General features: G+C 46.2%; 1 protein-coding gene across 6 annotated transcripts; it reads left to right on the forward strand.

Annotated features, from left to right (window-relative positions):
- The first annotated feature begins 6,460 nt into the window (after window positions 1-6,460).
- Window positions 6,461-34,683, forward strand: BICRAL (BICRA like chromatin remodeling complex associated protein). 6 transcript variants are annotated; one of them, XM_062620913.1, is made up of 13 exons: window positions 6,461-6,768; window positions 7,470-7,696; window positions 11,751-11,799; window positions 14,782-14,830; window positions 14,929-14,997; window positions 18,346-20,046; window positions 21,555-21,654; window positions 23,071-23,168; window positions 24,910-24,971; window positions 25,101-25,246; window positions 25,401-25,495; window positions 26,972-27,074; window positions 27,868-30,163. In XM_062620913.1, the coding sequence occupies exons 3-13, from the start codon at window positions 11,756-11,758 to the stop codon at window positions 28,668-28,670; spliced, it is 3,270 nt and encodes a 1,089-aa protein (XP_062476897.1). In that variant the 5' UTR covers window positions 6,461-6,768; window positions 7,470-7,696; window positions 11,751-11,755; the 3' UTR covers window positions 28,671-30,163. The 6 variants fall into 6 exon arrangements, 5 of the variants coding, with proteins under 5 accessions (XP_062476897.1, XP_062476899.1, XP_062476895.1 ...); XR_009965261.1 differs by lacking the exons at window positions 6,461-6,768; window positions 7,470-7,696; window positions 11,751-11,799 and adding exons at window positions 13,943-13,983; window positions 32,227-33,138; window positions 34,422-34,683 and having other exon boundaries at window positions 27,868-28,325; XM_062620911.1 differs by lacking the exons at window positions 6,461-6,768; window positions 7,470-7,696; window positions 11,751-11,799 and adding an exon at window positions 13,943-13,983.
- Window positions 34,684-70,355: the final 35,672 nt, after the last annotated feature.

The following is a 70,355-nucleotide window of genomic DNA, read 5'->3' on the forward strand; positions in this document are numbered from 1 at the left end:
CGTCTCGTGTCCAGTGGAAAACACAGTGTCATTCAAGAAGGGCAGCGTGCTCTTTAGAAAACGCTGTCATGGAGCACATAGGGCGAAGTAATGGTCGGTACAGAGCTTCCAGTGCCCTAAAAAGTGCTTGCAAAAATAAAGGTGTGGGTGTGTAAATAGCTGATTTTGTAGCTGTTACTTTCTCATCGTTTCAAGTGTTTCTCACTCCTTTGTATCTCATAGGAAGCAGCGCTTTTTCCAAATAAGCCCGGTTTGGCAGCTCCGCTGATGCGCTTCGTAAGCTTTGTTTTGGTGCTGGTTTACAGGGAGAGCGTTGAAAGGGCTCTCCCGTTTTGTGGTCAAAACTTCCCTTTTTTTTTGTGTGTGTGTGAGTTGTTTCTCCGTGTGTGTGTGTGTGTGTGTGTGTCTGTGTAATCCGATCAGTGCTCGCCAGGCCCGAGTTTCGAGCCAACAACATCTGCATCGAGGAGCAGCCAGTTCGCCGCCGGGCCGACCCGCGCCGCACCCACTGAGGAGTGCGGGATGCTCGTGCGGTTCCCCCTCCTCTGCTTGTGTCGGATGAGAGCAGGGATTCCCCATGCCCCGTGCTCATCCCTGGAGGGAGCAGGAGGCTTTCTCACATTTGGGATTAACTCTAAGACCCTTTAAATTCTTTGCCTGTCGGAGCTGAGGGGTTTTAAATGACCTCTTGCGCAATACACACTTTTATTGCTTGTTTGGGTACAAACTGGCTTTTCAAAAGGCTTTAATGGGGACAGCTTGGTTAACGTTGCAGGGTTTTAAACAATACACCTGCTAAAGCTTCAGTTGTTACAGATCCGTTGAGTGCAGAGCAGAGTATTTGTTCACACGCTTCAGAAATCTTATTACAAGGAATTTGCCCCTTCTGGAAGTTATTATTTTGTGTATTGGTTAACAGTAGTCTTGGGATCAAGATAGTGTTTTTTAGTGGTGCTGTAGTTTTATGCACTGAAATTATTATGCGCTAATGTCTGGCAGAGCATTAAATTTTTTTTATTAATTCATGAAAATAATGAAGAAATGACAGAAATGGGATAAAACGGACCAGTTTGTGTTCTCCCAGGGCTTAGTAATTACCGAATGATTGTGTATCTTCTCTGGCCTGCTTCCATTAAAGCAAACCTTGTCCTCTTCTTGCATTGAGGTGTGTGATGGGTAGTATTTAAATGCACTAGATCTTTGTACACTTAGTTCTTTGGCCGCTTTCTGAGCTTAAAGGTTTGTGTTGTTGCGGGTGGTCCTTTGTATTTCACAGAGCTGGTTTGTGGTGTTGGGGTGCACAAGCTCAAGGTGTTGATACACTAGTCCACTTGTACTTCTGTTGGTGCACCTTGGCTTATTCACTAGTATGACACTCATGTAGTTTTAAGTATGTTCTTTGTTAATACTCCGAACACTTGCCATGTATCTTATACCTGTATTATTGAGTTGATAATACTCTCAGGATACGTTTGGCCTCCATAAAGTCTGGTGACAGAGGTTTAAGTCCATAGTCCAGAGCTGAAGAGCTTTGCAGGCACGAATGCGTTGATCTGCTCCTCGGGCATTCATTGTACTCTTAGGTGTATTTTCAGAGTCCCCAGCAAAGCTTACCTGCATATGTGTCTGCGATTGTGCCTTTTCGTGCTGCATTAGGCTTGTGAGAAGTCTAATGGCTGGTGCTTTTTAGCATATGTATGAGCCCTGAGAGTGTGAAAGTGTGTCAAGCCTAAGTAACAGGTGCAGTCCAGGCAGAAGAGCCTCTTTGATAATGTAGTTTATCCTGCACAGAAAGCTGGCATCATTTCTTCCAGTAGTTCTGCTGGAACAAGCTGCATCTGTGCTTGAAAGGTTTTGATTTTTATGGTGATGTTCCTGGTCCAGCGTAGACATGGGAACTGTCTATGAAACCAAGTGTGTTTTGTGGTCGCAGCAAGACCATAAACTGTCCTAACATTGGTTGTGACCTGCAGCTGTCGTAGTTTGAAAGTTGCAGTGAGTAGTATTGGTGAAGCCCTTGTTGCACCAACATAAATGCATAAACACCAGCCTGAACTGATGGTTTTTTTTCAACATCATCATGTAGATAAAGGATGCTTTAAAATGTTCACTTGTTTTTGCTTTGAGGATCACTGAGGTTTTGCACAAAACAAAAACTAACATGATTAACAGATAAGGGGGTTTTATTGCTTTCTGTCTCTTGCACTACTATTAAAATGTTCTAGAGCTATTTCTCATGTTACTTTGAGTAAGGGAATGCTTAACAAAAGGAAGAGCAAGTGAGCAAATCGCTGTCAAAACTTAATAGAATAGCCTTTCCTTCAGCAAAGGTATTAAGAAATGGTGGTGAAGAGAGGGGAGTCCAGGGGGAAAGCTTTAACTTCGTTGCAAGAAACAGTAATTCTTGTGAGGGCTGATCTTGTCTCAGGTGGAACTTGCAGTAGTTTTGCCGTGAGCTTAATCCGAGTATGGATTTCCAAGGCTGGGTGCTGAAGGTGAGTCAGCTACAGAAAAAAATCTTGGCCCCCAGTGAAGTAGGAGGCAGTATCTGCTTTGGCTTCAGCAAGGATGGGATAGGCAGCGGGGAGGATTTTCAGCCTGGTTTTGGGGTCATTAATCTGGACTGCACTGCTGAATTAATTACACGAGTGTCAGTTCATTGTATTCAAATTCCAGTTGATTTCCCAAGCATAGTAACCAAAAGGAGTATAAATCTCTGTTCAGCTTCACTAACTGGCAGTGGTTAGCTGATACTAACTTGTGGGAACCGTAACTCTAGCAGGGTAACCTTTTTTATTACCATTTTATATTTAATTCAAACTGTTATGGACTAGAGTGGCAATGAAAAGGTATTAATTGGACATTGGCCCATAATTCATTGAGAAATGATTATAAATTCATAAGGAAGTTACGTTCTGGGACTGCGTAAGTGAGTTTTCAGGATCTTTGGAACTGATCTGCACAGGATGAGAAGCACGATAACGCAGGTACTCTCTAATAGGAACATCTGAAGAACTCAGATGACTCAACGTTTCTTGAATTGACTCAACATTTGTTGGGGATTCTGTTGCACAAATGACATCTGCTAATAAGTTACTGCATACAGCAGTTACTAGAAATACTTCAGAGCGTCTGACTTCCTTCGGGCAGGCAAGTACGTCTTTCCTAAGGACCTGTTGAGATTGTGCCACCTCCTTTTCCTCTTTTGGGATGAAACCAGGACCTGGCTTATGAATACTGAGATTCCTGAAGAATTCTGGTGTATGCAGTGGAGCTGCTTAGAAGACAGAGCCAAAAATAGGCCGTAAGCATAGCGATGAGGAGTAGTCCCTGCTGGGAAAATGGACCGAGTCGAGTGAATCCCATGTGGTCGGTAAGCATCCTGACTTGCAGGCTGCCAGTTTCATTGTGTGCTTTAAAGAGTTCTGTTCCCAGGTGAAAGTCTGCTCAAAGTACAGGTGTTGCCAAGAGCAGCTCTGGGTGCAGTAGGAAACAGAATGTATTAAATAACTTGGAAATCTGATGCTGAATGTATGTGTCTGAGGGAAGCCATAGAGAGCTGCACTGTGGGTCCACACATGCACTTGGTGTGCTTGGCTGTAGCTAGATTAACCTTTCTGACTGTAGATACTGTTAACAATTCAGCTGCCCATTCCCATTTTTTCCTAAATACATTAAAATTTCAGTGTAGTTTTTAGGAGTTACTCAAGTTTTTGCTAAGTTCCCGCATTTGCCAAGCTCAGAGAATGTTTTTTCTTTAGATGCCATACTAAGACTTTGATAAACAACCTGTTGTAGGTTGCCTGTGCTTCAGTGAAGGGTTTTTTTTTGCCCTTCTGTATGTGGAGCTGGTCCTCTTCAGTGTTCGTCTCCTGCCAGATCTTGGAAACTATGAAGATGTGCAATGCTGCACCTAGCAGTTCTTGAGAGGTAGCGCTTTGGTGTTTCTTTCTTGCTGCTGTTTATTTGACTCCTCAGTAGTTGCCATTTTTTGGAGTAGTTTTTCTTAGGTTTTGCATCACTTTTCTAGATATTTGAAATTTCTTCTCTTACTCTGTTACATACGGATGGCTTTGAAATAGTGAGGATTAAATTCAGTTCCATGGGCATTTTCAGACATTGTAAATTCGTCTTCAGAGTACTACTCATCTGTAGAATCTTGGGATGAAAACACGTTCTCATACATACAGAAAGCTCACACTTGAGTATTGCACTCTGTTATGTGTTACTAGGTTGGAATCCCAAATTTCTTACTTGTTTAGCTCTTTTTTAGAGTGCAGTTCCTGCTAAGGTTTTGTGACAGTATAGTAGTTGCTTTTTGTGGATCAGTCTGGAAGAGAAAATACTCATATGGAGTAATCACACATTGTAGAATACGAGCACAACATGGTTTGGAAGTGAGTAGTTAAATCCTTGCGTTTCACAAAGTACACTTTTAAAATGGATTTTGCTTCCTTACCCCTGTTGCCCTGAAATGACAACTTGCTGATAATTATGCCTTTGGTATTTTTGCCCGAGTGAAAATGGGGAGTGAGATTTTAACTTGCAATCAGGTTTTTCAGTGCTTACCTCTCTTCCATTGAATACCGTGTCATCGTACCAGAGAACGTAATTTTTGATGATGGGAGAAGTGGAAATACCTTTTAATATTAGGTTTTTATGTTCCATCTCTGTGAAGATCAGTTTCTTGAAGATAAAGGGCTTGATGGGATGAGCAGCTCTAAGGTTGGTCATAAAACACATGCTTGGTTAGTTAGAAGAATTTGAAGTAGACCACTTTGCAAGATACTGGGTTGTTCAAAAGTAGCGTGGACTTGAAATGTTAACAACACAATATATGGTAGTAAGGGTTTGTTTGTACTCCTTTCTTGCGCTCCTGTACGGCAGGGAATGTGAGTGGGGTCTAGTTGGTCCTGTGTAGGTGAGGTTCCTTCAATGAATCCAAGCCTCTGCTTTGTTAGGAACCTGAGACGTAAGTGCCAGTGTAAGGCAGTAGTTAACAGCACCTTAGCAGCTGGAAGCCAGTACTGCTTAAATTGCATGTGTTACCTAATATGTGGTAAAATAGCCCTTTTTTTTTTTTTACTCCCTTTTACTGCATTGTATCTGAAGTTATGTATTAAGGTTGTATGAAATTATAAATGAGAAAGGGAAGTAATTCTTTTGTGACAAGCTTGAATAGAATTTGAATTTAAAATCCAGGATTTACAGTGGCTTTGAATACTCCCATTTTTTTTAAGTTATAGAAATCACATTCAGTCTATGAATAGCTGGACTGTGTCTGGACAAATCCAGTTGTAATGACTGTGCAGGTGACCCTGCATGTGTTGCATGATACTGTGGATTGTGTAGCATAGCGATTAAAAACGCAGGCTGGTGAGGGTTGCTGGAGGTTGTCTGGCCCTGCTCTAAGCGGAGCTAGCTGTGAAGTTAGGACAGGTTTGTCAGCACCATTTGGTACTGACACCATTTGGTGATTCCACCCTCTTGCTTGAGCATTCTTCTTTGTGAGCTGCTTTTTTTCCTTCTGTGTGGTTGGGATTTTCTGGGCTACATGTCCTGGCTGTTGCCTTGTGTCTTGCTTCGCATTGATGGGAAGAGGCTCTGCTCATCTCAGTACCCGTTTTGGCTAGTGGCAAACTGCAGGTAGTACCTGGGTTAGCTGCTTTTTGTCCAGCCTGCAGATATGAGGTGCCCTCAGACTTTAAGAACTCCGTGTCGTGTACTTGCAGGATTTTACTGGTATTCTTTTGGACTCTCGGATTTTTCTGTATTTCTTTTGAGGGGGTGTGTGTGTGTGTAAAAACCCGACACAGTATTTCAGATGGGAGCTCCCAAGGGCTGAGTACATGGGAGTAATCGCTGCCATCGACCTGCTGCCTGCACAGCAGCTAACGTGAGCTGATGCAGCTATAGTCTGACAGCTGCTTTAAGCTGCCTGAAGCGCTGCTGCTTCCCCTGTACTTAACCACCCAGCTCCCTCATTCCTACTCCCTCTATTGTGCTGGTACTAGCAGCACTCTTGTAGCCTCATGGCAGGCCAGAACCACATGAGGAAGCTAATGCAAGTTGAAACAGATAACTGTATTGTGTCAGATCAGTTTTCTGTGCCGGCTGACTGTTCAAAGCCTTGGGCTGACTCAGGGATCGTGGATGAGGGGGGCACAGCACTGCTCTCTTCTTTTGTTGGTCACTGTATAGTAGTCGAGAGTGTTGTAAGGGAGGCAGAGGCTTTGAGGCCAGGTAATAACAGTGCCCCAGAGGATTGTCCTGCAGGGCTGGGGTTTCCTTGTCACCTTGATTACTTTCACCTGTTCTTATATTCTCTTTGGGAGCATGTGATAAGGGCAGTCTGGCCTTTCACAGAAAGGACAGGCAGTGCTGCTTCCACACACACGTGTGCTCCAAGCTGAAGTATATCCTGGCTTCCCCAGTGCAGTAGCAGGGCTATGCAAGTAAAAGGGTAGAGGCTTTGCTAATAACAAGTAACAGGGAATATCCGTGCTGGGCTGTGACTAACAAGTAAGGATTGCCCTTTGTAAAGTGATGGGATGCACCAGCAGGGCTGAGTGTAGCCTACTTTGGAGAACATGGTTACGCTGTAGGGTAGCATTGATGGTAACTAGATGCTTGCTTTCCCTCAGCTGTTCCTAGCGTGGGCTCATGGCAGGCCCCTGGCTGCGGGGATGGGTCCTAATGGCTGGGACAGACCTCAGCAGCACCTCTTCCAATGGACTGAAGGCCCTGTTAGCTGAGCTGCCTGCTGAAGTGAGTCAGTCTTCAAGAGTCTAGGTCGGTGGTCTCCACATGGTTTTGATTGTACATCCCTAGTACTAAAAGTTGTTTGGGTGTACACCCCTGCTGTATGTGTGTTTATTTCCCAATTACATGTATGTACTACTGAAGTTCTGGGTTTTCCTTCCCTCACCCCAATATCAGATTGTCTTGCACACTTTGAGACCACTGGTCTAGGCTGTGTAACTAATCCTTTAATTCCACGCACTGTTTTGAGTTGTATTTTCAAACTGTCTTGGCTTTAATACGGTTTGTACGTCAGTTGTTGATTTGGCCGACTCTGTGTTAACAGTGTGGAGGACAGAACTTGTATAACTTCGGTATAGAAAACATGAAGAGACAGTCAGCAAGAAAAGCAGCAACCTCCTCTAGCAGTTGGGCGCTAGGAAATGTGTTAGGGATCATGTCTGTCAACGTCTCATGTTGCTGGAGTTTCTTTTCTAAACACACTGAAGGAGCTGTTGCTTCTGGGTGTGCACGGACTTGGGCTGCTTGTGCACTTCTGTTGCTGTTCTGACGTTGACAGGACAAATCCTCACTGAAAATCATGATCAGTTAAAAAGATTGCCCTGGTTTCGGGTGGGACACAGTTAATTTTGCCTCAGAGCATCTGGTGCAGTGCCGTGTTTCGGCTTTAGTCTGAGGTTAATGCTGATAACACACCCATGTTTCAGTTGTTGCTGAGCAAAGCTCATACAGCGGCAAGGACAACTCATCTCTCACCCCAGCCCAGCAGCGTGTGGAGGCTGAGGGTGCCCTGGAAGCTGGGAGGGGACACAGTTGGAACAGGGGACCCTGGGAGTGTTCCATGCCGGGTGATGTCATGCTGAGCAGTGAAGCTGGGGCCGTTGCCTGGGCGACGGCCTGCTGCTTGGAGACTGGCTGGGCATTGCAGAGCGTGGTGAGCAGTGGCCTTGTGTTACAAATTCTTTCATGATTATTACTATTTTCCCCTCCTTTTCTGTCCTGTTAAAGTGTCTTTATCTCAACCAATTAGTTTTACCTACATTTCTTACTTTCTTTCCGTTCCACTGAGGGTGGGGGAAGTGAGTGAACGGCTGTGTGATGCTCAGCTGCCTGCTGGGCTGAACCAACATGCAGTTGTGTGGTTATCACAGAAGGGTTGGTGCTGGAAGGGCCCTCTGGAGCTCATCCCATCCAACCCCTGCCAAGGCAGGGCCACCCAGAGCAGGGCCACCCAGAGCAGGGCACACAGGAACGTATCCAGGTGGGTTTGGGATGGCTCCAGAGGGGGAGACTCCGCAACCCCCCCGGGCAGCCTGTGCCAGGGCTCTGCCACCCTCACGTAAAGAAGCTCTTCCTCGTGTTGAGGTGACTCTTGTTGTGGTTCAGTTTATGGCCATTAATGTTACGTAGATCTTGGGTATGTGTGGCGGAATAGAAGCAGAGTTTAGTTTAAATAGGTATGTTGGTGGCTTGGCTGTGATCTTGAGCGCTCTTTCACAGACCGCATATGCATAAACCGTGCTGTTTAGATCGTGTGTTGGTTCTGTGGTGTTTCACAGCAGCACTGCCATGCAGCATCACCGCCATGCAGCATCACCTTAATGTAGTGTTTTCTAACCATCATGGGTGGCAGTGATTTGTCTGTGCTTTGCTTGTAGTTTTCAAGGTGCAGAAGCATGTACGCTTCTACACCTCTTCCTGTTTGCGCCTCTGTGATGGCTCAGCTGTAGGAGAACTTGGTGATGGTTTTAGAGAGACAAGCTCTTTGGTTAACCAGTATTAAAGAAAAAAAAGCTGTCATAATTGCTTTTTCCTGCGTGTTTAGAATCCTGCTAGTGATGGCAAGAGTGTTGCTAAAGCTATGGGAAGATGCACTTCTGGAGGGGACTGGCTGTGATTCTTGGTGTGTGCTTTGTTTGGGTTTTATTATCTGATGTAATCTGGTAGGCGCTCGCAGTGTGCTGAGTAGTCTTGTCTTGCATCATGTTTGTGAAATGGTAAGACCCAACAAATGATTTTGCTTGTAATAAAGCCAGCTGTGCATTCAGCTGAAGGGATGAGGGTTATGTGTTACCATCAAGGCTGTCTCTTCTTGATGTGCTCATGCGGTTTGTTTTCTGTTACATGCAGGTTTTAAAGAATTTAGGGAATGTACCAAATGTGTCTACTTTGAGCTGGTAGTTTTAATACCCACATGGGTAGTGACTGAACCAAATCCTGTTTGCTCACTTTGGATAATGGTGAACCCTTATTGCGGTATAATCCCAGAGAATATTTGGTTTGGTAAAGCAAAGATGTGTTACCCTTGAGTCATAATGTTCGTACTGCCATAGACACATGGGATGGGATTTTCAACAGTAGGCTTGCAGCGTGAGAACGAAGATCATGTTCACTCTCCATAGAGCTGATTTTTACTTCTGGTTAGGTTGGAGTCTGTAACCTTGCTCTGGAGGTGGGTGTGCTGCTTAGCTTTTAGAGGAGATCACAGCTTTCTGTAAGCTGTGCTAACAGTGCAGTTAAAGCAGAGTGCCTGTTGCTTAATGCTAAGTGCTTACTCATTTGTCCTTACTGTTGCCCATTTAGATTTTGTGACACAGAATATTGTTACTTGCTTAGCATGAGGTTGTAAGATCAGCGCTCATGCTGGTGGCTGTGTCCAGCAGTGAGCAGGTGTAATACTGAATCATGGGAGAATGATTTCCTTAGGATGTTTGATCACCTCCCGAATGCTGATTTTATTGAGATCTGAGGTATTTCTCTGTAGCTGTGCTTTACATTCCTGTTTTCCCAGAGAGGTCATACTGAGGGATCCTTACAGTGATGTGTGCTCCGGTTCTGCTTCACCCTTGCTGTAAACTAGAGCACAGGAGACCGAAGGAAAACAGCTGAATGAGGCTATGCAGTGTGGAGGACAGGGTACCCTCTGCTAGGCTGAGGTATAAACTAGTTTCAGAACCGGTGGAGTACAGAAAAGCCTCAGGAAAGAGCTTACAAAATCACAGGGCAGCTGAGGTGGGGAGGTCTGGAGATCACCTCATCCAGCATCCTGTCCCCAGCAGGCTTAGCCAGAGCCGCTGCTCAGGTCCAGCTGGGTTCTGGGTATCAACAAGGAAGAAGACTCCCTAACCTTGCTGGAAAACCTGTGCTGGTATTTGACTGCTCTCAGAGTAAAGGGAAAAAACAAACCACAAACAAATGCTTTTTGTCTATTTAAATATATGTTTTGTTGTTGTTTTGGTTTGTTCCTCTTATTCACTGGATACCACTGAGAAGAGTTTGGCTTGATGTTCTTTACACCCTCCTACCAGGTATTTACACACACAGAGAGTATTCCCCCAAAGCCTGCTGTTCCCCAGGCAGAACAGCCCTGGTGCTCTCAGCCTCTTGTATAACTGATGCTCCAGTCCCTCCATCATACTGGAGATGCATATGAGGGAGAGACCCTGCAGAATGGCTCTTGTCGATCTGGTCAGGGAGAGTAAGTTTCTGTTTGGCAAGAAGTAAGAGATGGTACAGAATGAATTAAAGCTCAAACTATGTTAGTAAGTTTAAGGGATAAATATGGTAGCAGACTGTTAAAGGGAAATTGAGGAAAAACCTGAGCTTGGAATGCACAGTGGCCAATTTCGTGTGATTAGAAGATACTCTGAAGATGAAACTGGATAACTAAATAGAAAACAGGGTACCAAAGGTTTAGGAAATGCTAGCAGCAGTTGTTAATTGAACTGGTGGGTTAGGTGGGATCTTTACAGAGAGAATAAGGGAGGATAAAGTGGTCCTGAGAGTTGTTGACAGAGAACTTTACAGTTACTGACAGAGAAAAGGGAGAAGGTAGAGTCTCAGATGACATTGTGAGAGTCAAAGTGAATGGGAGAGCCAGGACATGCAAATGGGAGCTTTGAAAGAACAGTGATGGAATGTGTTTGCACAGGCAGCACCTGATGGGAATATGCAGTGCCTTAAAGTGTTGGGTTTTCATGCTACTGTGAGGCTAAAAATGCTCTGCACCCAGTGAATGGCTGCTTATGCTCAGCTTGGCTAATGCAGATGAAGCCCACCATTGGTAAAAGGGTTCAAAACTCTGTACTACTTATCACAAGTTCACTTCTGAGTCTTGTTGAGAAGAAACTTCCTACAATCAGCGAGGTTGGAAAAGATCATCGAGCCCAACTATGCCCAGCCCTGCCAAGGCCACCACTGCCCCATGGCACTGAGGCCTCATCTCCACGCTGTGTGAACACTTGCAGGAACAGTGACTGCAGCCCTGCCCTGGGCAGCCTCTTCCAATGCCTGAGCACCCTCTGGGGCAGGAATTGTTCCTCAGCTCCATCTCAACCTGCCCTGGTGCATCTTGAGGCTGTTTCCTCTTGTCCTGTCACTTGTTCGTAGTGGTCCTGTTGTCACTAGCAATAGCTAGGAAAGGTCTGCTAGGAACAGTGCTCATTTGAATGCTTTGTAATGACTTGGCTGTAGTTCTGGTTCTAGCCTATACCATTTAGGTTATGATGCTAACCTAAGTTTGTTCACCTTTTCAGCTGGTCAGTGTTGTAGCCATTCATTTACAACAGTCTTTGCAGGTTCTGTAGTGTTTGATTATTCCTTCACTGGGATTAGCTGGGAGTACCTTCCTGTAGGAGTATTTTGATTGGAGTCTTGAGATGACATTCAGTGTTGATTATTTTACTACTTTCTTTAAGTCACAGAAGCTCTGTTTAACCAGTAGTTTAAGCATTTGTCTCTCCAGTTTAAAATCTAAAAATACCCCTCAGTGGTAAAGCATTGCATGGAGTTTTGTGTATCGTTCTGTGAATTTGATTTTGAGATTCATCAGTGCACCTCTGTGGAAGGTTTAAGAACTTTGCCAGTAGGAGAGACCTGTCAACTTCAGAAATAGTTTAATAAATACTTGGTCTGAATTGGTTTTGCTGCTGAAGGTGATCTTTTGTCTGATATGTGTCAAATATCCCTCCTCTCCCTTCTCGTTCTAGTTGTCATGGATGATGACGACGATGAATCCTGTCTCCTTGATCTTATTGGGTAAGTTTTCCTTAAGCAATCCTGTCAAAAACGTTGGGAAAAGCAGAAGGTGATTCTATCTCAGTATTGTCTCGGGAGTGGGTGTCGTGCAAATGAAATAAGCAGCTGCGCTTTGTCTCCGTGTGTGCATCCCAAAGCCTTCAATCCCAGTCTGTACTACTAGCTGACAGTCCACTTGCAGGCATTCTCCTCCGGAGGGACTAGGGAATGAGCATGGAGGTTGGATTTATCAGCAGTTTTCTCAAAGAGACTTTATTAAAATCAAGTTAGGGGTTGTAAGTGGTCCGGGCTTGTTGGATGTGCGTGTGTTTGTTGTTTCATTATTTCCAGAACAGATTTATTCAGAGGTTTTTAATTCCACATGGGGACCTCAAAAATGATGAGGATTGGTAAAACGTGAGCGAAATATCTGTGAATTACGTGTGACAAGTGCCCTTCCTTTGGCTACTAACATTGGTGTCAGTATTCAAGAACAGATAGTATGCTATAATGCAGTAAAAACATCAGGAGAAAATCAAACACTTCATACATGGGGATACTTTATTCCAGCTCTGCCAGAAGTGAGTTGGACATCAGTCTTGGAGCAGCTGCTAAAAGATCAACTTGGTTGCGTATAAGCATGTTTAACAGTCTTAAATGTAGTAAATAATAGGCCTTTAACTTCCTCATGGACTCGAAGCTTCCAGCGAAACCAGTGAGAGCTTTTGCTTCAGAGAACCCCAAGTATCACAACAGTGGCTGCTGTCGTATGGGGGGGGTTACTCAGTGGGCGCTGTTCGCAAAGCCTTGCCAGTCGTGGCTCACAGTTCTGTTCTCTGAGGTGAACTGTGCAAGATCACTGATGTGAAAACCACATCCTGCTTGGAACATAAAGGTGATAATTGATTGCATGGGACAATGAAGTGCTCTCTCAGGAGCATGAATCATGAGGAGCCTGGTACAAGTTCACAGGTGGTCCAGAAAATTAAGTGCTCTCTATACAGATGAGTGTTTGTGTGAGAAATTACAGTGTTCTCCCTCCTGCTGGCAGCAGTTACTGTCTTAAGTATCTAGAGAAATGGAAACCAGCATTTTTTTTATACCTGCTCTTTGGTTTTGGTAAGTGCCTTCTAAAACTCTTCCCTTACTAATGACAGTATTTAAGGTGAGGAAATGTTCTTCAGTTCTAATTGCAGTTTTCACTATCTTAAAGCCAGCCGGTGAGTGTGATTAATATTAAACAGCCTGGTTATTTTACTGATAAAGCTTGTAAGCATAGAAGCATAGAATCCCAGACTGTTTTGTATTGGAAGGGACCTTAAAGCTCATCCAGTTCCAGCCCCCAGCCACGGGCAGGGACCCCTTCCACTAGAGCAGCTTGCTCCAAGCCCCTGTGTCCAGCCTGGTCTTGAACAGTGCCAGGGATGGGGCAGCCACAACTTCTCTGGGCACCCTGTGCCAGTGCCTCAGGGAAGAACTTCTGCCTTAGATCTAACACGAATCTCCCCTGGTTAAGTTTAAACCCATGAAGCATAAGCATGATAGACCCTATATGAGATCAAGTTCTAGCTTCCTTTATTCTTGAAGTTCAGTGTAATCTACAACGAAAATGACATTTTCATTTGAAAATTCATGTAACAACTTCTGTGTTGTAAGCGTGACTGTACCATAAGGTCCCTGCCAAGTACTGACACATCTTTTGTAAACACATGAATGCAGCTTGCTTATAAAATGAATAAAAGAGGAATAGAGGTCTATTTATGCTTTCAGAAGACTGGTTGTAAACCTGCAATATCTTTAACTTGTTCCAAGTTTATTTTCTAGGCTCTTGAAGAGAGTAGAGAATGGTTTAAATTCCTACTTTATTTACACGAGACTCACAGAACCACAGAATAGTTTGAGTTTGAAAGGACCTTCAAAGCTCATCTAGTTCCAACCCCCTGCAGTGAGCAGGGACGTCTTCATTTAGATAGGTTGCCCAGAACCACATCCAGCCTGGCCTTGAATGTCTCCAGGGATAGGGCATCCAGCACCTCTCTGGGCAGCCTGTGCCAGTGTTTCACCACCCTCATTGTAAAGAAATTTTTCCTCACATCCAGCCTGAATCTCCCCTGTTTTAGTTTAAAACCATCACCCCTTGTCCTGCTGCAGGATGATGAGTATCTCCTGCGTCTCAAAAATGGTTTTAGTGTTACTTGTTAATCAGTAAGGATGTTTTAAAATGAAAAAATCCATGTGATTTTACTCTTTGTGCTAATGGACATGTTGGGAAATGCTGTGTTACTGTTGTATTAAAATAAGCCCATGTAACACAACCTTTCAGTGTTTTTTCGTTTGGTTTGTATGTACAGTTACTTTATTGTCTTTTGGTTTGAATTTCCAAGACTCATTCTGTCAGACCACATCCTAAAGCTGAGTTTTGCTCACCGATAGTGCTAAGCTAATGAAATACCCTGAAATTGTATTTCCCAGTATTTAATCAGTAATTTTTATGGCTGATTTAAGCTTGTTAACTTACATTGAGGGTGGCAGGAAAACATGTTCAAGAGTCAGGTCTGTAAATACGCTATTGACTTAGTAGCTAAAAAGGCATTCTGGTTCATCTCTGTAGAAGAGAAGGTACCTGGTTTAGTTCTCATGTTATTTGGTGGTAGTATTTTCCTTAGGTTTTGTGCTCTATTCACTCATACTGTGTGTTTGAAGAGAATATGAGTAATACCCTCACAGAGGGAAATAAAGCAGAATGCAACGAAAATTGTGTGATGGACATAGTATATTGCTTGAGATGCAAATCAGGTCAGCATCTGCCAACTGTGCTGGTACAGAAACGCAGATCCTTCCATGATATAAACTTTCAGCTTTGTGTTGCAGTCAGCGCACTGTGTTTTTGCCAGAAACCTGATCTCTCTGGATACAGTATCTTAGTTAAATTCGCCTCACCCCTAGAAAGAGCTTCCTAAAAGTGGTAACTTTTATGTTTTGTTTTTTTTTTCTTCCCTTAAGGGACCCACAGGCACTGAATTACTTCCTCCATGGGCCTAGCAGTAAATCTGTAAGTAGCATTCCTCTGTGTTAGACATGCATAAGCTTCAGCGAGTATATGACTTTTAACCATGACTTTTGTCTTTTTTTTTTCTTTTTTTTTGCCAGAGCAATGAAGACTTGACTAATACAGAATATTCTGTAGCCAACTCAAATTCCATTTTTGCCAACTCCAATGTAAGTGCTCAGGAGATAAATAATACTTGTATTGAGACTGCAGGTTTCTGGTATGGCTTTACTTGGCTTTTAGAAAACGGAGTGAATTAGATGTGGGTTTTGACCTTTTTCATATGTAAATTCTGAATTCTAGCATAGAACCATCTCCTGCTGTTGATGTGGAAGTATTTCATTGGGTTGTCAGTGGGGAATTAATTGAAAGATGCTGCATTATTGGGCCATGTCAGTCTGTAAGGCAGCTTGCTCAGCAGTGAAAATACTCACAACTCTATGCAGAAGGTGACGTTGCTGCGGACTGAAGGACAAGAAAGCAGTGTCCGTCCACTCCTGCTCCCTTCCCTGATCCCACCCATCTCAAACTGAGCCACTGTTTTACCTCCTTTAGTGATTCCAGGTTTGTTTCCTTGGGTAGTCATCAGTCTCCGTTACAAACCTCATGAGAGGCTTCCATAGCCATTGCCCTGTTACCCAGCTTTACTTAGTGACTGCTTCCACCTTCCTGTTGTAGTAGTACAGATTAAAAGAGCAGTGTCAGCACAAATAAGACTCTTGGTAAGCAGGTGCATGAAGCTGCAGAGGCACTCATTTCGTGTTGAAATCTGTCTGGTGTTATGGGTGGCTCTTGTGAATCTGGGCAGCAGTGATACAGATCAAACTTGGAAGGTCCCTGCTTCCAGTTGGTGCACATAAAATTGTTTTTGGATGTGAAACGGTCCTGGAAGCAGGGGACGAAACATGGGATTTGTCATTCCAGTGGGAGAGCTTCAAACGATTAATCTTGATTGCATGTAATCCTATTTATTATGACAATGACTGTTAGCAGTAATAGTTGTATTGTTGGTACTAGCTGGAATAGTGTAAAATGTAACCCACTAAATTACACAGTTGCAAAAGATTCCGGGTTGGTCATTGTCACTGGAGACAAGTTACAGATGCAGTAGGGAGTTCTGCACAGGGACCTGACACTTGTGAGTCCTAATAGAGCCCTAGTGAGTGATTTCTTCTTACTCTGCCTGATGGTAGCTAGGGACAGTTGAGAACCTGATCTGTGATTTTGGGTGTTCATGTTGCAGACATTGAGACATTTCAGTTCCAGTTTTAATTCCTTCTGTTAACAAAAATGTAAAAAGTTTTGTTGTCATTTTTAATTACATTTTGAAAATACTTAATTTTAAGAAGTGTATGTTAATAATTTAAAACATGAGGGAAGTTTCATTTAAAAATACATAGGATGATTCTGAAACAGATTGGGGTAAAATACTGAGTAAATATGCTTGGAGAACTGAAAGCGGGAGCATGTTATTGCATGTGATGATTACAGCTTGCAGCATCTTCACACTGTTTGTATGAGGTGGACAAGGTAATGGTTTTAAACTGACAGGGGTGGGTACAGATGAGCTCTTAGGCAGAAGCTCTTCCCTGTGAGGGTGCTGAGGCGCTGGCCCAGGGTGCCCAGAGAAGCTGTGGCTGCCCCATCCCTGGGAGTGCTCAAGGCCAGGTTGGACACAGAGACTTGGAGCAAGCTGCTCCAGTGGAAGGTGTCCCTGCCAGTGGCAGGGGTTGGAACTGGCTGATCTTAAGGTCCTTTCCAACCCAAACTGTTCTGTGATTCTATAAAACATCCATGACCTTCAGGCAGTAAAGGGTTGGAGTATGAATATGACAGCTAATTTCACACCCACATTTTGCATTTATCCTGATCTAAAAAGAAACTGGATGTTTTTAACTAATCGCTACATGATTTTGCAGTTTACAAAGGTGTTCTTAGTCTAACTTAAAACTATTGCCACTAGTATTACACATTTAAATTCATTATTTCACCTGCAGAAACCTGATACTTGTTTAGACTTTCTGGACATAGATTTTTAGGAAAACTCACTGAAAATAGGCCAGAATAACGTGGCCTAGTTCTGATTTTCTGTAGCACAGTATTTACAGATGTAGATTTGGTGCCACTACAGTATTAGCTGTAGTTTCAGTGTTCATAGTTGTCTGAGGTTTTTTAATGGCATAAACTACCAAGTCTGTAGCAGTGTTTTTCTTACTGCTTTGTTTCTAAGACTTTTCTAAACAAAGAATTAGCATAATTCCTTAACTTCATCAAAGGATGACCAGTTTGCACTGCGTGACTGGAAATCATAGAATCACAGAATAGTTTGGGTTGGAAAGAAACTAAAGATTGTCCAGTTACAACCCCCTGCCATGGGCAGGGACACCTCACACTAGAGCAGCTTGCTCCAAGCCCCTGTGTCCAGCCTGGCCTTGAACACTGCCAGGGATGGGGCAGCCACAGCTTCTCTGGGCACCCTGTGCCAGCGCCTCAGCACCCTCACAGGGAAGAGCTTCTGCCTTAGATCTAACCTGAACTTGCTCTGTTTCAGTCTGAACCCATCACCCCTGGTCTTATTGCTACAGTCCCTGATGAAGAGTCCCTCCCCAGCATCCTTGTAGCCCCCTTCAGACACTGGAAGCTGCTCTGAGGTCTCCACGCAGCTTCTCTACTCCAGGCTGAGTAGCCCCAGTGTTCTCAGCCTGTCTTCGTGTGGGAGGTGCTGCAGCCCTTGATCATTCTAGTGGCCTCCTCTGGGCTGGCTCCAACAGCTCCATGTCCTTCTCACACTGAGGACACCAGCTCTGCACACGGTGCTGCAAGTGGGGTCTCATGAGAGCTAAGCACAGGGGCAGGATCATTTCCTTTGACCTGCTGGTCACACTCCTTTTGATGCAGCCCAGCGTATGGGTGATTTCTGGGCTCAAGCGCATGCTGAAGCGGCTCACGTTCACTTTGTCATCGACCAACAGCCCCAGGTCTTCTGCAGGGCAGCTCTGGATCATGTTTCCACCCAACCTGTAGCTGTGCCTGGGATTGCCCTAAATGTTGGTAGCATTTAGGAGATGGATCTCATATGACAGGGAAAGACAGTGAAAGAGCAGCTTTCTCCTGCCTTTATCCTGCTACTGCTGAAGCCTTGCCCAAAATTGAGTTACAGTGGAGGTCTGTCTCCTTTCTCCTTTCTTTTACCATTTTGTCCCTACGGTGCTCAGCTTGAGGAAGGGTAAATGGCACTTAAGGAGCATATCATACCCTCTTGAAACAGGGCAGCTGCAGAGCTGATTGCTGTGGAGATGGGAGAAGTGGAAAGAGTGTAGTGTCTCCAGCAGCCTGATACGAGGGTACGGGTGGGATGTGACACACGTGGTTATGCTGGCTCAGTGTCTAGGGTGAACGTCATCTTGTGTGCATGCTACGCAAAGAAGAAGGTTTGTCTGCGTGAAAAGAAGCTTAATGAGGAAACAGGGTAGAGCTTGGGGTTTCTGCAATGATGTGTTTCTTGTTTTGCTTTTCAGAACACCGATCCTAAGTCGTCTGTGAAAAGTGTAAGCAGTCAGCTTGGAGAGGGGCCTAGTGATGGACTGCAGCTGTCCAGTAGCCTTCAGTTTCTTGAAGATGAACTTGTATCTTCTCCTTTACCTGATCTTACTGAGGATCAGCCTTTTGATATTCTTCAGAAGTCCTTGCAGGAGGCCAATATTACTGAACAGACTTTGGCAGAAGAGGCATATTTAGATGCCAGTGTAGGTTCCAGCCAACAGTTTGCACAAGCTCAGCTTCATTCTTCTTCATCAGCATCCTTTACTCAGGCTTCTAATGTTTCTAATTACTCAGGTCAGACGTTGCAACCTATAGGAGTTACTCAAGTGGTACAGCAACCTGTTGGAGCATCTTTTGCAAGCAATACAGTTGGTGTGCAACATGGCTTTATGCAACATGTTGGAATTAGTGTTCCCAGCCAGCATTTGTCTAATAGCAGCCAGATCAGTGGGTCTGGGCAGATCCAGCTAATTGGTTCATTCAGTAATCAGCCTTCCATGATGACCATTAATAACCTTGATGGATCTCAGATCATACTGAAAGGCAATGGTCAACAAACACCTGCAAACATGAGTAGTGGCCTCTTGGTTCATAGACAAACCCCAAATGGTAATTCGCTGTTTGGTAACTCGAATTCAAGTCCAGTAGCACAACCTGTAACTGTTCCGTTTAACAGCACAAATTTTCAGACATCGTTGCCTGTCCATAATATCATCATTCAGAGGGGTTTGGCACCAAACTCTAACAAAATACCTGTTAATATCCAACCAAAGCCTGTCCAAATGGGTCAGCAGACTGCTTACAATGTGAATAACCTGGGAATACAGCAGCATCACATACAGCAAGGGATTCCATTTGCTTCTGCAAATTCACCTCAGAGCTCAGTAGTTGGTCCTCATATGTCCGTTAATATCGTTAACCATCAGAACACAAGGAAATCAGTTACACCTCAGGCAGTCAACAATGCTGGAGGTAGTATTGTTATCCATTCTCCTATGGGACAGCCTCATGCACCTCAGAACCAGTTTCTCATACCTACAAATTTGTCTGTTAATTCTAATTCAGTTCATCACGTCCAGGCCATAAATGGACAGCTTCTTCAGACTCAGCCTTCCCAGCTGGTTCCTAGCCAAGTGTCTGCTGAGCATGTGATGCTCAACAGGAACTCTACAAACATGCTAAGAGCCAACCAGTCGTATTCAGGGCAGATACTGAATAATCACAACACGGCTGTTCAGCTTGTTTCCGGCCAGACGTTCACAGCTCCTGGAAACCAAGTCATAGTCAACCACGGAACCTCGCAGATTGTGGGTGGACAGGTACCCTTGCAGCAGGTGTCACCAACCGTGTTGCATTTGTCACCCAGTCAAGCTAATGTTTCTCAAGGTAGATCGAGTTTTACCACGATGTCCCCCGGGCAGTCTGCAGTCTCCAGCATGTCAGCTTCGAACCGATTTGCTGTTGCAAGTTCTTCTGGGTCAGTACATCCTAGCCTGGGAGCATCCGTTCAGTCTGTCGCATCGGGAGGAAACTTCACTGGAGATCAGCTCACACAGAGCAGAACTCAAGTTCCCATCAGTGCATCGCATCGTCTTCCAGCATCCTCTTCCAAATCTGGCAGCACCTTCAGTCACACGTCGGTGGGAGTAACACAACAGCAGTTTGCTTTCGGTCAGGTATGAAAGCTGCTTGAGAATGTAGCCAAAGAAATGCTTCTAAGCTGTGCTAAAACCTGGTTAACAAAGGATCCAAGCTGGTATTAACACAGAAAACATGAATTTTGCTAGCTTGTGATGTTACTGTGGAGCTGCTCAACATTACTGTGAGCTGGAGACATGATTTCACTCAGTTATTTCCTAAAGTCACTGAGTGAATGAGCCTGTCGCTTCCACTAGTGCAGAAGATTTTGCTGGTGATTCACAGTTGTATTTCCAGAACTGCATAGCACTGATCTATTTCTGCTTCCATTGAAAGGAATGGGTGCTCTAGCGTTACCCTGTGAGCTCCCCTGAAAATCTTAACCGGGGAGCTAGATGTGAAGGCTTGAGTACATTCTGAGCACTTAGAAGTCTTTTGGCCTCATGAAAAACTCTGTTTTTTTAAGATTTGTTCCTTAGAATCCCTAAAAGGAAATACCTTTTAAAGCAGTTTGTGAAACATAACAGTTAAAAAATACTTTAAGAAGAGATTTACTTAGTAATAATGGACAAAGCTTCGTGAATGTTCTCTAAAGGTGAGAACTGGGCTATTTTCCCCCAGTGGATGCAGCTGTACGTTCAGCCCAGGTTGACTTATCACACAGTTACTCCATTTCTGTCCTTTTTCTGCCTTTTTTTCCCCTCGTTTGTCATTACAAAATACTGATAAGAGCTGTCTCAGAGTGCCTTTGCACTGATTATCTTGGGTTTTTCTGTTTTCCCAAAGGTCTTGTGGATTTTTTTTAACCGAGACCAAAATGGGCAATGAAATAACGTGTCTTAGAAAATGAAGTGTATTTAGAGCATGTTGCAGAGCCACGTTTTTATTCTTGGCCCAAACTGCTAGTGCAAGTTGTAATGTTTTGTTTGCACGTGAGTTATTTCAGGCCCATCTGACTTTTCTCCTCACGCGTCTGCATCTTGCTATCTATAGGGTATGTGCTGGGTCAGTGAGTTCCAGCACTTACAAAAGCAAACTCTTTCTTCCTGCTGTAAAAGATGAGCTGAAAATGGGAACCAGAGAGTACAATTTCTGCTGTTAACCAAAACCATTTTAGTCTGTACTTGCATTTTAAATGTTACGCTGTATTGTACATAAGCCATGTGCCATTTAGTCCCTAAACACTGGATGGCTTGTGCCACTGTGTATTTTCAGTTGTGAGACAGGTTATTTAGTCATCTTGCAGTTCTGAGAATCTCAAAAGCTGAGCTTCTGCCAACTTAGTGGTAATTCACGGATCTTCTGGGATAGAGCTGGTGTAGATTTGTACCTTCAGTGGCGTTTATGTTCCTCCCTGATTTACTTCATCAAATTCTTGAACGTAAAAGGAAATGGGAAGCCTGAAATGTCACCACTTAGGAGTCTGAGGTTGCAGAAGCATGTGTACAGCTGAATTTTAGTTGCCTTTTTTGCCTTTTGCTCTCTTTGTTAAAGCTTTCAGTAAATATCTGATTTTTTTTTTTCCCCCCTAATGTCTGTGGCACAGAAGAAATCTCTGAACCACACGTCATCAGTTTCTGCATCGAAGGCGCAAGATAATTTGAGACAGCCTCAGCTAACAAGTCTCCTGAGCAACACACTATCAGGTCAACTAAGGTCTTTTTAAAATCATTTTCTTTTATCTTCCCCAGCAACAGAAATAGTTGGTTCTTCAGTGTGTCAGACTTGCATTGCTGGCTCATGCTGGCAGGATCCTAGAGGTTATCCCAACTTTCTTTTTAGACCACGTTTCCTTTTCAAACTGCGTTTTTCAGTATTGAATGTGGGCTTTTCTTTTTCCCAACCAGGGCCCTTCATTTTGTAGAGTGAAAGGCTGATTTTTATAAGCAATCATTTCCCCCTCTGTGAAATCCCAAATTGCACCTTCTTTCATTTTTCTGACTTTTTTCAGCTTAGAGAAACAGAAATCATTAGTTTCCAAAATCTGGACGTCTGCTTAAAATTGCTGTGAAACTCCTGGAGCCTCTCTTGTGATGGCTGCTTCAGATACAGATGAAAGCCAAGCAGGATTGCAAGGTTCTGCGCAGCCTTGTCATCACTTGGTTTATTACTGACTGGCTTGCATTCAGTTAGGCTAGTTAGTGCTTTGTTCCTGGCAAAATACTGGCCTTTTCAAGCAGCACCATGCTACTAAAAGGGCGTAGAATCACAGAATGGTTTGGGTTAGAAAGGACCTTAAAGCCCATCCAGTTCCAGCCCCCTGCCACGGGCAGGGACACGTTCCAGCTTGCTCCAAGTCCCTGTGTCCAACCTGGCCTTGAACACTGCCAGGGATGGGGCAGCCACAGGTTCTCTGGGCACCTTGTGCCAGGGACTTCTTCCTTGTATCTAACCTACACAAAACCAGTATGTTAAAAGTAAGCAGAAGAATGCGGTAGCCTTCATCTTCTGTGTGCATATAAGTGACCCTTTTGAGTAAGGTCCCATAATCTTAGCTTTCATTCTGTACTGTTTGTGTAAGCTGTCCAGGCAGTTCTCTACCATGGTCACAGTATGGGGTTTTTGGGGAAAGAAATGTTTGTGTTGGTTATGACAGGGCATGGCTGGTAAGGTGCTGTGTGAATTCCTGGGTAAGGCAATTGGAGCAAGTCTGGCCATCTAGAAAGTCTAGAGGAAAAAACCCCAACCTCCCCCAAAGCTCTAGAAAAACTGGGTTTATGTGCTTGAGAGAGGGTTAGTATTGAAAAGCTTGATGAAATGCACTGTATGATTTTCAGTGAATCATTGGGATGCTCTGCTTATGGTACTTGTATTGCTTCTTACATTGCGGTACTGTGGATGGAGATGATTTATATGTGAGGACTTTTGTAGTTTGCAGCAGGAAATACCAGTCCTGTTTCATTTTTATGAGCCAGTTTCTCTCCAGGGTAGTTGCACTAACGCTTTTAAGCACAAGACAAGTCTCTTTCTCCTAAAACTCAAGTAGAATGATCAGGATAGGTACGTGAAATTACTGTGTACCTGCTTAGGATGACAGAGTCTTTTTAACGTATCTTTTATAGGACAGGACTCCGGAGCAAAAATCGTGCAGCAGCCTCTAGGAACAGCACAGCCACAAGAAAAAGGAATAGGATCATCATCAGTTCAACAGAGCATACAGGTGGAGAATACTTGTGTTTATATGCTTTCCTTTGCCTTAAGACTCTAGTGCTGTTAGGAGTGTTTCAAGGCCGTGTAGGAGTCCTTGCAGTTGTTTAGAGTATATGAAGTCACCCAAGCTTGTGACGTTCTCCCTTGATCTAATGAACATTGAGTATTCCGCAGATTGGTACTCTGCGTGCTGCTTTGAGATGTAATTCAGTCAGTGGATTCTGACTGCCCTGCTTCCTGAAGAGGTGTTTGTATGCTGGAGTAATTCTTCATTAAGTTGGAGGGAAGTTAGACCTGCTCTTAGGACTTCTTACAACACGGTTGCTCTCTAGCTGTTGGGAAGGGGTGGGTTGTGAGAGGTAGCAGGAAAACTCCATCTGGTCTTTGTCTGGTTTACTTTTTACTGCATTGTCATCTTTTTTTACTACCACAGCATCTCCTGTATGTGGCACTTCTGTGCAGAAATGAAACTCTCCAGCCAGGGTTTTGAGGTGGAAGGAGAGGCAGCCCTTTTAGAGAGGGAATACAGGAACTTTGGGAGGGAAGAGGGTTGTTACATTCATGGACTGAGTGGGGTTTGTTGTAGGCTTGAGAATGTGGGATTTGTGGTGGGTTGAACTAGAAAATCATGGAAGAAAATGAGGATCTGATTTAGAATTTTTGTTCCTTGCTATAAATATCTTGGTCAATGTAGTTCGACATGAATGTTTTCCTTTTCTTACTAGCAAACAAGTAGGGCAGAAGATAGAGTAGTACTCAGTTCAGAGTTCAGCCTGGTTTGTAACTGTTGGCTAGATGTTCATTCTCCTGTGCTAGTGAATATGTTTTAAACCCTGAAGCTCGAGGCTTTTGGGCCAGCAAGTACCATTACCGTGCGTCTGCTTCATGCTGTCCTGTTTTGCTGAGAAGGATGCTCTGTGCCACAACCGTTTTTTGTTGCTTCTAACTATGTTCAAAAGAGCTTCCATGCAGTCGTCTTTTAAATCCTGAGTAGCTCTGTGACCAGTTTCATTGGTAGGACTAGCATTGACTAAAACAACCCCCAACAACTTTGTATTAGCCAAAGACTCTTTGTTCCAGAATGGCAGCTTTGGGAGAATACTTGGATAGCAGTAATGGCTCTCATACAATAGGAACATGAGCCTTTGCCATATTAGAGAGCCTCACCTCTTAGGACAGTGTTCCTTTGGAAAACCTTGGCTTCATAAAAGTCTGAGGAAAGCAGAAAATGATACAGGTCTGCCTGGCAGGTGTATCTGTAGCATTGACACTGGAACAGAATTCCTAGAACCGCTTTCACCCCTACCCAGCCACCATGGCTCATGAGGATTCAAGTTCACAACCTTGGCCTGCGTTCCTGACAGGTACTCTAATCCATGAAAACCAGGCAACAGAAATCAGCTGAGAAATGCAGGGACAGTTCTTGAGAGCAGGTCTCTTTGGAGAAGTTCTTAGTTGTACCTTTTCACCTGCTAAATTTGATAACCAGCCTCTTTCCTAGCGAAGCGTGTGCATGCACTGCTGTGGAACTTGCCTACAAACAACATTACAGACTTGTGGTTTGTGGAAGAGAAGCGACTTCCCTATTTCATTGATACAGTGCCCTAGCAAAACAGGAGAGAGTTGAAAGTGTTCATGCTTCTGTGGTGGTTAGAGTTTGTTATTGGTGATCATTGGCAGAAGTCAGTGCTGAAACTTAGGGTTTGCAAAGGAAGGGATGCATTGTAATTTGTCTTCTATTTTGAATTCAGGTGGACGGCCATTTGGTTGGACAGAAAAGGCCTGCTGCTAAGCAGTTAACTAAAGGAGCTTTGTAAGTCATCCTTCTTTAGTAATTTTATTGCAGATGGTTCCTCTAACCTTCATTTCTTGGTAGTTTTTGTCAATGTATAGACTTCTGTTAGAGTATGTGTTAATTGTGTATCATTGATTTTCCTTCTAGTATCCTCCAGCAGTTGCAGAAGGATCAGATGCATGCTGTGACACCAGATAAAAGCCAGTTCAGGTCATTAAACGATGCAGTTCAGAGACTCCTTTCATACCATGTGTTCCAGGGATCGCTGCCAACAGAGGAAGATTTGAGAAAAGGTAATTTTTTTTCCTCTAAAAATAGGTGCAAAGTTTGTGAGCAGTCTGTGGAAAGAATTATTTGTGTAAGTTGAAGGAATGAGAAAGGGCACATGTTGAACTTTGTGCAGGCTGCTGAAGAGCAGTGTTTGAAAGTACATTCTTGTCTTTCTAGTGGACAGTGAATTTGAAACCGTAGCTACACAGCTTCTGAAGAGGACACAGGCTATGCTGAACAAATACAGGCGTTTGCTGATAGAAGATGCGATGGTAAGTGGTGTAACCCGGGTACGTAGTGTTTACAGGGTGTGATTCAGTTTGTTAAAAAGGATACATCTAAAGGAAGGTGGAAGCTAGCATTACAATTCGTGGTGGTGTTACTATTTATCACCTTAGGAAGGTGATGAATATGCAGAAAGTTTTTAGATACACGTTTATATATAGCCAGTGTACTTGTTATTGCACCAGCAGTCTCAGTGGCCAAGCTGCATTTTTAAGTGTGTGAACACATCTTAAAATCAGTGAAATGGGTTGAGCTTGTATTTCACATGCTGCCCTAGGAAGGGTGCTGTTTATGTAAGTTCCATAGACATTGAAGTCACATAAACTTCTTGGTTGCTTACCCTTTCCTCTTGCACTTAACAGCTTCTGGTAGTCAGGCAGGTGATTTCTCTATACTTCTGTAGGTGACAGAGCCTGAAAGAATGTTGAAAATCATCTCCATTCAGGAGCCTGCAGCCATATTCTAATTGGACCTAAGCTGTATTACAATTTAGGCAGTCATTACTTCTGCTTAGAAGCTAGGTGGAGCCTACATTTTTCATAAGGAATGCATCTGGTTTAAAGCACTTTCACAGTCCCAGGCGTGAGGTAAAAACAAAACTGACAGAAGTTACTTTAAGAATATATTTTCAAGGCTCAGGAAATACCATTGTGGCTTTAGACATGTTAGTTTTCAAGCCTGGAACATTTTTAAATTAGGTTATAATAGACATTTAAATCACTGCATTTTAGAGACAAGAACATGTAATACAAGTGTTAGAATTTATGTCGGTTTGGAATCTGGCAGTGCCATTAAAAGATACCTGCCATTAAATACTTGCAAGTAGTTGCAGGTGTAAAGCAGGGGTGGAGGTTGAAATCTGTTCTTTTAGCATCTGGTATCTCGCATGGCAAATCCCATTCAGTCATTTTGAAGAGGTTCTGTGACGGTGTGTGCAGGTTTGGATCTAGTTGCCTGAGTTCATAGCCAGTGAACTTTCCTTTGCGATGGATGGGTTCGCCTGGTTTGAAGGCGAAATGCAACTCGGTACCTGCTAGTTAAAAGGATGGAAGAAAAAGTGCAGAGAAGAAACAAGGTGATAGGCTGGTCCTATTGCAAGATTTTCTCTGGTTTTCTCTCTAAAAGAGAAAGATAGTGTATGGTGTAAGGAACTGTGGTGCGCCGTGGTGAACGTTCTTGGTCCTGTGGAGGTACAGTTCTTAAAACTGGAACAATAATTCCCTGTTTTACAATCACTCAATGAATACAGTGTGCCGTGAAATGGGAACGGTCGTGTACGGCTGAGTTCCAGTAGTGGCTGGGGTCACAGTCAGGGTTGTTGAGGATGCTGTGGAATTGTGAACATTCTCCTCATCTCTTTAAGGGTAGAACGTTTCTTTTTCCCTGAAGAAGAAACTAAACTGTAAATGTTTTGATTTGGTACTGACATTCGAGTGACTGCGGATTTATCCCCTTCTCTGCAGCGGATAAATCCCTCTGCAGAAATGGTTATGATTGACAGGATGTTTAACCAGGAAGAAAGGGCATCTCTGACCCGGGATAAGCGTCTTGCACTTGTGGATCCTGGTAAGTAATGGTTCACTTCTGAACCATACAAAAGCAGCCCGAGTATGGGGTGCTTACAAACAGTTGTGGCCACAGTGAGGCACTGATTGCTAGGGATTCCAGTAGCTGAAATACTGCATAAGCAGTTGCAAGTGAAATTTTAAGAGCTCCCTAATTCAGTAGTTTAGAGACACTGTAAGGTTGAAGGAAGTTATTTGGGGAAAAAATGTATTTGGCCTGTTCAGCAGAGAAATATTCCTGAGTTTCTTTTGCCAATAGTTGTGACTCCTGCATGGCCTCGGTTCTAAGTAAGGAAGAAGCTGTGAGTTTGCTGGCAGGCAGAAAGAACACCCCTCTCTGAAGTGTGAATACTCTTGCTCACCTTAACACAGTGTTCCTTTTGGAATGGCGTGGCCACGCAAATGGCAGCATTTTTAACCAGACTGTTGTTGAACATGGCAGCTAGAAACGCATTATTTGTGTAAGATAACAGTTACTTAAACGTTCTGCGTATTCTGCATATTTTAAAAGCTATTCAGAGGATGGATTGAAGAAAGGATTAGTCTTCCAGATGCCATATTTGCATGTTTAGAATGCAGGGAAGTGCCCTTAGTCAGGTTTTACGTGCCTAGTGTGCCGATTAATTTGGTGATAGTGTCCCCTGGATGCAGCAGAACACTTAAGCATGTGTCCATCTCTTAAAGACGTGAATCTGTAGGTCCTGGGTGTTACTGGACTTTAATACTCAGAAGCTACACTGGAGTGCCTGTTACTTTGACGTATAAATAATCTAATGTTGCTGCTTGCTTTCCAGATGGTTACCAGGCTGATTTTTGTTGTTCCGCCAAACAATTTGATAAAGCAGCTGAAGAAGCACAGTCCAGTAAAAGTGACCATCAGCCTAGCAAAACATTAACTTCTCGAAGTCAGACTACCAAAACCCAAGCCAGAGAGCGACCAAAATCCAGCTCAGCAGAGTCCACAAATCACAGTAAACTTCCTCTAGTGCCTAACAGTGTTGTGACACCACAAGAAGGAGTAGCTTCTACTAAGAAATCGGAGAGCCTCGCTAAAGCTTTAAAGTTTGAGAAAGCGAATTGTTCTTCTGAGAGCCAGTACGTGGCCCTCTCTGAGGAGAAGCTGGCCGGGAAGGATCTTGCCAAGTCCACTGAGAATTCTTTGAGTTCTGAAGACTTGTCCAAAACCGTGTCCCGAGCCGGTCCTGGAACACACAACAAAGTAACAAGGAACACAGTTCAGTCTTTCTCAAAGGTAACGTGTAATAATTCCCTCCAAGACAAAACTCTGAGGAGCTCTCCAAAGAATGAGCTTTTACATCCTGATAACAGGAAAGGCTCTGGTGAACCCCAGCGAGACTTACTGCTCAGTAAGAGTTTAGAAACTACATTTAAAAACATCTTGGAACTTAAAAGAGGTGGGAGACAGCCACAGAACGAGGCGACAAGTAGTGGCTCAGTTGAATTAGAATTCCCCAGTTTTTCACCTATTGCTTCACAGGAAAACTGCCTGGAAAAATTTATTCCAGACCACAGTGAAGGTGTTGTAGAAACTGACTCTATTTTAGAAGCCGCTGTAAATAGTATCTTAGAGTGTTAGTAGTTCCAGTACCATGGACAAGTGATGTTTCTCTTAGCAGAAGCAAATGTGAATGACACCACAAGTACAGCCTGACGTGCATTTAAGGTTAACCTTTCTAAACTAGATTCTGTTTGGTGTTTGAGAGCAATACTCATTGTGGTTACAGTGAGAGATCCAAGTCAAGTTAATCCTTGGTAGAATGCAGTCTGTTAGGGCCTTACTATTTCAAGTATTATTATGCTAGTGCTTTTGGTAATCGTGCAGTACTGCAACATCAGAAGGTTGCAGGTCGTTCGGCCCTATGTACCATGGTAGTATACTGACAATCACAGTCATTTGAAAGGATGTATTTATTAAGGAAGTGTTTTTAAAAGGTGATGGAAGCAACAGTTCTCCCCTGCCCTTCTCTTCCACATGTCATCCAGTTTTTAGTTGTTCTGGGAAGCCCACTGTACCTCTCTTCAGAAGATTTGCTTTGTTGGTGAATCTGCGTTAAAGGATTCTTCAGCCGGAAGGGTATCATCAGTGTGTTTACAAGGCTTCAGAAGTTAAAGTGCTTTTCTATTGCTTTCTGAGCAGAAACTAGTACTTGGTATATTTGTGGTAGGTAACTTTAGTCTGTGGGATGGTATTATATGATCTTAGTCACAGTGGCATGATATGAAGTAATAAATGCTCGACTAAGGAAGGTAGAATGGAAGCCAGGCAATGGCGAAGTGTACAGGATGAGGCCATGCTAGAGCCATGAATTTATATATATAATACATATATATGTTAACTCTTGGGGAAAAGATTTTGCATTTTATAATTGGATGTAGTCAGCCTCGAGTCTTTCTGAAGTGGTATAACTGTTCTTTTTTTATTTGTTGTTTTTTTTTGTTTTAGACCAAGTGTCAAAAGCACTTTTCTTTGAGAACTGTTCTGGTATTTGTAGCTTCTGTTTGAAGAGGACATTAGCCTTACTCTGATTCAATTTGAAGGCCAGTGTTTTATTTTTCTGCTTCTTTTTTTTTGCTGTCAGAGAATGTTAAACCATCCACCGTAGCAGTCATCATGATCAAGAGCTGTACAGACCAAAGTCCATCAGCAATCCCAGTGTTGAAACATATCGCCGAGTGTGTAATGATTCACTCAGATTCATAGAGCCAAGGGAGACCATTGCGTGGTTTGGATTTGGCTTGCTGTCATGTTGTTAAGATAGAATCTTACTATTTTATTTATTTATTTTAATCTATGACTTTTTTTGCTGCCCGTGCTGCTTTTTCCTCGTTTACTTTGGTCACGAGCGCTTTTGCGCACTGACGCTCGTCACGTGCGTGTCATACGTGTGTCTGCTCAGGAGGATCTAGCTTTTGTGGTTTCTAAGGTATGCTCACGTTCTCCCCCCCGGACCGCCTCCACAGTTTCCTGGAAGAATTACCAGCCATTTGCCAGACTTGCTGATCACAACTTTCCTGTTAGCGAGGCTCATTGACAAGCTGGGGTTGTCAGTCAGATTGCCAGGAAAGAAAGAGAACAACAAGGTTTCGCTGTTGTGTGATTCAGTCCAGCTGAATAGCACGGGAGAAAGCAGGATTAGGTCCCTGTGACAGGAGAAGATGACAGTGCAACTCAGCTTTGAGCTGCACTCCACTGTCAGACCGCTGAAGGAAACCGCACCTCGAAAGCAATGTGAGAAGGAATTCGTTTGCCCTTCAACGTGAATGGAAATACTGGGTTTGTGTGTTACTGGTTGCCATTTAAAAAAGAAATGTGCCAATTTTTAAGTACCTGTTTTTAAACCCCAACATTCCCAAGTGTTGTATGACCTATTCAAGGTAAGAAAAAGCATTGCCAGTTTTCAATTGTTAGTTAGGTGTCCATAGAATAGGCTCTCGGGCGTTGAATTGTTTTCTTATTGGCAAAACTGACAATAGGAGTCTCACCTGTTGCCTTCTTAGTTTTAACAATACGCTCATGGCTGTGTATCCTGATGTGTGTTTTATGTGGTCGTTCTGGAAGCTGGACCGTTCTGAACGGTCTAGGACAGCGAACAGGAGGTTACACAGCTCCACGTGAGCTAGTTCCAGTTTTCTTTTACAGGGAAAAGGCAAAAAAGAGTCAAGTTGCACATGGATTTTGATCCACTTGCTTTTTGTGCCACCTCCAAATGGGTACATGGCGTTTCCAGCCTCTCGACAGCAAACACATAATTGAAGTCTCAGGCTGTGTGTCTTCTGTTGGATCTCATTTGGGGATAGGGGGCAATGTCAAATTCCAAGAAGGAATCATGGTTGATCTGGTCAGACACATTTCTCTGAACTACTTCTGAGAGGAACCCATTGAGCAAGATTCGTGTTAGATTTGTTAGTGTGCTGTTGTTCACTCCTTTGAATCCAGTTCTAAAGGAATTCCGGTACGTGGTGAAGCAGTAAATGAAAGAAGTGTATTTTTGTGGTGCTTTAAAAAAGAAAAATCCGACTTTATAAATCATATGGGCTCACGTCCAGCAAAGTCTTGTGAATGTGCATGACTTTCCAACATGTTTTCATTATTTTGCTGGATCCGCATTGTGATTTCCATGTTATTTAATACTGCCTAATAGTAAAAACAAATTTTCAACTGGCAATTAAGAAAACGATGTTCATTTTGAAGATTGGAGGATAATTTATCTGTTAGATTAGGGAGGCCTTACAGACTGACTTCACTTAAAGAGGATGTGTCACTTATTGTCAGTGTGGTATGGACTTTATTTGCTTAAATACCTTCATTTGTAAAGTATGTCTCACTTGAAATTGCTTTGTATACATTTTGTAAAAATATTTATAAAATGTTTTGTAAAAAAAGAAGTATAACAAATTGCAGTTTATTTTGTTATGTTGGATAAATACTGTTAAAAGACACAAGTCAGTAAATATATTGTTAATCCATGGATAGGAAATGTTTAGTTGGAGATTACAAATTGAAACAACCATTGCAATACAGCCAAAGATTTGGGAAAAACATGTCTACCTGTGGTTGTCTTGATTTAACCAAGTCGAATGTTTCCATGTCCAAACGAGGACTGTTCTCGGTCGAAGTCACACGGTTGCAAAACATTCTTCCTCTTGTGCTTTTTCTCATGCAGCCCTGTTATAAAATACTGGATAGGCCAACCTCTCGTACTCGTCATGAATCTCTCTGAACATACCCTCTCAGGGCTTGGTTCAGGTGGCATTGTAACTGCATCTGGTAACGCTGATCTCCACATTGCCAGTGGTCCTGCTCCTTTGCCGTTGGGAATCTTGCCACGGTGAGGTTGCTGTGACACGCTCTCCTCCTCTAGCGTGTTTCCACGAGGTGCGGGCATCGTTTTCCTGGTACCTCGGGGAGACGGAAGAGACGAGAGGGGTTGTGTTGGTCACCCGGCCACCTTATCCGTGCTGCAGCTTGCAGAGCTGTGCCACTTGTATTTGGTTATAGGCCCCTGCCTCTGCATATTGCCCGTTCCTTCCTTGTTTGGCTGTGAGAAGAGATGACAGTTGCTGGGGATGTAATGCTGCTTCCTGCTTCCGAGGGGTGATGAACCTTTTCTTGCTGTGATTGAATTTTTCAGAAAGCACGCAGAGGTTCTGCTGTAGCACAGCTCTTATACGTGGAACAGCAACGCTTTACTTTCGGAGGCTATGAGAATGAAGGATTGAAGTGCACTGCCTCTCCGCTGCGATTAGGGCCTGCAGTGTTCCAAGGTAGAAAACTTCATGGTTAGTATTTGTTATTTTGTCAGTGAGACAGAATAAACATGCCTTTTGAATACTTCCCACACGGATTCAGACAGTAACACAATAAAAGCAGTCCTGTATTACGTTGATCTCTGTGTGGGTTAGGATGGCTGAACAGCTTGGATTGGTTTTTCTCCTTCTCATATCCCTGTAGAATTACCAGGCAAACTTTCTGGGTTGGGAAACATTTGATGTTGGGTTTACCATGCACCTGCCTTCACTTCAGAATATCATTCCATTCCAAGAAAATGGTGTGTTGCTTTCAGTTGCCTTTCAGTAGCACTTTGATGGCTGGGATTGTTGGGTTTATGGCAACACTGAGGGCAGGATTGCTGAAGATGTGGGCATGCCTGTTAACGCATGGCTTATTTCAGAAAGTCAGAACCCACCCCTTCCATTTTGAGGAGTGGTCCAAAAGAAGTGCCAGAATAATTTTGGCACAAGGAGAGGTATTGTAAGGGGTTTGAAACCTTCGAGAAGTTTCCCTTTTCTTCAGGAATCGTTTTCTTTATAAGCCTTTGAATTTTTCCCTTGGAATTGTACACGCTTTTCCTTGGAATCCTCACAAGGATGCGTTTGTCAGCGTCAAGAATTGCAGGAGGCTCTCGTCGTGCCTTTGGGGGTCTGCTGTCACTTTGGCCAAGGAAAGTCACTGCAGAAAACGAGCATGGTATGTTGAAGGTCTGAAAGGCAGCACGCTCTGGGGCACATACAATCCACTGCACTCAGATTTCAGTGCAGGAGCAGTGGGTAGTCTGAACGGCTTGTTCGGAATGGATGGGTTGGTGTTTGTGCTCCTGGTCTTGCAACCAGTCATCCTACTGGAAACTGGAATAAAATCATCCATAATAATGTGTTGCAGCAAGCAGGGAGCTTCTTGTTACCTGTCACAACACATGATTATGGCTAATAATAATAATAAGCAAGCAGAAGCTTGCTGTACTAGGGAAGAAAAAGGTAAAAGGACACCACGTGGCCAGCAGAATCGGTGTTTCTGGTGTACAAGTAAAAGCCTCTGAAGTTGCCCTGTTGTGTGCTGAGCCTAAACCCCTGCTTCTCCCTGCTTTCTGGAGTGTAGTGCTCAGTCTTAGTCGCTGCTTTTGCTGTGCAGGGATTTGTTGAGGAATTTTTTCCAATTCTGTTTGTTTTCTTGGGAATCACAGAAGCATTATGGTCGGAAAAGACCCTTGAGATCACTGAGTCCAGCGGTTAAGCTGCAGAGTCAAATGAGGTGTTCTTACTTGAGGTAAATTATCTTAGGATCATAGAACAGTTTGGGTTAGAAAGGACCTTAAAGCTCACCCAGTTCCAACCCCCTGCCATGGGCAGGGACACCTCACACTAGAGGAGCCTGCTCCAAGCTCCTGTGTCCAACCTGGCCTTGAACACTGCCAGGGATGGGGCAGCCACAGCTTCTCTGGGCACCCTGTGCCAGCGCCTCAGCACCCTCACAGGGAAGAGCTTCTGCCTTAGATCCAACCTGAGCTTCCCCTGTTCCAGTCTGAACCCATCACCCCTTGTCCTGTCGCTGCAGTCCCTGATGAAGAGTCCCTCCCCAGCATCCTTGCAGCCCCCTTCAGACCCTGGAAGCTGCTCTGAGGTCTCCACGCAGCTTCTCTTCTCCAGGCTGAACAGCCCCAGTGTTCTCAGCCCGTCTTCGTACGGGAGGTGCTGCAGCCCCTGCTCATACTTGCTCCAGCAGCTCCATGTCCCAGCTATATTGAACACCGTAAGTTTTAGACCTCAGTGCTTTGAAGGGGCAGCAAGTTTAGTTACTCTGTGCTGATGGGTCTAGGCAGCTCTTAATGCTTCAGTTACCTTTTGTGTCAACACAGCTTTTCGTTACATAGCACAGTCCTACCAGAAGCCACATTTTCAACATTATCCCGAGCCCTTGGCTATGGGAGTTCCTCACTGTCACACACTTATTACACGTTTCATTCTGATTACTTTACCCTGATGGAGCTTCACTGTCTCTGCTCACCACTGAGGTAGAAGCAACATAGACCTAACTGATGTTCCTTTCCAGACACGTGGCACATAGGGCCTGTTCCCCACTCTGTTGAATGAGTGGGAAGATAATTTCAATTCAGGATGATGGTGGTAACACGTCTCTGTAAAAAATAGAGTTTAGAAAAGCATGAAACTGAATTGACGCAGTGCCCTTGGGTGGAAGGTGATGCAAGGACTCGGATTGGCCAGCAGTGACCATCTCGGCGCGTAGGTAAGGTAGCGTTACTGAGTTAATGGTGTTACCTGGGGTGGTGATGGAATAAAATGGTTTCATACAAGCAAGCTGCTGGTTTATTTTCCCCTCCAAACATTATAAACTGCTGACAATCCCTGCTCCGTTCTGAGAATTCAGAGCTTTACTCTCTTCTGAGCAGAGCACTTTGACACCAAGTGTTCCTACTGAGATGCGGAGCCAAGCGCAAGTCGTGGCGAGAAATACAATGTTAGGAAGTGGTACAGGGGCTGGAATTCTAAGTGAGGTGAAATAGTTGATGTTGGCACGAGGCTAAAGTCCTGTCTGGGTTCTTGTGATCAAGACTGAAGTGCAGCAGCTGGAATGTAGAAATTACCAGTGGTGAAGTTCAACTGGGGAAGTACAAGGCTGAAATCAGTCACGTAAGGTGCATCATTCCTGAGCTGGGATTCTCCTTGAGTTAAGCCTGAGGGCTTTTTGCAGCTACCAGATGGCACAGAAAGGACACCGGGACAAGGTGTTTGGTTGGTAAACCTGTAACTCCTACAGATGGAATCACACCTTAGGCTATGATTTTGGGGAGTGAATTCCAGCTGCTGATGTGTCAGGCAGCTCACAGGCTTTGAGAGAGCTGCATGCACCATGCACTTGTCTGCATAGAGACGACCTCAAAATCTGGCTTCAGTGATTATTGTTGGAAGTCAAGGGACTAACAGGTATTGAGATGCCTTTCTTACACAAAAGCATTGACAAAATACATGTGTAAGCGTCTGCTTTGTTCTCACTAGAGTGCTTTAACTGATGCAGACAAGAATGTTTCTGCACTACTACTGAATTTGATGATTATTTAAGCAAGTTCAGTTCCATTTGAAGGTGATCTCATCTCAGATTCGAACTTCCAAAGCCTCATTCCAAAACTCTGCCTTGGTTTTTACATCCCTGGATAGATGTTTCAGGCTCTTTTGTTTCAGCCGTGCTGTGGATGGTGTGTGCGTGTGTGCTGTGGATCCTGTGAGCAGCAGCACCAACGCTGCTGGGTACTGCTATGCTTCGTTTCACTGCTTGATTCTGCTGGGTGAGCCTGAGGGCTGACAAACGGCAAACAGAAGCAGCACACATGTGGTTAATATTAATGAGGTCCAACTGCTCAGCTTCACTGTGCTTTCCAGGTGAAATCAATCAGGTGTTTGGAAAGCCCCTATTAACAGGGGCAAATAAAAGCCTAGTCTGTGGTGCCTGAGGAAGGCTGGCTGTGGAATGCTCAGAACAGAGTGAGAAGCCATCGTGTATGGAGCAGGAAATGCAGATGAAGCTGAAGGAAACAAGGCTCCAGGCTCTGGAAGGTGTGAGCAGGCATGTGTGGGGTGGGTTTTGTGGGGACCTTTGAGATCTGAATGACTAAACTTGATTTTGAGGGCATGGGATGTATTTAAACACAGGGAGTTGCATGTATCCATTTCTCTATTAGATTCTTAAACATACTGTGTTTTTTTCCCCATTGCACCTCTATGAAAATAGATGATACTGGATGAAAAATGAATTTAGCCTAGTGTATGTTAGACTCGCATGTATATTTGTGTGCCTTACCGTTGCAAGGGTGGGCTCTGCACACGGTTTGAAAGCTGGATGTGAAGGCAGATACCTGAAGTGTGAGGTCTGGTTTTAAACTGAACAAGACCATGGCTAAAAATTGTGGGTGGAATCCAAAATACTGTGGAGTTGCTGAAGTGTTTTCGTGATGCTGAATGGGCATCACTGGCTGCATACTCCTTACTAAGAGGTAAGGAAGGTGTGGAAGCTGTCTGCTACTATGTTGGTGTTTTCCCTGAGATTATGTTTTCCCCATTGCTAGAGTAGGCTTGGAGTGTTCAGTGAAAACACACAGAACCTCCTGACACCTGCAGTAGTTAAGGAGGGCAATGTTGATTCTGTTGCAGCCAGTCTGAGAGTTACAGCTTGAGTTCCCAAGGAGGGGACTACCTGCCCTTTTTGAAGCCATGTTTGATTTGTCAAAGCTAAGAGGGGTTTAAAAGGGGGAGATCTGGGTCAGATCTAAGGCAGAAGCTCTGCCCTGTGAGGGTGCTGAGGTGCTGGCACAGGGTGCCTCTGTTGGGCAGCCTGCTGCGTGCTGCAGCTCGCACCTAACTCCAGGCAGGCATTCCCAAAGCGTTTGTGGCTGGAGCGAGTGCTCTTTGTTTTAACAGGCCTTGCCTGTTTTCACTGTTGAAAGTGTTTGATGTCCAGCCTCACCCAGAGCCTCTGTTATCTAGTCTGTTACCCACTCCTGCAGTAGCCGTCAGCTTCCCCTAGGGAACAGTCTGGGTGACTTCCTTCCGCTCGTGGTGCAAGCGATGCTGGCAACTGCTCTCCAAGCACAGATGGCAGGCTTGGCAATGCCCGGACATTCGAGCCTCTGCTTTTTGTGCGTTCAGTCTCTGGGATCAAAATGTATTCTTTATTTAGTGCCTTTGAGCTGTAATGGATCCAGCCGGAGAGCAATCTGCCGTCCAGCTGGTGAGGGAGGCACTTACCAGCCAGGCAGGCACCAGGTAAATCCAATCAGTGAGCTGCTGCTGCTGCTGCCTGGAGAGGTGGTAGTGAAATCCTTACCGAGCCCTGCTAATGGGAACAGTTCTGTGCAGCTGCACGTACGGGCTCTTGCAAAGCACCGTGTTCAAGACTGCACGCTCCCGTTCCCCCTTCTGCAAGCAGGGAGATTCCGACCTTCCAGGGTCAGGGTCCTTGCAGCCCTTGTTGGAGCCTGCCTTGCTTTGGGATGCAGGCTGCACTGAGCCTGGTTAGTGCAGAGAAGAGCAGCCCGAGAGGGGATCCCATCAATGCAGATCTCAAAGGCGGTGCCAGGAGGATGGTGTCAGAGTCTTTCCAGTGGTGCCCATCAACAGGACGAGGAGCAATGGCCATAAACTCAACAGGAGGAAGAGCTCCTTTACGTGAGGGTGGCAGAGCCCTGGCACAGGCTGCCCGGGGGGGTTGTGGAGTCTCCCTCTCTGGAGCCATCCCAGAGGGCCCTTCCAGCACTGATGCTGCTGGGGTGCAGGGTCTGCCCTCCCGTACCCTCAGACAGGGGAGTGGGGTTAGGGACAGCTTCCACTGGAGCAGCTTGCTCCAAGCCCCTGCCTCCAACCTGGCCTTGAACACTGCCAGGGATGGGGCAGCCACAGCTTCTCTGGGCCCTTCTTTTTCCTTCCTTCTCTTTGGAGAGAGCCCGCTCGCTCGCTCGCTGCTGTGGGTGCTGTGAGCACACAGCCACAATAGCTGCAAAGTGTGAATTTCTCCCAGCTGCCTTAATGGAGTGTTGATTTTAAAACCCAATTTCACTGCTGCTTGCCGTGCAATTAACACCCAGTTAATGCGTTTGCTTAGTTCAGCTGTGCGGTGCCGTGCTTAGTGTCAATAGGGACACTTCAATCACAACATCCCTTTCAGATACGTGGGTAGCCAAAGAACAAAGCCTGGGGCTATGGAAGCGGGAATAAGCCAAGAAAAGCCGGTAATCTTGTACTTCTGGGTACATTAATTGTAATGAAGTGCTAATTTCTGTTTTGCTGGGAAAAAAACAACCCATAGCAAAGAGAGTTGAGAGAGGGGTAACTGGGAAATGTTTCTGTGCGTTTACGAAGGTATAAAGTGAACGGGAACTGGACAAAACGGGGGTTGACACAGATGGTGCATCAGAGAGCGCCATGTAAACTTGAACTACAGGAGGGCAGCTAAGGAAGCAACGATAGTGGGGTCAAACCCCTTTTGTTTAGCGTATAACTGAATAGGAACAAACAGCACTTCCTGCCACGTGTGACGGCAATGCTGGTACAAGGGTTTGAAACCCGGGGTGCAGTGAGATGGAAAACCAAAGCCCAACGCCCTGCCCGAGGGCGCTTGTTAATGACGACGTGTAAAAGCTGTACCTTTCGAGCTACTTTAGGGACTGGCAAATCCTTCTTAAGCGGCTTCCCTGCATCTCCGGTGAATTTAGGGATGTTCTGTCCTAATGAAACCAATCGGGGCTTTTTCCCGCTTGGATCAGGAGGAGCAGGAGGCGATTTCCTGCCCTCCGGGCTGGGCACGGGGCATTCCCCTGCTCTTGGAACGCTTCCTGTGCTCGGCGGCTGCGCTTTGCGCATCACTTTCGTGGCTCTCCACGAGGTGGAGGAAGCGGCTTGCGTTCGCTCTGCGCCGCGCTCGGCTCCTGCTCCCGCCTCTGCTCGCCGCGTGTCTGCCCGCATGGGAGGAGGCTGCAGGACCAGGTACTGAAGGTTTCTCGCTGCCGGAGAAGTGAGAACGGGGTTTTCGGTGTCCCGGTTGCCCAGGGCTCAGCCGCTTTCGCCTAGGAGGAGCGCCATCCCGTCGCGAAGCATGCGGCGCGTGGCTGGGCCGCTGGAGACCCCCGGCTCTCTGTGCTGCGGGGAGTTCGCCCCTCGGGACCAGGTTCCCTGCAAACGCGGTGTTCCTTATGGATCACATACAAGTGGCACAAACAGAGGCTGGTGCCTGGAGCCGAGAGCGTGACTTGCACTGAGCTCCAGGCTCCCTGTTGGCTGGGGTGGGGTTTGGAAGGGCTTAACCTCGCGCCATCAGCCCCGAGCCTTTGTGTGTGCGCGCATCTTGTGTTTTCAGCCCTTGCAGCTAAAACCAAGCCCCGCGGTTTCCTTCCCGTGCCTTAAAACCCGGCCATCCGGTTGAGTTTGGGCGTTTTGCCTGCATGGAAGGTGCCACAGCCCGAAGTGTTGGGTGGTTTCAGCGTTCAGTTCAACTGCTTCCTGCTGGAGAGGAAAGAGGTTGCTCTTACTGCTCGTGTGCACATGGCAGAACCCTGCTCCTGTTCTTATGGTCGCCTTGTGGCGGCCCGTGTGAGTTGTTCCTCGAGGCATTCGTGTGTTTGCAGCGGGCCGAGGTGGTTTCCGAGTTGCACAGGGCTAACTTGGGAAGAGGGTATTATTATAAGGTCATTTACAATGAGTGGACGGTGATATTACCAGGTCATTTAGGGCGCGTGGACACGGGAGCAGAGCTGAAGGCTGATGGTAAACTGCTTGGGAAGGAGCCTTGAGGAGCCATTGCATCCTTGCTAAGTGATGCACCGTGCCTGTGTTGTTCTTGGCAGGATCTGGTCTGTGAGCTTACACAAAAGGGTAGTTCTGTGAGCTGCTTGTTGCTGTGTCCCACGAGCACCGTGAGGTATGGAGGAAGCGGGAGGTGAGGAAGGAGCAGATTTGACCAGCAGGGAAAATATTCCATGAACCTCTTTTTAAACGGACAAAGGAGGGTGTTCGTAGTGCCCCAAAGCCTTTATTTCTGGGGCAAGGGCAGGCAGGGGGTACGTTTTGGTGATGCTTCCCCTCTGTTGATTTTCCCCTTTACTTGCATTACTTGTGCCAGTTCCTTAATATACAGGTTATTTTTGCCATGATACACAGGGGCTTCTCCTAGCATAGCCTTGCCAGTTAGGGCTGCAATTCCTTCTTGATTCTGGTTGCTGTTATCTGTGCTATAACTCGTCCAGCTCGTGGCCAGGACTGGGGTTTCTAGCAGCTGGGATATGGGAGCTCTACTTCAAATGAGGTTTGGTCTCTGTTCCCTTACATGTGTTCTCTTGTGACAAACTAAATGATAACGTAAACCACACTGAAAGAGGTTTCCAGGAGTCAAGCTTTGCTCGCTTCTGTGACAGCTGAAAGAGTAGGGTTTGGTACTGAAGACTCGGTTGATTAATGGCAATGTTGTTAGTGCAGTACATCAGTCCCATGACCAAGCCCCAGTTCCTCTCTAGAGGCTTAAACTCCAGGTGGCTGTAGTTATGATTAATAGAGCCTTAGCTTCATTCTGCTTCAGTAATAGGGAGATTCAGCAGTGATGCCTTTTCTCTGAGTGGAGGGGTTACAATATGGGAACACACTCCAAACTGCTTGAAGGAAAATGCGTTTATCCTGAAGATCCACAACTGTGGCCAGAGATGCCTGAGTTATCTGCCCCAGCTGAGCCAAAACTGACTGCCAGAGACCTGAAAAGGGTTCCTGGCTTTGCTGTTTTATCACCGGCACGGGGCTCGAGTTGGGCAATGCTCCCATGTATGCTACATGGGGAGTAGGTTGCATTGAGCAGCATGGGACAGCAGCTGCCTTAAAGCTTCACCCTGTTTTCTCTCTGGGTGAGAAGGAGAAGGGCTGCCTCAAGTTCACCAACAGCAGCAGGTTCAGGGCAAAAACCAAAGGAGAGCTGCAGAGAAAGCTCTGGTGCCTTCTCTACAGGGTCAGGACTCTTCCTCAGGGACTGCAGCGACAGGACAAGGGGTGATGGGTTCAGACTGAAACAGGGCGAGTCCAGGTTAGATCTAAGGCAGAAGCTCTTCCCTGTGAGGGTGCTGAGGTGCTGGCACAGGGTGCCCAGAGAAGCTGTGGCTGCCCCATCCCTGGCAGTGTTCAAGGCCAGGTTGGACACAGGGGCTTGGAGCAAGCTGCTCCAGTGGAAGGTGTCCCTGCCCGTGGCAGGGGGCTGGAGCTGGATGCGCTTTAAGGTCCCTTCAACCCAAACAAGTCCGTGACTCTGTGAACACTGTCTCCTCCTTTTGGAGTGATGGCTTTAGTGGCTCAGACTGGGACCATTCTCCTGCTCCAGGAAGATCTGTGTCTCATAGCTTGCAACAGCACTGTTTGTCCTGTACAATTCATTATCCCGATTGCTGGTTGCCTTCATCACCAAGATGCTATCATCTCCAATAGGCTTTAAATCTCTGTTTGCCGGTGGCTCAGGGTGGCTGAACCCCCCCAGATAAATCTCTAAAGCATGTGGTGAAGTGGCAAATGCACCAGAGCTTCCCCGCAGCGCTCTGGCCAAATCCATCTCCTGGGAGCCTCTTGTCTCGTGTTCCCTCGTGCCGCAGAGCTGCGCTTCCCCCTCTGCTGCGGCCCAGGGCACCCCGAGGAGGAGCCGCTGGCTTTGCCGAGCGTGCAGCTGATGACACGTGTATTTATGCTCCCTGGCAAACCAAGTTAAACCAGCAGGGACGAGGCCGGGCGGACCTCGCAGGAGGTGATGGTTCGTTAGGGCTGTGCTGCGAGCGGCTCTTCTCCTTCCCAGTTATGGCATTGCTCTCCTGAGACAGAAGTGTCCGGGGCGGGGGGAGAATTCCTGCATGGGAAGCCTGGGGAGGGCACAGTAGCTGGAATGACTTCTCTGAGCACATGTACATCTGTCTCGTTGTGTTAAAAGCGTGGTTGTTTCTACCTCTATGGTTAAGTGAATCCCTGGGTTCGCAGTGGGCCTGGAGTCCAGCTGCGTTTCAGTACCATCAGGTTCTGTGCAAGTAAACGGCGGGGTTCAACTGTCTGCTGCTAATTATCACCCCAGTCTGATTTAAGGCTCTTCAAAGGGCCTCGACTCTTTCCACTTAGTTATTTGTTTCAGCGCGATGACTCTTTAATTCAAACCAAACGTGGGTCAGTCGCCAAGCGGAGCACGAAAATGTGAGGAATGTGTTTATCTGCGGTCGCATCGGTGCCTCCTCTGGGCTTTGTGTGCGTGGTGATTCACGGCCTCGGTGGGGAGGTGAATTTGTGTCACCCTGTGAAATGGCTTGGCCTCTTTGGTTGGTGTGGAAAGGGCTTGGCCAGCTGGAAAAGGGCTGAAATGATTCCTAATAGTTCCTAATGGGATGGTTCTGGGCTCTTCCTCTCTCCTCCTGGAGGAGGAAGATAATGTCACCCTAATAAATACCACCTGCTGGCACGGTTTACGGCGCACACAGGAAAGAGCAAGTTAAAAAGAGAAATCCTTCTATCCCTTTCATGTGGCCAAAGGCAGCTTCATTTCTGGCTGTCTTTACCGGAGAGTTACGCAAAGGTTTAACACCCCCCTCTGTTTCCCTTCTCCTGGAAGCTTGGAGGAGGATGCTTTATTAACTTGCTGTGCTTTAGATTCCTGTCTGACCTCCGTTTTCTTTTCATGTGGAGGTAGGTTGGGATTCTCTCCTTAGCGAGCGCTTTGAGGAGCTTTCCGTGCTGTGATGTAGCATTTCCTGCGCTTAGTTGTGTTTTTTCTTGTGACTGGAGTGAATGGACCTGTTTTGTATGGAAGTCCTTGAATGCTAAAACCCCCTCCTCAAACTGCGTGTGTTGTCTTTGGATGCTTTGAAGAGCACTCATTTAGTGTCTGCACAGAAGAAGAACCTGTTCTGGTTTGGTGCCCAAACAGTCTAAACTGGTGATCTAATGGGAAAACCTTCGCTGCTGTCAGCGGGGGCAAGATGCCAAGGTGTGAGTCTGAACATATAAAGCCCCAAATGGTTACCCAGGGGGCTGCTTCCCTTCCTACAGCCCTTGGCCCTGGGATCAGCCAGAGACTCTTGACCTCGGCTTTGGAACTCACATCCCAAATCCATCCACCTGGACTGGGCTCTAGCAAAAGCCGGTGTGTGCTGTAAGCTGGGAGGGGATGGTGTGAGGTTTGCTTTCTGCTCGTGGTGGGGTGTGATTTTACCTGCTGGTGAGTGGGGTGCCTTTTCCTTTCCCTTTATGCTAGAGGGAACACTATTGCTTTTGAAAAGCTACCGCAGCTACAGTGTGTGGCTGGAACCAAGGCGTTGCCAGCTGCATGTTAGTTGCATTTCTGATTCCACTGAAACCAGTGCAAATACACAACTCATTCCTTGGTACGAGGTTTTATTCCCTTGAGCAAAGCTTTTGCCATCAGAGAAGGAAGTTCTGTGTAAAGATGGATGAGATCAGGAAGCTCTGATAGCAGGACCTGACTTGCCAGCATAGGGTAGAAATGTCAGCTGGAGAGAGTAAAGCAAAGACAAGCAGTAGTATAAAGGGAGGCAGAACCCAAGCTGAAGTTTGTCTTGCAGTCTGTTTTATTCTTGCCTCCTTAAACGAGGTGCAGAAGAGGGGAAGCTGCAGAAGGGTGGGATGTGCTTGACCGTGATTGCTGCTGGAGAGAGCCAGGATGGGAGGTTTAGTTAGAGTTCTGCCCTCCGGCCCCGCAGGCTGGGCTGCCTGTTGGGCAGGGCAGGCTGTATGAGGTGCCATGGTGTGGTCTCCCAGGGCGCATCAAGGAAGCTGAACCTGGAAGACCAGACCTGGGATCTTTCTTTGGGCTTCGCAGTGGTTTGGATTGGCTGTGCTGTGCCCCTTAAGTAGTTGGGGTTTGAAATAGTGCATTCCAGGAGCAGGAAGAAATGGTGGCGGATGAATTTCTTGTGTTTAACAACAGAAATAAATAACAAGGCCTGGCTCTTTCAAGTGGGAAGCCTTGGAGAAGTCTAGTGACTGGATGAGAGAAAGAGCTGTTGCGTCTCTGTTTCACCTGGAACTGTCGGGAGAGGGAGGATAAGCTCTTGTAAAGCTGAGATGATATATAAATCCCAATGCTGGAGTGTTTTATTCACTCGTGGCTCATCCCTAATATAGTTTGGCCGTGGGCCAAGGTTCCTGTCTGATAAGACGGGATGTAGAACTGTGAGTAATCCATCCACCGAACAGCACGAGCCGGTCTTCCTTGGATTTGCGGGTGTGAACAGCTTGTCCCCCCATTTATTTAGACAGATCCCACTTCAGGTGTTGCACTGCATGCACGATGTCCACAGCAGAGAGGCGCTGAACCCCCACTGAATTCCATCCCCCCCCCCCAAAGCACCAGACCCCATTGCAGCACATTCCTTCATAGAGAAGATATGGCAGGTGCTCCATCAGCCCGAACTGGGTGTTGTGCTGCATTTCCAGCTATGGGGCTATAACTGGTTTAGGCAGCCTGGAAAACTGCCTCTCCTTAAAGCCCTTCTACGAGCACACAGTGCGCAAACCCCACAGGTCTGTCAGGACGGAAGGAAGAGCCACCCTTAGGTGCTCATGGGCTTTCTAGGCTGTGTCCATTGCTACTTAAAGAGCTCTGTTTTCCTCTAGGCAAACGCACGTCCCAGCTCCAGTCGGTTTATTTGTAAGTCTGATTGACATATGATGGGCCAAAGTCGGGCTGACAGCGATGTGAAATTTTACACCCTATGTGGACACAGTATGTACTTGGTTTATGATCCAGCTGGGCATGCTTGCTAGTTATTGTTGAGGTCAATCAAAGTGTAATTGTAACATGGGGGAAAGAGGGTCCCAGGGCTGCAAAGATTTGTTTCCAACAGCTGCTATTCATTACTCATTAAACTCTCCCTTCTGTTTGTGAAATTAATAACCCTTGGCCTCCTAACATGGCATCAGGCTTGAGGAATATCGAGTTTGAAACCAAGGATGCCCTGCTTTCATCCCCAGACAGAGCGAGAGCACAAAGCGCTTTGGCCAGCGAGAGCAGCTGGCTGCAGAGCTTGGTGTTTCTGCTTGTGCAAAACCAGATGTGAGTTAACTAACCTGCAATTTACGGGCACTCTGTGCTGGATGTGAGAGAACTGACGGTGCACAAGAAACCCCGAGCTTGTGGAAGTCGGGGGGAGCACTTGAAACTCCGCTTAAATCAGATTTCATCCGAATTGAAGGCAAAGTACAGTATCGCAAGTCGACAGTAGGGGAATATCAGATGAACCGGAGTATATTCAAATTGGCACTCGCACCTCCATTAGCTGTGAGGTTTTCCAGCTCCGACATCCATTTGCTGTTGTGTGTTGGAAGTCTAGCACGGGCTTTGGCTCAGGACGATGGTGGAAGGAGGCTCCTGCTGTTTCTATCCCGTGAATCCCAATCCTGTGTCCTTGTGAGTGGTGCTGCACTGAGATGGGACACGGGGAAAGGTCTCGGGACGGCTTTGGATGCAGCGCTCTAAAAGCAATCTGGTGAGGAGGAGATACTCACTTTGCATTCTACCCAGCCAAACCTCTGCCAGAGCAGCCAAATATCTCCTAGAGTTTACAACTGGAGAGCATCATCTGTGGTGACAGTCCCACTCTTGTGCGATACCCATTGGAGAGCAGTGCCCTGAGCATCCTACCTCAATGTAGGATCCACCGCCCTGGTGGTGGGTGGCTGTGGGAGGACCCATTGCTCTCTCCAAGGCCTCCTGCCTTCCGGGTGTCTCGGGCACCGTCACTGAATAGCGGAGTTTCAAATCCTGTGCGTAGGAATGGGCCCTGTGTCTCTTTCCCCAATGCATTGGACTGTTCTGTATCGGCATGAAGAGCTTGCAACGTTTGCAGTTCCCCTCCAGCTCTTAATACAAGTAGTAACAAAACTTGATAGCAAGCACCTAAAATTGTGCTCACGGCTCTTCTGCAGTTTTGTGTTAAAGTCAGTGGAAAACTTGCTGCAGCTGACTGGAGAGGACGGTGGGTAAAATCGTCCCCGTTTCATCCCTTGGTCATCAACGCAGCGGCTAAAATAGGCGTTGGGTGTCTCGGTCTCCGTGGGAAATGTGATTGCGTTGACTGTGATGTGTGATTGTAAGGCCAGTAGCTACGGTGGTATATCCTGAAGTTAATTGAAATTGGTCTGAGAGCAGTAACACAGGAGTCTCTGCCCTCTGAACCAGCCTCTCCTATCCTTTCCTGTGTAAATTCCACCGCTTATTCGCGTGGGGTGCTTTAAACCATCGCTGAATGTTACACGTACGACACGTTTCTGAGCAAACACTGGGATATCCGTTGCACGTGAGCGTGTTTCCTCAGCTCTGCCGGCCTTGTTGGGCAGCTTATCTGCTGTTCTCCCGAAGTCTGACCTTTCATGTTCAGGTGCTTTAAAGGCCCCAGAAAACCAGCTGTCTTCTCAGTTTCCTCGTAGCTTGGGGGGAAGGTTAAAGTACCATGTAGCTGCCGTGTGTTTGACATTATACAGCCACAAAACTGATGAGCAAATATTTTCTTTTCCAGTACCCAGTCCGTTCTGCAAGAGGACATATAACAAGTGTTCTCGTTCTTTGTGCTGCAGAAGGCCTGGTGGTGTTCAGTACAGCGAGTGGCCGCTGGTGTTTATCTTGCGAAACCTGTTCACATCCGTTGGTTCTGTCGGCCCCATATTTCAAAGCAAAATGATGGGGAGAGGTCACACAGATTGCCCTTCTCTTCAGTTCTTGGCTTAGGGGTGCCCTGTTTGTAATTAAGGAACAATTTCTGTGGTGACCGTAGTCAAGAAATCCATCGTTCCCTCTTCATGGAACATCTGGAAGGGGATGTGGAAGGCAGGGACCAATTGATGCAGGTGGGAAACGTGTTGCTACACAGGCAATTTGGTTTACCTTCTCGAGGAAGGCTGCAGCTGCTTCTGTCTTGTGTATTCCGGTTCCAGTCCATCCGCTAGCAGCCCTGCCTTTGGAGGTGGAGGGCTGGATGCAGAGGCTGGGGTTGTGATGCCAGCCGGCCTCCCTGTGAGAAACGTTCCTCGGTGCTTTGGAGCAGCCTGAAGCACGCAGCAGCAGCTTGGGAGGTGCTGGCTCCAGTGAAACCGAACCCTCTCGGTGCAGGTTCACTGCCTGAGCGTCGAGGAGGCTGTGGGAAAGGCAGCTGTTTCTGTACCGATGAAGCGGCTGCAGCGGAGAATCGGGATTTGAAGGGGACAATGCCAGGTGGAATGCCTGCCATGTGGAACATTTTGCCACGGGAACTATTCTACTGTAACTTCTAGCAGGATTCATGGAAAACGGTGCTTTTTAGAAGAGCAGAAAGAGATAACGGATGTATTGTTGCTCCGGTCTGGTCCCAGAGAGGCAGGCACTAAAGCAAGATGAAATCTGTTTTCCATCGCAGTCATTCTGAGGGTGTTTGGGCAATGCAGGGACATGCGTGCTTCTAGAGGCTGGTACTGGGTCTGTCTGCAGGAGCCAGAGCTTTCAGCTTTCTGTGGGACAGGCTTTGTTTTCCTGCTTTTCTCCAAGCCCCTGTGCTGTGTTTGCTCGCAGGCTGCCCTGCTTGGATGGATCCGAAGGGATTAGCGAGGGGATGTAAGGGCTTTTCTATCTGGGTCAGGTTGGATTTAGCCCTGACTGAAAGTGACCCCGGCTGTTTAGGACTCTGGATCAGATGTTCGTAGCAGCCTGGGGCATCTGGGGTCATAGTGCAGCTCAAGTTGAGAGAGCAGCTGAAGCTGGAGCAGCATTGTCAGGCTGCTAAGCAGGGAAGGACAGCACTGACTGTTCCCACACGAGGTTTCATTTGGATGTGTTTCCTCCTCCTTTTGGAGGCTGAACGCCTTAATGTGCTGCATGTGATGCATTTACGAGCTGGGAAAGCATGCTTCAGGCCAAGCATCAGCATGATGAGCTGGGTTTAGTCTGAATTCTGGAGTCTGGGTTGCTTTGTCACTACTTTGAATCAACAGGCTGCTTCTGAGGCTGTCAGCGGGTTCAGAGGGTTCCCCTTTAGGATTGGAGGGGAGGAAAAAATCATCTTTGTCTTTGCACTTTGTGCAAGATGTATTCCAAAACTAAAATAATTAGGAAGGAGAAGCCTAAATATGCTATTAGAATAATGCACATGGAGAGAGCCTTTACATTATAACACCTTTAACTCAGTGGGCTACAGGCTGAGAACACTGGGGCTGTTCAGCCTGGAGAAGAGAAGCTGCGTGGAGACCTCGGAGCAGCTTCCAGTGTCTGAAGGGGGCTACAAGGATGCTGGAGGGGGACTCTTCATCAGGGACTGCAGTGACAGGACCAGGGGTGATGGGTTCAGACTGAAACAGGCCAAGTTCAGGTCAGATCTAAGGCAGAAGCTCTTCCCTGTGAGGGTGCTGAGGCGCTGGCACAGGGTGCCCAAGGATGTTGTGAAGGCTGCATCCCTGGGTCTCGGGGTCCTTTCCAGCTCTAACTCTTCTATGACTCTGTTCATCCAGTTTCAGGGACTTGGCAGTTGCAGACACCCTGAGCTGTGCTGGTGGAGTGTTCCCTGGTTTGCTCAGACAGGGTGCTGTAAATCTTCATTCTCTCTGTGAGAAACTGTGTGCCAGTGAAGACAGAGCTCTCTTTGATGCGAAACCAGGTTAAAAGAAGAATTCTTCTGGTGAGGCAAACCCGGAGGTAATGAAAACAGCAAATTAAGGGGGAATGGTGGATCCCGAAGGGGAATTTTTGTGTGGACGGTGACAAATTCTGCGCAGCTATACCTGGATGTTTGTACCGTTTGAGTTAAGATCCAAGGGGTGCTTTCAAAACTGCTGGTGCAGATAATCACCGAGAAATCTGGTGCTGCATTTTGGGCACAGGGCAGGTTTCAGTGTAAGCACACCTCCTCCATTCCCATACATCACAGCCTGTGTCTGTATGTACAGCCTGTCTTGCCTTACTCCCCAGGAAGGGGCTGCCAGTGCGTAGCTAAAAGGTAGAAGGGATGGTTCACCCCAAATCCTGTCTGTGAGGGTCACTCTGATGCTCTCACCAGGCTCACGGGCAGCGTGTCAGGAAGGGAGCCCTCATGCTAGTTGGTTTCTATGCTGCATCACCCCAGTTTCATCCCCATGTAACACCTCCAAGCTTTTTACTTCTGTGTCTCACTGAGGTGTTTATTGAGCATCCTCTCCACGGAGTGCCTTTCAGTCCTGTGCATGAGGCTGGCAGCTCTGACAAGGGTAGAGCGTGTGTTGCTGTTGTCTGTCTGCGACAGCTTCAGGACCAGGTCATTCAGAGCCTGGTGGTGTATGGATAAGTCCTTCGATACCTGCAGACTGGTCACGTATGTCCTAGCCTAAAGGCCACTGAAGTAACCAGGGACGTTACTACAGGCTGAAAGGTCACCTTTAATAGCAGTTACTGCCTTTTTGCAGTTCGCCTTCAGTCATGATCAGGCTGCACGTTTCTACGTGCTGCTTTCATTTCTCCTGCTGATATTGGGTGTTTTAAGGAGTAAGCTCTGGCCTCATTTATCATTCTGTCAAATGCTGAGCATCAGACCCGTACTTGAATTATCAGTTGCATGTGGGTTATGTTACCTGTCTCTGTTGTGATCCGTTTCTGGTTTCCATATGATACAGCTGGTGCTGGGGTTTTTTATCCTATGAAAGCTATAACCTGGAAGAAGCAACATTAATTTCCTCTGGAGCCTTATGAAAAGCATCAAGGGTGTGCCTGACTTGTGGTGACAGAGCTTTTCAGCATGCTCTGAGAAAGAGCTGCTTCTGGGCACACATGGCAGCCAGATAGAACTTACACAGCAGCATGCGTACAGTACTAGTTTGTTAACTTTCCCTTCACGCGTCTACTAGCACTTTTAATGTACCATCACATGTCTAGGGTCGGAAACCAGTGATACCCAGCTGCAGATCAGGCTGAGTTTCCGTCAGACCTCAAACAACGGTGATTAGTTGAAAGCTTAATACCTTTAGAGTCTTATAAACTCTGCCTTCTATATTGCATCAGGCCTTCATGAAAGGGAAGGCAGAATAAATTACCCAATGTAAAACGCATCTGGACGCCTGAGATAATCCTGTAATTCCCAGTATTATCCCTAATAACGTGACCCTCAAACCAGCGATGAGATGAAGCAACAGGGTCACTGCGTGCCAGGCTTCAGATAAGATCTTCTGTGCATTCTTTCCTTCAAGATCTAACCAAAGAAGTTGAAAGTGATCTGACAAACCTTTTGAAGGTAGTCTTTAGTCTGGAGGGATTAGGAGCCTGCAGATGAATATGATGCTCCTCAGTCTTCCTGACGAAAAAGCTTTGCTGAGACAGCCTCGAAGCACTGCGACTCAGGAACCTGGGCTCTGTTTTATCAGTTCCCAGACACATTGCAGCAGATACTGGGCATGAGATATCATAGAACTGGGGCTGGAAAGGACCTTAAAGCTCATCCAGTTCCAACCCTCTGCCGTGGGCAGGGACACCTTCCACTAGACCCTGTCCAGCCTGGTGCAAGGGTACTTTAAATGGACCCTGCATGGGCACCTTGGACCTGCTTGGGACTTTGGGCTGACTGTAGAGGGGGGCCAGCAGCTGGGACAGCAGCGGTGTGATGGGCAGGGCACCAGAAGGGCAGAGGCACGTGCCCTGAGACGGGAGCCTCACACCAGGGGAAACCTGGGATTCGTTTCCTCTCTGCAGACTGAAGGCAGGAGCCAGCAGGACGCAGCTGATCCCAAGGTATCTGCTTGTCAGTCAGTGGTGCTCGTGATGTCTGGGCCTTAGTGCCATGTGGTCCTCCTTGAAACCACTCCCTGTTTGTTCTTCCCCCTGGGTCCTAGGAGGAAGGCTAAGCCACAAATAGCTCCCACGGGAGCAGCCTGTGAACGCAGGAGGGTTTGCTGTGATTTTTTTTCTCTGGAAAGGAGCTGTGGTTGGGACATATGGTCTTTTAATTTGGAAAACTCTTACATTTTCCAGGGTGCTTGCCATAAGCCAGGGAGGGTTTGGGTTCACGGCAAAGACGGGGGGTGGAAAAGCTGGCTTATGGGTGGTGGTTTTTATGTGTTCCTTACTGTATTTCTCCAGCTGGGGCTCTGCCACACAATGTTTCTCCCTCTGTTGTTGGAGATGTTGCCCCTAAAGCCTTGGGAAGGAAGGAGCCTTCTTCCCTATTGCAAGGCTGGTATTGTTTGGGGTGCCCTGCTGGGCTTCTGAAGGCAGGTGATGACAGACACCCTGTGACAGGCATAAGAACCAGCTCTGGAAGCTGAGCAGCAAACCAAGCGTGTGAGCAAAAGCTCCCCTGACTTGTGCGTGCCTCCATCACTGCCTGCCGGTTTCAACGCAGGCTATGTCAGTTACAGCACTTCACATGCTTCCTGGAAGGGTCGCCTGCTTTGAATGACTGAAGAGGAAGGTGAAAGGTACCTTGGAGCTATGAAATGTGTAACAGTGCAGTTGGTGGAGAAGCAGGGATGTGGAGAGCTGAGCTGCAGGAGCCTGTAAGTCAGATAAAACCCCGTGAATTCACTTGTACCATAGTGAGAAGATTCCCAGCCCTCAGTACGGGGGTGAGACCTCTGTGCCCAGCCAGAAAGAGCTGAGCCCCTGAGGCAATCATTATTATATCATTGAAGTTAAAGGTCTGGCTGTATTGCTAGCTTCATATTGGAGTGTAAGAGTCGGATGATGTGCTATTCCCACCCTGTGATTCCTATGGGTTGTGGGCATCGTCGCAGTGAGCAGCGCAGTTGTCGTGTGAATCGGTGGGGTTTCAAACTCACTGCTATGGAATAAACACACGAGTCTCAGGCGAGCGAGCACCAGTCCCCTTTGGTTTGACGGCAGCTTCCTACATGGAGGCATTTCCAGAGCCATTGTGGCCCGAGGGGGACGCTGTGCTCTGACCTCGCCTCGCCTGGGAGCAAAAGGATGCAGATGGATGAGCAGCAGAAGGGTAGGAGCAGAGAAACAGTGTAGGTCTGACATGGTTAACCCAGGCTTGGCTAATCAAGGGCTCTCTGGGCTATAGAGAGACAGCCTTGAGGCAGGGAGGAATGGCAGGAGCAGCTTTTGCTCCCCATAACAGAGAGTTATGTCCTCTAGAATTACTCATACTGAAGGAAGAGGAACTTTAGGCTACTGTACCTCATCAGGTCCGACAGTGACATTCCTCATTCCTCACTGTGCACACCTCAGAATCTTCCTTTGCTGTTTTCCTGTTTCTAGCTTCCTAACCAAATATACTTGCATACTTCCAAGTTCTACAGGGGTTAATTCACTGGGACTACCTTGGGGATAGAAATGTTTGGAAGCACTGGAATTCCTGTTTCTCCAAGTGTGAGTGGATGTTATCTGTTCACGTCCGGCTGTGTCTTTGATATCCTCAGATGGAAGGTGATGGTGACGCCCCAAGCCGTTTCATGCCAGCCATATATCACCGTTCTGGCACCAGCCCTTTGACATCTGACCCGGGTACTATCAGTTGCAGTGCATTCAATTGCCTACAAAAGCCAGCTTTTTGCTGGAGGGAATAATATTTCCTGTAGCTCCTGGTAGACCCAAGGGGCCAGAGAACTCAGAGGGCCGGGCTCTCCCCTTGAGACTGTGTGAGATGCCTGTTTCCACTGCAGAAGAGGCCCTCTTTGCTCATGTGCAGCTTGCACCTTTGAGGGCAGCTCAGCCTTGCAGAGGATGGATAGCACTCCCTGAGTGAATGAACAGTTATTCGGCATCTCGCTTCATTATTCCATGTTTTCTTGCTCCTATACGTTCCATGTTTTTCTTGCTCCAATGTGTTCCCAAAGTATCCTTTATATGTAAAGGTCTGTCTTTTTGTAGGCTTTTCTATGGTGATGAGCATGAAGTTATCTGAGACGTCTCAATCAATGCGCTCAGTTTTACTTTGCCCCTGTGAGGTGAGGAAACGGCCCAAACCAGTAAGACTGCAGCAGGGATATTGAGAGTCTTCAATAGCTTCAGCTGGTTTCAGTATTAACTGTTAGCTTATTTCAGCTGGTGCTAGCATTATTAATAATAGTATTATGACTTTTTAGCATTATTATTAGTACTATTTAAATAGCATTATTAATATTACTATTTAGATAGCATTATTGTTGTTGTTGTTGTTGTTACTATTTAGGTAGCACTCCAGCCAAATCTGGCTCAGACTTTCACCCTGAGAGCCATAACTCCCATAACTGGTGAGCATCCGTAGGGAGCTGGGGATCCCTGAGCTGCCCAGAGCCACCTGCAAGCCTTGCCCATCCACAAAGGCAAACTCGAATGGCTGAGAGCAGCATTCATGTCCTGGAGCCATGACAATGGCTCTCCCTGCATTCACTTTGCACCTTCAGGCCTTCCCAGCAGGAAGGCAGAATGAGGAAGGAAACAAGTGTGGTGTGAAACCTGGACGGTAAGTGCATGGTTCAGCTCGGTGGGATGTCTGAAAATCCCTGCCAGGGGCATCAGGTGTTCAGATAAAAGGGTTTTATTCTACCCCACTGTTGATAATATGAGGGGTTTTCCTTTTCCCCACTCTCTTCAGCTGGAGCTTTATCCAAATTACTGGCCAAATCCAGGTTGTTTTGTGCACCAAGCCACCAAGAGCCTTAATTCTTTGGCTGTTTAATTTTCCTTTTAATAGAATCTTTTTAATGTAATTCCTGGGGAGCTTTGCACAAAGCCCTTCTCCCTAAGCATTCCCATGCAATTGGTCAACAGGTCTGCACTGATAAGGCCAAGCACAAGCTTGACCCATGAGGCAGTGTGCTCTCAGACTAAAGATGCCACGCTCCTCCTGAAACCCTTCCCCAAAGAAGGGACTCCCTATGAACACGGATTTGTCACTGAAATCAGCACAGGACATGCCATGCTCACAACCACAGCGGTGCTGGAAAGTTCTTTTTGCCAGCAGGCTTCCCAGTGAAATACAGAGTGGTTTGGGTTGGAAAGGATCACCCAGTTCCAACCCCCAGCCACGGGCAGGGACCCCTTCCACTAGAGCAGCTTGCTCCAAGCCCCTGTGTCCAACCTGCCCTTGAGCACTGCCAGGGATGATTCCTGCCTCATGATTCCTTGCTGAGCTTTAATGGCTTACGAGAGTGGGATGTTTCTTTCAATAGGATCCTCACAATAATTTCATTTAACGTTGAGAGGGATCGTACTTCTCTGCTCTGTTACAGTTCTTAAAGAAGAAAGACTGAGCTTCTCTTGCTGGCGAGAATCCATTGGAAAGTTAGGTTTTGAGGTTCATATTGTCGCTATTAGAATCCCATGGAAATAAATAGATAACCAGGACTTTTTCCATGGGAAGGAATGGCAAAGGCAGGATGAGAGCGAGGTCCGGCTCTCCGCCCGATAACGGCATTCTCTGCACTGCAGTGATTTGATCTGTGATAAAGCCCTCTCTAGCAGCGTGTCGCTGCCACCCACTTGTATTTATTGTGCGCTTGTGCTTTTGCCGGGTCATATTTTTGTGGTGTTTATTTTCAGAGGTCTGCGTTTTGTGGTGACAGTCTCCCATTTTCGGAATTAACTGCTAGCAGATGTCGCTGTGCGGGGTGAAGCACACGCAGCAGCTCGGCTCAAACCGCCCGCGTCCGGATACTGCCGTAGGGGAAGGAATCTTTGTGTTATTCCAGCGAGTTTCAGGAGTGTCCATAAAGCGCTTATGTGGAATCTTATTCAGAAAACAAATGACTGTTGGTTTTATGGCTTTTAGGTGGTTTTAGTGTCGGGAGTCACCGCTGAAACCGTACGAGTGCGTACCGTGGCTTGAGAAATGACACACCATTTGAGCGGTGTTAGTTGGGAAAGGTTTAGCTGCTGATAGGTTATATACAGGCAAATGCAGGTAGGTTGTGCCTAGAAGCTACAACTGCCTAGTATTGTCCCTTATAAAATTCCTGCTGCTGTTGCACACGTCTGCTAAACCTTAGCTTTTGGAGCTAAAAGCTTCTGTGTGAGCGGAGCACTTTGATTAGGCTGTTTGCGAAACTGTGGCTGCAAATGTGATTGGGAAAGGGGGGACTGTGCTCTTCCTGGTGGAACAAGGTGTTGCAGTTCGGCTGGGGCATTGTCCTGTTGCCAGGGATGTGCTTTTCCTGCTGCATCTGTGAAATCTCACCCAGCTTGGGACAGATCATGCTGAGGTTGCATGTGTTGCCCGGTGACTTGCTAGGCAGGTGACTAACCTGTCCAGACCATTTAGGTGCCATGCTATAATTGCTTATCTGAGTAACTAGGTGAGTTTTAAGCACCCAGTGCTCTCCGTGCCTGTCTTCAGCAGGACAAGAAGGGGAAAGAAAGGGTGTTACAATGCAGCAAGTAATTCACTAACCTGTCGCTGGATTGCTCAGGAGGAAGCTGTGGCCCCATCACAGAAGGTTGTTGAGGTCCATTTTTGCTAGTGTTTGTGGGGAACCACACGGGCACAGTTGGTTCTGCATTAGAGCAGGGGCATGGACTTGGAAAACTTTTATAGTTTCCTTTTAAATCTGCTGTTCTCTGTTTGAACCTCCCTCGAAGAAATAGGAAAGTTACCCGGGTTTGCCCCATGGGGTGTACCACTGGAGACGAGCTGTCCACTAGATGTCAGCGGCACTTCACTGAAACAAGGTTTAAAAAGCCTTTTCTGGTAGCTCCTTGTATATATGGTCCAGGTATATATGTACATATATCTGTGTATCACCCCTACCAGAGATGATATGCAGGTGAGCATCATCGCTTGTGCCCGCCTCCATCAGTGCCGCTCCTGTTCTATGGCTTGGCCTGCCTCTCCTCGGACACCCCACGTTGGCCTGTCCCCTGGTTAAGACCAGAAAATGAGCCTGTGTTTCCATGTTAAGGTTTTGAAGAGTCTGTGGATTGGTGCAGTAACGTTTTTTGGATGCAAGCACATCAGGGCAAATGTCTCTCTTGTGAAAGGATTCCAACAGGATTGCTGAGGATGTTATTTCCTTCTCTTCCAAATGCAACAGCTAATTCTGTGTTTTATTCTAGGACAAAACTCCCTGCTCGTAGGGCACATGCAGCTGTTTGTATCCTTTTTCCCTTTTAAAGGTCTGTAAAGAGGACCCGAGTGCCCAATAATCTCGTTAAAGATGGGTTGTGATGAAGATGGTAGGTAAATAGAAGCTGCTTTCCACCAGTGGTTTTTAATGCGTCAGTCGGACAAATGATACCTGCTTTATTTCACTAGACCTACTAGAGGTCCCTCCAGTTACATCACCTGTAGTTGGCTCTCAGTTGCCCTTTTGTTCACTTATTTAATCATCTGCCTGCCTTTCAGAGCAGGCTATGAGCATTCAGACTAAATCAGTCCTTGGAAAGGTCCTGTTGTTAGGCAGTAAGGCTCAGAGCTGATGATCTGCCCGTCACATAATGTGAGCGCTGATGACAATCGCTTGCCTCTTTTATGTCACGATATAAGGCTGAAATTGCCTCAGATGAGGAAGAAAGCCATTATTTAATCAATGGAATTGCGTCAGTTGGGTAAAATTTGTCTCTGGTGTAAACAAAGGGAATGTCTTTGCACTCTGTGAAAACAAGAAGAAATTACTTGCAGATCTCGCAGATAGAAAGCCATAGGAAGTGGCTGACACATTCAGGGGTTCAGAGTGTGCACTTGAGATGATTATCCAGCTTACACTGGGTTGCTTGATGTGTTTTTCCGCACCATGTGTGCACACGTCTGTTTTCAAACCAATACAAGTGGCATTAGTTGCCTCTTCAGTCATGTTTCGTTAGCTGGGAAATGCCTTAGAACAATGTGGGATTATTCCTCGTAAATGCACTAGATAAGTAAGAAAAGGTCAAAAACCAGTTTTGCCTTTTGGAGGTGAAGTTTTGGAGCGTGTCCCAGAACAGTGGAGTTTTTGGTGCATGTACATATGAGATACTTGATGTGAGAGAATCACAGACTCATAGAATCAACAGGGCTGGAAAAGACCTTCAAGATCATCAAATCCAACTGAAAATAATAAAACCCCCCAGGTTTCCTCCTTGTAGCCCCATACGTATAGAAATAACAGGACACAATGAAGAATTCAGCATTTCTGGATTCATGCATTTACCCAATTACCCAGTTCTTAGTACTGTGAGCATTCAGTATTTAGTGGCTGCCTCCTGAAGAGCAGTCTGTGTGTGTAAAAAGCAGAAGGTGCTTGGCCCATTTGGGATGTCAGCCTGCAGGTATCGTACATATCCTGACCTTTTCCGAAGGCCCCATGGAAGAAGATTTGAGTGTGTGAAAGATGTATGTTTCTAATCTGTAAATGTCATAGTTTTGTACTTATTCAAGTGAATTTTGTTTGCGTTTTTGTAATTGGTCTGAAGTGACCAGCTGGGTTAAGATCAATCAGAACTGGATGCTTCTGAGCATCCTGATCTAGTTGAAGATGTCCCTGGTGTTGCAGGGGGATTGGACTAGATGAGCTTTGAGGGTCCCTTCCAACCCGAAGTATTCTGTGATGCTATGTAGTTGGCCTGATGCCTCCAGAATGCAAGATATGCCTATGTACATCTCCCTTAGCGAATCGGAAATTGGGATTGCCTCAATTCCCCATCTGTAGGAAGCAGCTAGTCTGGGAGCCAGGTATTTAATCTTTTATTATGACTTTTCTTACTTTTAAAGCTTCTTTGTAGCCTTTTTGAGATAACGTTGGATGATGGAAAGCAACACTGCAGGAAGGGCAGTAATCCATGGGTTTAACGTGTAGATCCTGCTTCGAGAGGTTTCCAGGGCAGCCCCTTTACTCTGTGAATGCCTGAAGAACCAGTTTGAAAGGCGTTTGATAATCTCAGCGCTTTGTAGGACCGGTCTTTCACTGTGACACCTGACAGTAAAAGGTAGAGGGGGGCAGAATGTGAGCACCAAAGATCACAGGAAAGGTACAGTCAATATGCACTGCATTCGTCCTTTCCTGGCTCTTCTTTGAGTTGTTTGGAGTTGTGGTTAGGCAGTGACTTTGAGGGAGTGGGGTGCACAGCAGGGAAGGAGCTAGCAATTGGAATAATCCGCACGTCTCTGCTGTGGTGTCCTGTTCTGCCATGACCTGTGCCAGGTTCTGACCTGAGGAAGCTTTTACACCACTTTTTACAGGGCTTTCACCTGTATGAGTTTATGGGGAGCAGAAATGGTTTGTCCAGCTGGAAGCAGCGTGGAAGGGTGTGAGTGGAGAGGCAGGGGCTGTAAATCCTGTGGGACAGCTCATGTTATTCTGGATTTGGGGAAATCAGCAGGAAGGTGGCTGCCAGCTCTGGTTTCACGAGGGCGATGCTCCCTGAAGCACCCTTGGCACTGCCTTTGTTTACAGGTCAGTGTAATAATAAAGTTCACTTCCTTCCACTGGGGGGGTTGCTTTGGCTGCCTGAATATATTCATTCAGGAATGCCCGGCACGGTAGCTGAGAGAGAAAACACTGCTAGATTTTCATAGAATAAAGGTATCTTATTAGAGTGACATGGCTGTATTTGCCCGAGAATCTGATTCCTACCACTTCTAATTTCACGCTCTAGAGACTTGTTTCTCTTCTTTTGTTATTTAGGATAGTTTGTTACCTTTTAACTAAATTAAAAGAAATGCCCTTTATTGTTATGCTCTGCACAGGGAAGCAGACTTAAGCGGCAAGGTAAAGAAATCTGCACCTTGAGAGAGTATCGTGTTGTACTGAGACTTCTGAGAGATTAGCTTCTGAAGAGCCTCTTTGTTTGTGTTCTGAACATGAGCCAGTCCTGGGAATTTAATTTTCTTCTCCGGATCATTCTGTTTGCATGTTTTCTTATCAAAGCAGGCTATAAGTTTCGGGTATGAGCCTGGAAATCTGTTTTCACATCCTTTATTAGGAGTCACATGGTACTGGTGCCGCTGAAGGGAAAGATGCTGTTTATCTTTCCATCTCGCAGAGACGTTTAGTCCTGTCAACACGGTTTTCATCTTTAGGGCTCGGTGTGTTTATTCTGGTTTCCCACACTACGGTTGTCCAGGGATGGGCAGGTCTATGAAGAAAACTCAGGGCAATTTTGCCATTGCCACTCCCCCTTCTGCATCTCCTCCTCATGCCCATCGGCCAGCAAAGTCAGGTTGCCTTCAGCAGTGCAGGGTCGGCTCTCTGCTGGATAGCCTTGGTTTAGCACGTGCTTCTGAGCTGTGTGGCTTTTCGCTCAAGTCAGCCAGCTCTCTCCGTTCAGAGCTCGGATAATTATCCTTTTGCTCAAAAGGCCATTCTCGTCCATTTTCCACAGAGAAATCCACCCGTTTCCACAAAGAGTTTCTTGTTTCTTTATTGTGATCCCGTATCAGTTGCTGAGGTTTGTGAATGACTGCTTCTGTTGCTTATGGAAATGCCGTGGAATACTTTGTGGGATGTGGAGAAAAACGTTTCTGCTTTCCTCCTCCTTTCTTCCATGAGCACTCTGAATGCCACAGCCTGTAAGACCTGATGGTGTGCTGGTGGGTCACCGCAGCCAGCCACAATGGGACCACTTTTGGCTCTGAAGAGGGGAGGAACAGGACCGAAGTCAGTTTTGCAGGTAGATTTGCAAGCTGTGTCTGGTTCATTTAGATACCCTTTTTATGAAGAGCTCAAGCATTAAGGTATGAAAAGTGGAGCGATCCCTTAAGGTCTTCAGCTTCCGTGTCTGCCTCCTGTCGATGTTAATGGGGAATGGGCTCACAAGACAAAAATGGTAAACGTGGCCTCCAAGGATGAGTATAGTTGTGATTTCCCAAGCCTTTGGATCCTACCGGGAAACCTTCAGGCAAAAAGCTCCCTATTACCAAGTGCTCAAATACTGTCTTTCAAAGGGGCTTCCTCTGGGTTTCTTAAGGGGCTGGTCAAAGCGGGGCTCTGTGCAGAGAACACAATGTGCTTCCCAGGCACCCAAATTCAGCTGCTTTCCTGAAGCAGCAGTGTGGCTGAGTGCTGGCCTGTGCTTCTCTTTGGGTGAGCAGCTCTCAGCTGGCAGCTGCTCTCTAGTCTCTCCTTGGTTTCAGCTTAGCTTAGTGTAAAGAGTGGGACTTCCTGATAACCGTGGGGAGGGAAGCGCCAAGGATTTTTGAGTGCTTGTAACACTAAGTCGTACATTTAGTTGTAGCAGGCGCCAAAGACTGGGAAATAACACGCCAATGTCTTGCTTGGAGCAGAGGAGGTGTGAGCCAAAGACAGCTTTTGGGCTGGGTCTGAAACCCTAATTTCATGTTTTGGAAGGAGTCACGGTTCCTGCTGGAATCGACAGGAGATGCAGGTGGCAATATTGCTGAATCGCAGGGCTTGATTTGACTTGGATGCTCTGGGTTTCAAGTGGGTGGTTGAAAATGCTGCTTCTAGTGTCTATGCATGCCTCTTAAAGATGGGGATACTGTCAGGCTTGGCTGACTGGTATTTGCCAGTGTTTTTGAGATGTTTAAACAACTGTACATTACTGTTGTTGTTAACAATCATAAGGAATGTATCTTACACTGACCTGGGCAGTATTTTACTCAGAGCAGCGCAACCCATGTTCTAGTGAGTTATGGTTTGGTTCCTTGCCAGTCACTTCTCCAAAACCCTGGTGCTCTGGATTTTGCTTTGCTCAGTGGGAGAGCCTGAGCTCTTCTGGCCTTGGGAGCAGTGGATGGGAGCATGCGACCCTGCATCCCACAAACAGCATCACGTTTACAGTGCAAGGGTCTGGTTCACCTTGGTGTTTCAGTTCATGCGGCCGTAGTCCCATTTATTTCAAGACAGCTGATCTGGAATAATAGAGAAACACAAGCTGTGGCTTCTTAAAAACCACTGCCAAGAGAACAAGATGTTGCTTTATTTTGGTATTTTTTTCCCCTCATACTTTCAGTTTCTGATGAGTCCTGTGGTTTCTGTATGACTAAACCTGGCTGCATGTCCATAGAATCATAGATAGAATAGTTAGGGTTGGAAAGGACCTTAAGATCACCTAGTTCCCAGCCCCCTGCCAGATGCTGCTTAATTTCTCCTGATCTCGTTTCCTGATGAACCTCTTCACTCTTGTTACAGACACAAGATTCTTTATTTCATTTCCTGGTTTCTTTTCAGAACAGGATAGGGATGAGGATTTATTACTTGCGTTATGTTAGGCCTCAGCGCCTGGGCTCTTCCTCACTTGTTCCAGGAGCTATATAAAACCAGAACAAAGGCAGTGTGTGTGCATGTTCCATACTTTATGACTGGTTATTCTAGAAAGGCAGGAATTCTCTTCTGCTGAGCTCCATTAGCTGTGTACAGGGATTGAAAAGTCTGACCGTTATCATTTAACATAGATGCTCTCCGTGCTGGCCTTGATAACCTCATTGATGAGAAGAAATGAAATGAGAGCTTGCCTGTTGCAGCAGGTTGCATTTCAGAGGGTAACTTGGTAAGCAGTTTCTCCTGAAAAGGACATTATGTCTTAGTAACTGTTTCCCTCGTGGGAAATTCCGGTCCATCTAAGTGTGCTCTGCTGCGTAGGTAAATCCAGGTTTCACATGAGAATGAAAGACCAGACACCGGGATGTCCCAAGAAGATTTTGCAGGGGCTGAACCTGACGTGAGCCAATTTAGCAAATAGGGTCTGGATTCATTTTTCACATCTAGCTTTCTAAGGCAGAACCGATTGTAAGTCTAACCTGGTTCTGGCTTCTCTTGCTTTTAGAGACCTTTCCGTGTGTTTGGAAGCTTTTTCTGCTGGTAATCTTTATGCTGATAAATAAGACCAAATCCTAGAAGGCAGCAGAGCTCCTGGAGTGCCATCCTGCTTATATAGCTGTTCCTTCCCCGGGTATCTGCCACCGCCTCCAGGGAGCAGGATGCAATGAAACCATAGACGCTCCTTTGAGGGATTCTCACTGAGCTGTTGACAAGTTCTTCATGGGCTGTGGACAATCTACCACTATGCACTTGTGTCACACCACAGGGCCTCCCATTGACGCTTATCCTTTTCGTTTGGCCTCTGACCTCTGCTGCTTGCCACTTAGCGAAGCGGTGCTTCAGAAAAGAAAGCAAAAGTCAGGCCAAAGGAGCTTTCATCTGCCTTGCATAGGCTGGCTTGTGCTGGCTATTTGTCAAGTGACTAATAACCAGTACAGATCCCAAGGGGGTTTTTCCCCATTTTGAAATAAAGCCCATTCTGGAGTATAAAGGGGCAAACCAGCATTGCCTCCCTCTTACCCAGATGTGTGTGTTTTCACCCTGCCATCATGATTTGCCTTCTTTTTTCTTTATTCAGAGGTAATGCAGAACTAACCCCGGAGAGTTAAAAAAAGCACAAGTGGAAGTGTACAGGTTTGGTCCCCCGGTAGTTTCTGACTTCCCCACATCTGTGGAAGGGCTTATGGAACTGAAAGCTCAATATCGTGTCTAAGAACAGGTTAGACAACGCGTGCAGCAATGATTTTGAATGTGATCATCTCATTCGTTTGGGTCATTAAAACACTCGTTACGATTGTTCAGTGCATAAACACCAGTCTTTGACATCCGCAGTGGAAATAACTGTGCTACTCTGGATGTGCGACTGTAGAGCTGCAGCACCCCAACTCTTCACGTAACGATGCCCACCAATAACCCCAGTGGCCTCCGAGTGTGTTAATTGAATTCCTGCGTTACAGGAGTGCTGAAAACCTCCCGTCTCTAACCAGGATTCTGTGCTGTCAAGGTGGTGCACAAAATCAGAATGAAGAATCGCCTCTTGTGGCACGTGGGCTGGGAAATAACCCAAGGAGCCTTCTTCATTCCTCTGCCTGACCCCCTGTAGCGGTTGAATGCTACTCCTCCTCCCACTGGTGTGGAAGTGGTCATCAAATGACAGGGTAGAGCTGGAGGGGGGAGGATGCTGATTTAATTAGAGAGCTGAGGGCTCATTTTTTTCCTCAGCATGTAGTGCTGTTGTAAGTCAGCACCTATTGATGTGTGATGGTTACAGACAGCCAAGAAGCCGGCCTGTAGGTCCACTCTCCTAGACTTAGGATGGCAGAGACAAGACCCTTTGCTTTTAGGAATGAACACTTTGCCCAGTTCATTTACAGTAAGGCTGATGCAGAGAAAAGAGTTGGTGAAAATGAAACTAGATGAAATACATAGGAGGGAGAGCTGGAAAAGCAAAGCAAATGTTAAAGTTTGACAGTGTCATTTACAAAACAGGCAAAGCCCTGAAAACATGCTCAAGAGATTTGGGATCGTAAGGTTTCTGGGAAGTCGGCAGGGTTTGTGTTCTAAACCCAAAATAGAGTTTTGAGTCTTTTTTCTGGTATTTGTGCATCAGTTCAGCAGGAAGGAAATTTATTTGGAATGTTTAGCTTTGAAGTTGAAGGTGCAAAACTTTGGGAAATGACTGATTTAGCCTTAAAGATGTTCATGGTTTACATCTTCAGTTGTGATCGGAGGTTTCCCCGTTTACCTAGTGCTGCTGAGATCGGAGTGTTACTTGAGCAACTCTGCTTTCACTCCAGAAAGAGCATAAGGTTCTGACTCTGTGCTGGCTGGAAGAGCTCATGATTAAAAAAGCTGACTTGTATATGGGGGCTGGAGGGATGTCTGAGCTGTGATTTTTAGTATTAATACTTGCTTTTGGCAGGAGTATGATAAAAAGTGACAATCAGAACAAGAGTTCCTTAGTGATGACTAAACATCAAGGCACTAGTGGTGAAAGGAAGCTGCTGGATACCCTAACAACTTAGGCTAATGCTGTAATCAGGTTCCCTTTGCTGCTCCTTTCTTTCATTAGGGTAAATGAAGTGGTGGACCACAGTGAGCACTTAATCCTTTTGCGTGCCTCTCCATGGACAAAGAAGGTGATCCTTGCTTGAAACAGACAATCATCAGACCACTAAGGCAGCCAGCTGTAGCTTCATTCACACTGGTGCTCAGCCTTTGCAGGATCAGGGCCAGTAACTGCAATCCACTGCATAGCACTTTCTTGGTTCTTGATTCTTAGCAGGTGCTCTGCAGACTGTGAAAGCAATTGAAGGTATAATGGTTAGACACATCACGGAGGTTAACTTGATAAATGATCAATCCTGGCCTCATGCTGGAGATCTAAGTCAATTGTCTGGCTGAAATGTGTAAATCCCTGTGTAAGAGAGATTTATCTCTTTCCAGACTTTTCAGTGCTCTGCGCAAGATGAAAGCAAGCAAGTGCATAATTTTTCTGGAGGTGATGCTGTATTTTTGCTTCCACTAGGAATAGTTTCCTAGGGTGTGGTGTCCAGCTGCACGCATGCAGTGGATGCGCACAAGAAGTCAATGCCGGTACTTTGGTGAGTGTTTCCACTGGTGAAGCTCTGAATAGCCTAGGATCTGATAGACATCCTGGGTAGGAAACGGGATCTGCCAAGCATTCCCACCGCTATCCTGCAGGTCACATCCCTGTGCTCGGGGCTTGGCCCTGCCAAAAGTGATGGAAGTATTTATTCTCCCTTAACAGCCTGCAGGGATTCTGCTGCATATGCTTTTGTGGGAATATTCGCTTTCCCTCTTTCCTCTTTCTCTTCCTCTCTCTCCTGACCCCAGCTTCTCCCTGTCTCTTACCTTTGCTGGATTGGTCGTGTGTTGTCCAAGTTTCAGGCTTGCTTATTTTCCCATTGTCCCTAAGTGGCACAGCTGAGGTATTGCAGACCAACCATCGAAGCACCTTCAAAAGAGGGAATTGTCAGGAGCTCACGTGCGTGTGAAAGACTTGTCTTTGCACAGCAGTTTTCGAGGGTTATCAGTGCAAAATAGGACGCGCTTTGACAGTGGTCCCATCGTAAGCTCTTACCTTCAGGAATTCAACCTCCTGCTCTTACAGCCCATTCATAGTCCCTTTGGAACTCTTACGTGCAGCATGTTAGGATGCTGGTTAACAGCGAACAAACCCGTGCCCTGACCTGCCCATGTGCTAATAATAAGCCGTGAGTCTGCTTTTTAAGACGCTCTGTCACTAACGGTGGTTACAAAAATAAATGAAGGCCTGAATGCCTGCAGATCAGCCCGTGGCCCCCAGGGCCTGCTGGGGAGTCGGTTAATGAGTTGGCCCTGTGGCCCTGATGGTCCTCCCTCAAAACCAGGGCCACGTGTTGCTCAGAGGAGCCCACGGCCTCTCTGTTTGTCCCAGGGTGAAATTTGGCACGGAGCGAAGGGCCAGCGAGAGGTCTCTGCCTCAGGCTCGCGTGGGGCTTGACTGGTAGGTAAGGTTTGTGCGAGCCAAGCCCATGTTTAGGGACTAAACTAGCCCTTTTGGTGAGCTCGTGAAGAGCAATGAAGCCTGGGCACGAACATTTTCTGCAGGCTTTGCTATACACCTGGTCCTTAAGGATTTGCAAAGGGCATTTCTGGGTTTGGTACGGGATGTATGGTAAGCTTGCTTATAGCTTTTACCGAGTGCGCATAAAGGGTATATGTGGGACATACGCCATCGGGTGTTTTTGCAAGAGCTGGGTGGCTTTCATTTCTAGAGTTGTTTTGTTTGTCCTGTCACTCTAGTGCTCGGTTCCACTTTTCCATAATACCCATCGGTTCAGCGTTTTCTGAAAGGACTTTCTTGTACTGCACACGTTACTTGCATTGGAGTGCAATGTTGGATTTGCTTAAAATAAGCAATGAGGTTTTGGCCAGTAGACACACCAGATATTAAGTACCTTTTCCGGGCGGTGGGAGCTGGCTAAAGAAGAACACCACCAATAGAAACAACAGCAATATGCAGTTATTACCTCTGTTGCGACAGCATTTTGCTCTCTGTGTGTACTTAGCGACTCTGTTGCTTTATTCCTTGGACAAAAGCATAGCATGGATAAGGACAACTAAGCTCCTCGGGCTTGGGAGTTGCTTCCTCTTTTGGCTGATACATAATTTACAGAGTTAGTTCCGTGATTTCTGGTGTCTCAAGAGTGCATTAGAGTTTCACAGCAGGAGATTTGTAAAAGGGAAAGGAATGGTGTACAGGGAATTAAAAGGTCTGTAAAACTAGAGGCTCGCTCTCCTGTGAGGAGTGATCTTGTCTAAATCAATAAACGTCCATGGGCTGTGTTTTTCAGCTGCAGTTGTTAGGACTGTGTTCAGCCAGTGTGTTCTGAGCAGAGCCAGTATCGGCTAAATAATACCCAAAAACGTATTTACAGCTATTTGCCCAAATTGTGAATAGTCGTTCCTTTTGTTCTCTGTCTCTTGCTATTCCCAAACCATAAGGCAAACAGGTTTTGGCTCTGAGTCCAGCGAAGTATTTCTAAGCATGCTTAACTCCAGGCACATGACTACTCCACTTAACGTTTGTAAGGCTTTCTACAGGCTTAAAGGTAAGCACATGCTTGAATGGTTTGTTAATTCCGAGTCTCATTTTTCCCGAGTCTTTAGGAGAACGTTATTTCTAATGACTACAGCAGGCACAAGGAGAGATGGTTTTGGATGAAGATCGGTACTGTTCACTTCCCATTATTCTGTACTCGGTCTTACCCCTGCTCCTGCTAAACTGTTTATCTTGAGCCCAAACCTGTAGTCAAGGGGCATCAGTGAAAAGCTGCTTTTTGGTGTAACAAACAGTCAAAGGCAGTGACTGAGCCAAAATCTTTCAAGTCCAAATTTGGTTTTGGGAAATGCTATGTGAGCACTTGGAAAAACGGAATACAGCTAAAGAATAAGGAAACAGTAAAAAAAGACTGATTTCTGCCAAGCCTTACCCTGCAAGGTCCTGCAGGCATTGCGGGTTGGTACCGCTCAGTAGGCTTAACTCTCTTGCACTCGGCAGTCACTGACTTTGCCTACTCTGATCTCTTAGAATGACTCTAGTGCTTAGCTTCTGCGAAGTGGGGTGGCTGACATTTAATACCATAAAGTTATGCATCTACCGTAGCAAAACCAGAGTAGTATTGGCAGTGAAGGGAGACCCTGTTTTCATTTACAGTCATTATTAAATCGGTTTAATTCCAGGGCAGCAGTGAAAGAAATGCAATTTGCAGGTATTGGGCAGCAATACAGTCACAGCTGAATTCTTCAAAGTAAGACCATGAAGCAGAAAACCAGCAAGCTGGTTGTGAGGAGGACATGTTGTTTATGGGCAGTTGGCTTGCGTATTCTGCTGATCCATCTGCCCTTGGAAATCCCTTGCCATCCCTTGAAGGCTAAAAATGTCATTCTGAAGATAGAGGCAGGATTCAAGCAGTACCATTCCCCCCAGATATCTTCTGATGAGGTGTCAGCTTCCTTTTGGCAGAGCCTGGAGGGTAGATAAGGGGCTGTGCTTACAGGCACAAAGGGCTTTTATGACAAGGTGAGAAAGAGAAAGTTTCAGATTAGCAGGAATTTGTATCTTTATTGTGCTTTTAACTTCAGTTTCCAATCTTTAAACAGATTTTTGCTGGTACATGAACTCGGTGAACTAATGTCCTATTGCATTTTAGTTTAACCGCTCCGACTCTCTGACTTCAAAGCCTGCTCTCAGTCTAGAGAAGAGCTCGCAATCCACTTGATTTTGCTACAGAAAAGTGGGTTTGTTGTTTGTGGTCCCAAAATGGGGAGAGGAAAGAAGCAGAAGCAGCCTCCGAGTTAAGTGTTTAAACTAAATGAAAACCAAGTAAATCAGCAGAAGAAATACAAACCCCTGCAGGATGCATTTCTTTTCTCTCCCTAACTCTCCCATGGTTATTTTATTCTCTTGTGTTCATCCCAAAGAAATTTTAGCTCTGAAAAACCTGCAAATTCAAGTTTTAAACAAGCTTTAAAATTGTGGCTCGTCAAAGCTCACTCCAAGCCTGAGGGATATATCCCGTTCCATGAGAGTGTTATAGCTGCCCATCAGATCAGATGGAAATGTAGTGAGATGCAGTAGTGTCTCAGCACGCTCAGCATTTTGGGTCGCCGTCCTTTGAGAGAAAAGCCACCGGTGTGTGAATTCAGTTATCTCACATACATCAGACTTTCCAAATGACTCCTGCCTAGCCATGTTTTAGGTGTGCCTTATCCCTGTTAGGTTACTTCAGGGAGCATCAGCTGTACTTTGACCTCTTGGGAAAGGAGAGCAAAAGAAACCAGCTTTGGTTCGTTGGAAAAGGACAGTCTCAGAGAGTGGGGCTGGTGAAAATTCAGGGGTTAGATTTTAAAGTCCCTCTCTCCAAGTTGTAGCCCGACGCAGGCTGAGGAAGTGGGGTTGTTGCAACCACTGCTCTGTATGGAAACTGCAGAGCACAAATGAGCAGAGTAGTAAAGAGGAGAACCCAGGTTTTGGCCTGGACATTTCCCGGAAGAGATCAGAAACTCAGGTCTCTGTCTTGTTCACTGGAAACTGAATGGATAAAAAGAGCACCTGAACAGGTAATAAGCCTGGTGCAAATACTGTTCCTGTGGTGGTCCGTCATATCTGTCAGTGCATCCTCATTTACACTACAGTAGCATTAATTTGGCCTTTGGTGCTTTGGGACAACTTCTGTAACGAGATAAGTGGTGGCCAATACTGAAGAATACCTGAAGTCTGGTCCTGGATGTGCATATTAGGCCACAACCCCATGTCTGTCAATCTGCAAAGCTGGATGAGTGGTTCAGTGATGAGAAATGACACTTCTCTCTGTGGCCCAGGGGTACTGCTGGTACCCAAACGAGGAGGACGTGAAAAAGCATATAAAGATGCAGTGCCTGAACTTCAGGAGTTTACTTCAAAAGTCTTGGTAGTCCCTTTTTGGGCAAAGCCATTGTCATCTTCCTTAGAGTTTTCATAGAATCACAGCATCAGCCAGGCTGGAAAAACCCTTTAAGCCCATCCAGTCCCACCGTTCCCAGTGCTGCCGAGGCCACTGCTGACCCATGGCACTGAGGAGCTCATGTCCCCAGTGTGTGAACTCTTGCAGGGCCGGTGACTGCAGCCCTGCCCTGGGCAGCCTGTTCCAATGCCTGAGCACCCTCTGGGGCAGGAATTGTTCCTCAGCTCCATCTAAACCTGCCCTGGGGCAGCTTGAGGCCGTTTCCTCTTGTCCCATCCCTTGTTCTTGGGAGCAGAGATCAGCCCCCTCTCACTTCATCATGATGTGAAAGCTGCTGAATAGGCATCTGGCTATTTTTTTTTGTTTACTCAAAAGCAATTTGTTTATTTTGGCTGTATCTTAGTGTGGAATGTTAGCATTCAGTGGCAGATGAATAGATAGATAAACATCCGAGGCTGGTGTAAACCCGCAGTATCCATAAAGCGTTCGGCCCTATGTGCTCACTTGCACTGTCTGGATGTCTCTAGCTTTCTCTGTTCTGTGTACTACGTGAAGTCTCTGCTCCTCTCATATCTGTGCAAGGAGATTTATTGGGTAGTAAAAACGTCCTCTTAAACTGAAAGTTCGGTTATTTACTTTATAGATGTGAATAGCCATCAATAAATCAGTCTTCCTCTCTCTTTGCTGTTATTATTTATTGTTTACATTACTGTAACAGACGTGGTCCTACAAAGCCGTTCAGCTTTAATCCACCGAAGGGGGGAAACATGGGATGTTGAAGTGCAATCGAAGCAAAGGAGCAGCCAAACTTCTGGAGTTTATTCCCCACTGACTGTGAGGGGCTGCTTTCTGTGTTGTCATTCAGCATCAGGGGTAAGACGTTTTCGCTTGCTTTTTGGGGCAACAATTATTGCCTCTTTAAAGGGGTTTTGGGGGCCTGGAAGAGGAAGACAAGGGTCTCTCAGAGGGATGCGTTGCTGCTGCCACAGACCATTGGCAGAAAGAAGGCAGTGTGCTGCAGTAAAAATGCTGTATAAACCTCCTACACAGTTAGGGGTAGCTTGTGTAAAAACCCAGATGCCCATCTGTAACCCTGGACACCTCTGTGTTTTAGAAACGTGACTCTGGAAGTGTCTTCTGGGGGAGGATTGAGGTCCTCAGTGACAGCTGAATCCCCTGTCCCTCAGAGTGCTCTGGTGTAGTGCGGGGATGGTGCATCCCATGCACCCAATAAAGAGTTGTTGCCCTTAGGCAGAACGTCAATTACATCAGTTTTGTGTGCTTTCTGAGAGGGTAACTGCACCAACAGAGACATTTAGTGTATGATTTAGGTGTATTAACCCCGTTGATGTCTTGGCTGCCTTCATCCTTTCTGTAGATGTTTCACCTCTTTGTCTACACTTACTTCTCGTACTGCTGAAAGTCATTTGCCTGCACCACGATTGAAAGGACCAGACTAAACGTGTTCCAAGGAAAAGCAGGATGAGTGTGTAAAATTGGTTGCAAAACGTGCTCGTCAGCATATGCTGCGGTATGGGGTGTACTCCATGGCAAGAATCCCTGCTCGGTCCCTGCAGCTCTTCCTTACATTGAAATTGCTTTCGACCCTGATGTTATTTCTGTCTGTATTTTTGGCAGCAGGGTGAGCGAGTTTAGCTTTTGAAAGGTGGGGAATGAGAGAGATACCGAGCTGCTTGGTGAAGGGGTCAGAAAGGACAGGCTAGCTGAAAGCAGTCAGGACTGCTAATGCATTCCTCTTCTGTCTCCTCGTGGGGCGGAGGAAGGTGAAATCCTGCATGGAGCTCAGAGGTCCCTTCCCCCCC

This window comes from Pezoporus occidentalis, unplaced genomic scaffold (assembly GCF_034315485.1).
Source record: "Pezoporus occidentalis ecotype Australia unplaced genomic scaffold, CSIRO_AGI_Poc_V1 ctg225, whole genome shotgun sequence".
Taxonomy (NCBI): domain Eukaryota; kingdom Metazoa; phylum Chordata; class Aves; order Psittaciformes; family Psittacidae; genus Pezoporus; species Pezoporus occidentalis.

Bases quoted from the DNA above. Each gene is read 5' to 3' on its own strand.
- BICRAL (XM_062620913.1), top strand. From the start codon at position 11,756: ATGGATGATGACGACGATGAATCCTGTCTCCTTGATCTTATTGG. The intron at 23,169-24,909 runs GTGGAGAATACT...TTTTGAATTCAG, and splicing joins CAGTTCAACAGAGCATACAG to GTGGACGGCCATTTGGTTGG. The intron at 24,972-25,100 runs GTAAGTCATCCT...TTTTCCTTCTAG, and splicing joins CAGTTAACTAAAGGAGCTTT to TATCCTCCAGCAGTTGCAGA.